Source organism: Dryobates pubescens, chromosome 17 (genome assembly GCF_014839835.1).
Source record: "Dryobates pubescens isolate bDryPub1 chromosome 17, bDryPub1.pri, whole genome shotgun sequence".
Classification (NCBI taxonomy): Eukaryota; Metazoa; Chordata; class Aves; order Piciformes; family Picidae; genus Dryobates; species Dryobates pubescens.
In genome coordinates this window covers 8502365-8573854 of record NC_071628.1, presented here as the reverse complement: position 1 = coordinate 8573854, position 71490 = coordinate 8502365, and the positions used below count along the sequence as shown (strand labels likewise).

General features: G+C 49.0%; 1 protein-coding gene across 1 annotated transcript; it reads right to left on the bottom strand.

The window, feature by feature from the left end:
* Positions 1–24044: 24044 nt before the first annotated feature.
* On the bottom strand, positions 24045–69850 carry SMAD6 (SMAD family member 6). Its single transcript, XM_009903935.2, has 4 exons — positions 68567–69850; positions 66290–66346; positions 64016–64093; positions 24045–24604 (listed from the first exon to the last, which is right to left on the bottom strand). Exons 1-4 carry the CDS (start codon positions 69348–69350, stop codon positions 24063–24065), a joined length of 1461 nt encoding a protein of 486 aa, XP_009902237.2. The 5' UTR covers positions 69351–69850; the 3' UTR covers positions 24045–24062.
* Positions 69851–71490: the final 1640 nt, after the last annotated feature.

Genomic DNA, 71490 nt, shown 5'->3' with positions numbered 1-71490 from the left:
GCTGTGCCCATACACAGCCTAGTGCTGATGTGCTGGTCACTTGGCTACATCTGAGCTCATGGGGTTTCACAGCAGTGCTGTGGACATGCCCCAGTTTAACACTGTTGCCCATCACTCCAGCCAAAAGCGGGACGTCCTGAACTTTTCCTTCCATCATCTCCCACCCATTGCCTGGGTTTTGGTTTAGCTCAGGCTGAGCCTCCTGCCCAGATCTCAAACACCTTCACCTTAGGCTGGCCCAGTATTCCTCAAGGCTTGACAAAAGCTTTCTGCCAACATCTGGATGTGCCAATTACACAATGTGTTATACTGCTGCTCTTAACATCTTCACAGCCTGCATCAGGGCAGACGGAAAGCGACATGTGAGTCAAGACAGACTTCTCTCCAAAAATCACCTCCACACAGAGCTTCTTGACCCAGACAGAACACAAAGAACACTGACCCCAACACTGTGCCAGACCCCAGCTATGTTTGCACACAGATCTTCAAATCCCACCTCAGAGCTGAAACCAGCAGCACTCTCAAGCTCCACCACAGTACAGACACTGGCTGTGGTTAGGTGGCTGGAGAGTCCTCTTGCCCCAAGCCCATCCACAGCCAGGCTCAGCTGGCAATCTCACGGCTGCACAAACATCTGCAGATGGTATCTGTTCACCACCACCTACACATTAACCCCCAAAATTTCTTTGGATACAAAGCCATCTCCCACCACATGAGGCACTGGCATTCCCAGCACCATCATCTACAGCTGCACCCCACCACTGCCTTCCTCTGTCTTTCTAAAATCCCCTGACTTGTCTGACACTCTCCATACCAGATGCAGCACGAGCCTCAACCTGCCAGCAGGCTTGCAGGAAAACACAAACATGAGGAAAATGTGTGCAGTGACTCCAAGTTTGTGGGCAGTGAAATGGTTTCAGCAGGGCAACGTCACCACCCTGCCGATGGGTTGCCTCCAGAGCTTTTGTGCGTCTGCTAAGCAAAGTCCCTGCCATACCCAAAACGTCAAAAAGGACATTTTTTTACTCAAACTTGTGATTAATTTGAACTTGGGCTACTTTAAGTGTTTTTACTTACAGCAAGGACAAGAGGGATGGAACCCAAACCTGATGCTTTGTTTGCTTTTGAGGTGCAACTCCACATGCCCTCTGTACCCAGTGATGGGGAAACTTTGACACCACCACTCACTGAAGGAGGCATCTCTCTCTCTCTCTCTCTGTGTGCTGGCTCAGAGCTAGTCTTTGGGAAAACAGGCACAACTAGTCCTGTGACATTTTTCTGCTGGGCATGTCTCCAGTGAATCCTTGTACAAGTTCCTAGCTGGGGCCAGGGGAGGGTGTCCAGGAAGCCTGCATCCCAGCAAGGTGGCTCTTAGCTGGGCAGCTCAGACATCTTTCTTTCTCCAGGCTCCTAACATCTGAGGTGCAGAATCAACCTTCTTGCAGGAGGCACATGCTCTGAAAGCTTCCAGCCATTTCTCACACTCCTGAGACACTTCAGGATGTGCAAATAAGAGCAATTAAAAATAAGTACTTGAGGAAGAGCTGAACACCATCAGAAAACACTGTCTGGAGGAAGGACCATCCCTTGTCCTCACTGGTGAGATTTTGCAAGTCATGAATCATAGAATTACAGAATGGTAGGGGCTGGAAGTGACCTCCAGAGCTCGTTGAGTCCAGTCCCTCTGCCAAAGCAGCTTCTCTGCAGTAGATGTGTTCATAGAATCATTTTAGTTGGAAGAGATATTTAACATCATCAAGCCCAACCATTATCCCAGCACTGCCAGGTCACCACTCAACCACGTCCCTTGGCATCACATCCATGATTGCGGTGATGTTCCTTGTGGTGATGTCCCTTATGGGACCTGCTTGGACAAGACAGAAGGTCCATGGTGTTCCTGTCACCCAGTTCCATCCCCTGGGGTGGGCAGAGGTGCTGACCTGCCATTTGTCAGAGCAAGGATGCCAGCACCTCAGCTGCCTCTCCAGCCACCACAGTGCAGAACAGCTTTAGGTGCTGCAGGCAGGGACATGGGACCAGGATGCAGGTGCTCTGGACTGCTTTGTGGGCTGCATTCAAAGGTCTCCAGCAATGAGGCCACAGAGGTTTCCTGTGCCACATGCTTAGATGTGACAGACATATCTGGCAGAACTAATGCTGAACAGGCTGTTAAATACACATGGGGACTGATGGACCATCACCCACAAGAACCACACAAACCTCTCTGCCAAGACCCAACCCAAAGGGCAACAGAGATATTGCTCCTACAGCAAGACCTGCCAGCCAGAGCTTCTTCTCACCTTCCCCACAGCTTCCCCATGTGTGGGACAGGGTTTGGGGAGCATCCCTTCCATTCATCCCTTAGGTCCTTTGATGGATTATACACCATGGCAGTAGTGTCCTCAGGGGGCTAGAGCAGCCCCTGACTTAAAGCTTGGGGGCAGATGTTCTCCCCAATCCCACAGTCAAGCACAGGTGGGAAGTTGGTTTCTTTAATATGTTGGCAACCATCACACTACTCCCTCAAGGGCAGAGAGGAGCATCCAGATCCTGCTTTCTCCAGAATTTGCAGGGTACAACTCACAACCTTCTTGAGGATAAGCCATTATGACCTGCTGTTGAACAGGTCCACTTCTGGCTGCAACAACAAGACTGAGACCAAGAGTCAACTGGGAAGCAGAGGAGAAATCCACCTCAGTTGGGTGTACAGAAGCTTAAAGCTATGGAAAATTTGCCCTGCTGACCCCAGTGTAGGGAGGTTCAGTAAAGCACTGAAGCCTTGTCAAGATGTTGGACCTGTTCCATAAAGCTCCCTCCACCTCCTTTCACATTAAGTTCCTCAGGCTGCTGCCAGGTGCTGCAGCACTTCCCTGCACAGGGGAGTCATGGGCTAGAACTACAAACCACCTCTAGATGTGGTGCTGAGGGACACAGTTTAGCACCAGACCTGGTAGAGTGAGAGAATGGTTGGACTGAATGATCTTAAAAGTCTTCTGCATGCAAAGCAATTCTACGATTCCAGGATTCCTAAAGGACCAAAAGCATTTCAATGAACTCCCAAGACAAAAAGAAGATAAAGAAGAGTTTTCACAGACATGAAATGGTTGGAGTCAGAAGGGACCTCTGGAGATTGGGTTCACCACCCCTGCAAAGACAGGTTCACCTAAAAAAGGTCACACAGCAACACATCCTGGCAGGTTTTAAATGTTTCCAGAGATGGAGATTCCACCACCTCTCTGGGCAGCCTGCTCCAGTGCTGTCAGCCTTCCAGTTCTTCACATTCAGATGGATTTTCCCATTTTCAAGTCTGTGCCCATTACCCTTTGTCCTCTCACTGAGCACCACTAAAAAAAGCCTGGTCCCATCCTCCTAATGCCCACTCTTGAAGCAATTTATAAGCATTCATGAAGACTGCCCCCTCAGTCTCCTCTCAGTCTTTCCTCACAAGAGAGATGTTTTAGTCCCCTCAGCATCTTCGGGGGAAGAACTGATAACCATCTCCCCAAGGCAGACTGTCCTATACTTAGCATGGGGGCAGATTTGGATAGCTGTTGGACAAAACTGACTATAACTCAATGCTTTTGAGTTAAAAATGAGTGTGAGAAAGGTCACAAAGAGACACAGGCTCCCTCACGAGGCACTTGTCCTCCGGTGCCATAACCTGCACACCCAGGCAGAGCTGCAATGTTTCCCTGTCCCTGCAGGCACAGGGAACACATTAACTGATCTTGTGAAATCCACTAATTAATGTTTGTAAAGATCCAGAGATGAGAGCTGCTATATAATTATTTTACAGCACACCCAACTCCTTATCAAGAAACCTGGTTGTAACCTCAAAGCCTAGAATGCTGCTTTGGTTTAATCCAGTCCTTTTCCAGCCTGATTTGGCAGGGTTCAGCACAGAACATGACTCATCCAAGCCCTTGAAGGACAAGTTGGGGTTTAAGAGCCCAGCCTAGCCGGGAAGATAAAACTAACATTAAAATGTAAGAGATGTGCTGCATGAAGAGCACTCTAACACCATGTAACACCACTGATGCCATCTAAAACCACCAAACTCTTGCACAGTCCTTTTATTCCCAGCCAAGACAAGCCTGGTGTGAACTGGGAGAAACTAGGGTGGTGTGTGCGATGGCACCCATGGAAGACCTGTACACCATTGGTCTGCCCCACACTGCATGGCCATGAGAGCTGGACATCCTGGAAACCATGAGCGGGACGTGGCTGGGATCACACCATGCAGTAGCAGCAAAGTTATTCTTAGAAGGTGGTTTCTCAGGTTAAGCTCTTAATACCCAATTAAATTTTCTTTGCACATTGCTTGAACACCTCCTGCTCTGCTTTTGGAAAGATGGCAGCATCACATTTTCCAGCAGGAAAAGCCTCCTGTGCAACAAAGGTTTTATTTCAGCAACGTGCCGCAGAAGTGCAAAGGGTCACGGGAGCTTGGAGATGACATCAGCCTCTTTGCTATTAATCCCATGTTGAATATTATCCAGGAGAGAGTAATTTTTAATGGGGCCCTGGTCCCTCTTGTTTAAACTTGCACATACCTGAGCTACTTTTAGGTCTGAACCCACAGAAAAGAAAATAATGCAGCTTGGCTTTAGTGCAAGCAAGAGAAGTGCTAATTCCACCTCCTTTTATCTCCACGTTTACTCAAGTAGTAGAGAGCAAATACACCAAAAATGGAGATTGTTACGTTAAGGCACACCTCATAATACTACACTGTCCTTAATGCCAATTAACTCTGGGGCCTTTCAACAGGGCAATCACTCAGAGCACACTTCAGATAAGACAGCTGATAGAGTAAGTGGAACAAAAAGAAGTGGTGTGATCAGCAGCCAGAGGTAGGGTTGAGCTTCAAGGAGTCAACTGAAAGCGCTTATCACAGCGGCACACAGCATCTTTGTTCTGCTGCTCTCCAGGTCTCCATCCAAAACTAAGCAAGCTTGGATGCTGCCATTAAATACTATAATTCTGGCTGTCCAAGCCCCAGGCAGCCAGAAAAAAGCCTGAGGGACTCTATTTCAGAGCTAAAGTTTCACTGTAGCTGAGCTTTACAAAGCAGGTGTGAAAGGACTGGATGGCTGGGCTAGGTTAGCCCAGCAAGAGGCATGAAAGGAACCAGGAATCCTAGAGCTGGCTTGGGTCTTGCTCCCCATGGAGGAAACTGCTAAAGGAGGTGCAACTCTGTGAGCCAAGGACCAAGATCATGCTTACAAATACTTAATGGCTGGGTGTCAGGAGGATGGGGCCTGTCTTTATTCAGTGGTGCCCAGTGATAGGACAAGGGGTAATGGGCACAAACTGGAACATAGCAAGTTCCAGCTAAACATGAGGAACTTCTTTACTGTAAGGGTGGCAGAGCACTGGAGTAAGCTGCCCAGCCAGGCAGTGGAGTCTCCATCTCTGGAGTAATTCAAAACACACCTGGATGTCATCTTGTGCGACCAGCTCTGGGTGAGCCTGCTATGGCCTTGGGGTTGGACTCAATTTTCCATGCCATTCCTTCCCATTCATGGATTCTGTGATCAAGCCCATGTCAAGGACACCACTGTTGCTGTAGAGGTGGTGTTTCACTACTGGGATACAGGTTACACAAGTTTCCAGTCCATTTAGTAGTAGTGTAGACACAGGTCTCCAATGGTTACCCAGAAAAACCTACAGAAGGTGTAAAGTTGTGCTAGCAATCAAGAGAGACTATTTTTTATACTGTCTGCTAGTAATGGTGCCTAGTCTCCCAAAGGACTGGTGTCTGAGGGAGACAGTGTCCAACTACACAGCCAGACACAAAAAGAAGCCAGTAGAGAAGAGACAAAGGGCTGTGGTTCACAACTGTGCCTCTAAATAACTCATGAGATGCCCAAAGCTGACCAAGAGGAAACTTAAGTCAAGTGGGGATGTCCACAGACAATAAGCATTGAAAGCCTGAATGAGCCTCAACTGCTCAGCAGTTCAAGAGGGAGCTTTTCATTTTCATGCTCTAAATTAAGTCAGATTTGGTTATTTTTATGATGGAAGGTATGACCTTCCCTTCTCAGTATACATGTGGAAGGCTTCCATGGGGAATGTGGGCCTCCAAAACCAAGAGGCAGTGAAGCTTTCAGTAGAAGAGAGGCCCTTGGGAGTCATTTGAAAGGTCTTTTTCACAACAAGGAGATCGCAGAAGACTTTGCAGATGGGGAGAGCCTATGCTTCTGATGCAAACCAAGCAGCAGCAGAGCCTTCAAAGCAGAGGAGACATGTGGAAGCAGAGCAGCCCCACAGTTCAAACAAGCCACAGCACTCTTGATTCCACAACCTCCTGTTAATGAGTGGGATGGTGCCTGGAGGAGAAAGCGAGGAGCTGGCGATACTGTGTCCTTGGATCACTCTCACACCTTGGACTGAATTAGCTCAGCTCCTTTTAAACCTGTTTAGGGGCAGACCACAATGTTGCACGTTGTCATTAGCTACTTGAAGGTACAGGACCTGTCTGACAGGTGCTCCAGACTGTGACAAAGCTCACTGTAGCTTTGGGCTCTTGTCCTTGCCCCTTATATCATGGTTCCTAGGACATGGGCAATGCTGCTGTGGGTGTTTGCACCAGCTCCTGAAGCATCCCGCCCTTGAAGTGCTGTGGGCATCAGAGGAAGCCCTACAAAGCAAAATGCCCAACAAATTCCTTCCCCCATCAACCTCAGAGTGATGAGATGAGAGGAAGGTGCAATAATGCCACTTGGGCACCAGGACCACCCAGGATACCACAATGCTCCAGAGGCAGACAAAACCTTCAACATGGAACCACTCACACATCCAAGCGTGGCACCAGCCCATGGGTCAGGAGCTCTCCTCAAAGCACACCAGCAGCTCCAAACAGGGGTTTCAAGATTAATTTGCTTCTTTCTGCCCTGAACCTTCCTAGAGTTCCAAATGTTGAGTAGTTCTAAATGTTCCACTGGGGATCCAAAAGCTTTTAGGGGAAAAGAGGAAGATTATTCATAAAAGCATTTTGATGGGGTGGGAGAAGTAGCCTTCACTTTACACCAGGCAGATGTAAGAACATTTGGCTCAGCATTCAAAAAACCCCCACAAAAACCCACCAAAAAAAAAAAAAATAATCCCAAGCTTTTAGCAGTTGCTAAGTTTAAGAAAACATCTTGACACAACTTAAAGGTGATTAAATCAAAGAATCTGGCAGAAGGGAAAAATAAATTGCTTGAAAACTAATTTTCTTTCAAATGCAAATATAATTACACTGATTTGTGCCAAAAAAAAATGTATTATTTATTCTTTCTGAAGCCTGCACTGTTTATCCTGTGGCACAGGCCATAGAAACCTGGCTTTAGCTCAGAGCTCATGCTTTCATTGTAGTCAACCAGCCTCCAAAAGTGAAGGTCTAGAGCCATGGGACACCACCAACCAGCTGAGCGTGGAGCAAACTGGGGCCATGTACCAAGCAAGAGCAGCTTGGTGGACTCAATGGTTAAAACCATGCTGGTTTGGACTTCAGCTTCAGGCCAGTTTTCAAGTGCACTGACTTCTGAGTAAGTGTCTAAAAGACTGTTATGGCTCCCGTGAAAACTACCTCATTTCCCCAGGCTTTTCCCAGTTGCAAGGGGACGCTCACCCATGTTTTATGGAGGAAGGAGCATGCCGAGGTAAATCCACGTTAAAAGAGCAACACCCATGAATTTTCAAGTCATCTGCACTGCCTTTTATCTATGTGCTGCTGAAAACATGAGCAAGATCATGACAAATCAGGTCATTTCACACCACAGAGCCATAAAAGAGCTCTCTGGGTCCGGCTGCTCTAGTCAAAGACGGCTTGAGCAGAGCACTGCTCACAGGCAGACCCACCAGCCCTTCCCAGAAGCCTTCCCCATGCTAATCTGAAACAGTCCCAGCCAACTTGGAAACCAAAACCAGCCTCCACTGCTGATTTGTTGAATGAGCAAAACCAAGCAGCAGGTTTCAAGTGAATTTTTCCTCTTTTCTCTCAGGCTGGATCTAATTAGGGAAGGACCAGCATCACCAGAAAGCCCAAAATTAAACTGTCCCTTCAATTAGTGAAACAGCACTGGCAGGAAAGCAGGACCTCTGAGCTGCTGGTTTGCTGTCTGTGTCTTTGACTTGACTCTCCAGGAGCACCAGGCACCCCTTTGCCCTCAGAGCCTGCTTGGTACTTGGATGTTAATTTAATAAAGCCAGTGTTTCAGCAACAAAATAGGTGGCTTCCTGGAAAATGCCTGAGCAGGGACAATCTGACCAGTACTGTGGTCATCACTGTAAAGCCAGATCTGCTCCCTGTCCAAGGAATGGAGAAGGGAGGGAGATAGAGGTAGGCTGGTCACTGTTGGTCTCAGGTGCTTCCCTGGTGTCCCAAAGTTCCAACAAGCATGGAAGAGAAAGAAGAGCCAGCCTTGACCCAACCTAAGCTCTTCTGCCTTTCCCCATCCTCCCACCCAGCCAATGTTAAGCCACAGGAAGGATGGTCTCACACTAAAATTCACCAAGATCTCACCCAAAGCCACCACAACTGTGACAAGAAGATTTTAACAAGTTTAATTACTAGCTCCTGGATGTGGCTGCTGCTGCCAACTCCTCAGTGCAATACTGCATGCAGAAGTCCATCTCCAAGTATGCATATGCTCATGAATATCAAAAGGCTTGGAGATGTCACTTGGGATCAGGAAAGCAGTTATTCAGATGCAAATACATTCAGCCCCATCACCCAGAGCTCAAAAGCAAGGCCCAACCAGAAATACAGCTTCTTCAGACTGGGATCCCTTGCGACATCCAGTCTTTCCTGCTTCTAATAAGACCTGGAATTACCCCAAAAGCCTTTCTGAATAAAGTTCAGATCTGGTTTTAGACTTGTCCACCTCTCTGCACACACATTTCCACTAAAGACCAGAGGGCAGGAGGTGGTGACAGTCCCATCAGTCAGTCCCCAAGCAAAAGTCACCTCCAAGTATCTCCTACTTTGTGACAAGGATATCACAGCAACCATAGAGGGATCATAAAAGTCAAAGTATTTTCTTCATTTGACAGCCTGTGGAAACAATGACTTGTCTGAAACCAGGAGCAGAATTAGGGACCAGAATCAGAGAGTTGTTTCAGTTGGAAAAGGCCTCTAAGACTATCCCAACCATCAACCTCTGAGCAACCTGATTTAGTTGAGGATGTCCCTGCTTACTGCAGGGGGCGTTGGACTACATAGCCTTAAAGACTCCTTTCCAACCTAATGCATTCATGATTTTATGACCACCATGCCCACTAAAACATCTCTCAAACAGCCTTGCACACCTCCAGGGTCAATGACTCCACCACCTCCCTGGGCAGCCTGTTCCAATGCCTGGCAACTCTTGCAGGAAATTTTTCCTGATGTCCAACCTAAACCTCCCCTGACAACTTCAGGCCATTTCCTCTCATTCTTTCATCTGACACTAAGGAGAGGAAATCACCCCCACCTCACTCCAACCTCCTCCCAGGGAGTTGTGGAGAGCCAGAAATTCTCCCCTCAGCCCCCTCTTCTCGAGATTAAAGAGCCCCAGTTCCCTCAGGCACTCCTCAGACTTCTTCTCCAGCCCCTTCCCCAGCTTTGGTGCCCTTCTCTGCACAGTTTACCAAGCTGGGATAGGGTTGGCTCCAGGTTTCCTATTGCAAATCAGCAGCTCCCCCAGAAGCACTGCAAAAATCTTCTGCTCAGTGTTTCAAAACGAGTGACTTTAATGAGGAACATGCTCAGTTTTCCCCTAAAAAAGAAGTCTTCTCCCAACAGGCTGTGAGAATGATAAGAAGTGAACCCAAGCAATGCAAGAGGCCAATCCTGCGCTCCCTTAATGGGGTGTTAAATTATCCCAATTACACACGTCACAATGGCACATCTTTAGCTCCAGAACAAGCAGTAAAGTCTTGGCATTGCTCTGGGCCTAATCAATTGCTTATCAAATGTGGTGCCAAAGAAAAATGATAACTATTTCCTGACGCAGCAGAGAAATTTGGGACGGGATGCAGAGCTTCATTAGCCAGAGACAAACCCATTGCGAGCGTGGGGTTTTCATCCACGAGGGGTTAAAGCCAGCACTGAGAGCACACTGTGGCAGAGAAGTGTGTGGAGAGGCTCCTGTTGGAAACGAGATGAGCAAAGCACAGCCAGAGACACGTGCACTGGTGGGTGGTCATTTACTCACTCTGCTTTTTATCATTTTTTATTTAGAGAGCTTGCCTTCCACAGCCAGGGAGCTGCAGAGGAATGTCAGCAACACAGGAAGGATTTATAAGCATTCATTACTCTATGTGAAGGATTTATAGAGTCACAGAATCATTTAGGTGGGAAATGACCCTCTGGACCATCAAGTCCAATCATTAACTCAGCACCAGCAAGCCCCACCACTTCATCAAGATCAGCTGCAGAAGGAATCAAAACTAGCACAGGTGTTCTAGGTGTGGTCACCTTCTCCCTCTGCCCCTTTCCCAAGTCCACCACTTCAGAATCCTGGGATCATAGAATGTTCTGGGTTGGGCAGTCAGCAGGGACATCTGCAACTAGAGCAAGCTGCTCAGAGCCCCATTAAGACAGACCTCAAACGGATGGGGCATTTACCACCAGTTTCAGTGCTCCACCACTCACAGTAAACAACTTCCTAACATCCAAAGAAAGAAGACCCCCTGCAGAAAGCACTAGAACTGGAGCAGGTGTCCCAGGTATGGTTGCCTCTGTCCACAGCAGCCAGACACTGCACCCTGGGTAAGCACAGCCATCCTGCAGCACCAACCAAGTTCAGTCCTACCCTTCCGAGCACCATAGAGGGAACGTGCCTCCAAGTAAATGGAGGAATAAAGATGATCTGCTACCCTGAGCAGCATCCAGGTCACTGCTGGATGTAGGACACATGTTGCTTGGAGAGCCAGGACTACTGCAACATCAGGGCTGCTCTAAGTCACACACAGACTCTCAGATGGAAGTTTCTGGCTTGTTTCAGCCTGGTTTGGAAATCCTGCAGCAACAGCTACAGCCTTCCCCAGCACTTCAGCAGCTCCATATCTCAACCCTACTGGAACCTTGTTGAGAAGAGCCTACACCAAAGGGAAAAACACAACATGGGGGAGGAAGGAAGTGAACTGAACTCTCCTTAACCCCAGGAAGGGTGCAAAGGGATTTCTTTTTTTCTGCCCTCTGGTTTGTCCATCCCTAATTAGTATCTCAGGGAAAGCCATGTCCATGGTTCATAACCCTGCTAGAACAGGGAAGCTCAGCCAGGTGTTGCAGAAACTTAGAGCTTCTGCTTTTTCTCTTGGATCAAATTGCTTGAAAGGAAGCTCATCATTTCACCAAACCCTCCCACTCATGGGCTACCAAGACCTGGCCAGTACATACCTTTGTGAATGGCAGAAGATTTTAGGCCAGGTGCTGTAGGCACATCTTCAGAGCAGCAAGATGGCTTCACAACCCACAACGTCACCAGAACTTTCTACTGACCAGAAGGCTGTGCGAGGTCTCCTTAATATGCATCACACCAGGGGCACACCCACCACAAGATTGGTCACAGCTGACTTCTCCTGGAGAAGTGCAGTCATTAAGAGCTAGAGGAGAGGTCTGCACAGAAGGGATTTACTCCAAAAGAAGACATGTCCTTCCTGATAATGTGTTCCAGTTTCCTTTTTCCCCACTAACATCTGGGATATATTTATAGGTAGCCAATTTAGCTCAGCAATTGCACACATGGTGCTGCAGCATTGCCTTCAAGCCCTCACTGCGTGCCCTCAGAGCTCAGGGAAACCTTTCTTCTGGAGAGCAGCAAGAAACCATCTCCAGCACTTTATATAAGGTTGAACATATGATGAACCAACAGGGGTGAAAAGGAACAGAACTGTGAATAAAGTGGTGCAACAGCTCTGGAAAATAAAAAACCCAGGCACAAATTATCCAGTTTGTCTAAGATATTCCAAACCCCAGTGTCAGTCCATCATGGTTTGTATTAAACCCAGATGTATATCATCTTCTCATCAAAGAGAAGTGGCTGTAGCTGTTGCAGTTGGCCAGCTGGTTTGAAGCTCCCCTTTTCCCCGTAGTGTAATATATCCCATCCTCCTCGGAGCTCCCATCCCATGGAATATCTTTGCAATTTGCAACCAGCACACAATAGGCTCAGCCCTAATTCCATAAATCACCCTGCAGCCTCCGTTTGATCATAAATCTTCCCAGAGCTCTGGGTTGCAAGGGACCAAGCAAAGAGGCTTGAAAGTGGGTTTTCTTTTTTCTTTTTTTTTCCCTTTTGAAGGGAGAGGGAGGAAAAAAAACCAAAGCAAAGCAAAAAGAAGATGCAAAGACATTTGCAAACTCCACAAGGGGTCAGTGTCTTGGCAGAAATCCTCCTTCCACGTTCGGCGGCACAAGCGTGGTCCCACATCCAGGATGTTTGCAACGCTCCCAAAACAAGGGTAGGATCTGGGGGGGGGGCATAGGATTGGTTTTGATGTTTCTCCCTCCCCTTTTTAATCAAAAGAAACACCAAAACCAAAACTCAAGAATCAGCTCTGCTGTGCTGCGCTATTTTTCTGCTTGCTTCAGCACAAAGGGCTTCTTAGGAGTGGGAGCACCCTGGCAGAGCCCTGAAGGGTGATGCTGACCTTAGACCTGTGTTGCTCAACCGGGATGGATGTTGGGGCCAGGCGGGGGGCTAGGGGGTGGGGTGTCAGCATCACCAGCCCTCCCAGAAGAACTTTTCCTTGTCAGAAACGTTATTCTTGGTGGGAGAGCAGTGCTACAAAGGGACAGCAGGACCACGACCTCTTGGGTTCATCTAGACCCCAATACTGGTACAAACCCATGGCGACCTCAAGGTTCTCCTCATGTGCCCTGGTGTTTCCCAGTTTGGTGGTGTCACCCCCACCACACCTTGGGACATCAGCTGAGACTGAGCATAAGTGAGGATGGAGCAACATGAGGCTGCACAGTAAAGTCACAGTGGATCAGTGCCAACCTGTCTCTACCCAAACTGCCACCCAAACCGCTGCCCAAACCCACACCTGGCCATGGGGCCTGTGGTGCAGTGAACTTGTGTGCACATGGTGCCTTGCAGCATCACATAAGAGCTCTCCATAACTGAGCTTTGGAAGATCACCTGCTACATCTCCCTGTAGCATTCTCCTGCCCACATGGAGGACTGCAGGATTGTTCTGCAGATGTCTTCTGTGGACTTAATGACCACAGCTCCAAGGCGTGTTGTCCAGAGGCTTTGAGTCTTTGTTTCCCTTTCTGTTGCATTGAACAGAGTCAGCTCAAGCACAGAAGTGGGGTTCTTATAGGGCAGTGTGGGTTGGTGAGGGGGAGGGAGGATTGCCCAAGTCTTACTGAAGGAGCAGCTCTGACTTTCCACTCCTCCTCCACACACCACCACTTGTCTTGAAGAAAACTTTTCACATCACCACATTAAAAAATAAAAATTGCTTCAGAGCTTTCTTTTGCATTTAATAAACCAAAGTTACTGAATGGAAAGCTGATACCAAAACCTTCTGGAAATTTCATCTCAGTTTGCCTGGTTCCATGGATGGAGGGCTGCACCCCTGCAGAGAAATTCTCTCCATGAAAGCTGCTGGAGGTTTATGTGGAGGACACCACTGGGACCTTCACACTTTGCACCCAGTACTGGGCGGGGGGAGCACAGGGAGAGGGAATCCATGCAAGGATGCAAAATCTCAGTCCCCAAATTCCAAGTGCAGAGGAGAACACTTTTGAGCTCTAAAGGAGCAGAGGACAGCTCCAGCAGCTGCTGGCACAGAGTGAAGGACCTGGCAACAAGGAGCATACCCCAGCTTCAAAAGTCACTTCCAAAGCAGGGTTAGCAGCCACTGGCTGCCTGTAGTAGAAATAAAACTACTAACTTCATTAAACAGAGTCCACTGGAAGAGGAACCTCCATTTTGCTGTTATCCTGCTTATTCTTGGGTGTTTCGAGAACTTTACATGCAAGACAGGCAAAACCAAAGGTGGTGACTATCTATGCACAGATGTTTCCCCAGAGACACAAGGGAAGGGAACAGCAAAAGCAGAGGACACTAAAACAATCACCTGAGCCAAAAGAAAAGCCCAGAGCTCTTAAAATAGAGTACTTCTTGATCAGAAAGCTCTGCTCTGATGGAGCTGATGCTGCTTTAGATCAGTGAAGTCAAAAGTTCCTTCCAGCTGCTTCCTGGAGCAGAGTGTAGGCCATGTAAGGGTTTACTCTGCAAACATACAACCAAGTGGAGGAGGAGGATTAGCCCTTATGAAACACCAGAAGCAATGACCAGAGGGGAATCTTCGTGCAGTTCACAGCAGAAAGACAACTCAGCAGGGACTTCCCTGGTGGGACACGTTTGGAGTGGTGCAGAACAGCCTCCCTGACCATCCATGCGCAACTGCTCCTTGAAGAGCTGCAAGTAGAGCAGCTATAAACCAGAGGAGCACAGGGAGAGAAGCATGAGGGACATTTTGGCAAGAAAAGCATCAAACCCCCAAGGTTAGAGCTCTAAAGGCATTCACACACACTCCTTTCACGAGAACAGAGGAAAAAAGCTTTTTAAAGTTTCATTGCTGAGGGTTCAACTCCCAGAGTGTCACTTTGCAGGGGTCCTCCTCTGCTCTACACCATGGTCAGGACTGAGAGAATACTGTGACCAGCCTGGATGGCCTTGGGGTCTGCAGGACAGCTTGAAGAGGAGCATCACAACATGAGACACAAAATAAATTGCAGAATCATTTGGGTTGGAAGGGACTTTTAAAACTCATCTAGCCCAACCCCCTGCAGTCAGAAGGGAAGTCTGCAACTAGAGCAGGTTGCTCAGAGCCCCAGACAACCTGAACCACAGTGATTCCAGGGGTGGGGCATCTACCACCTCTCTATGCAACCTGGGCCAGGCTGTCACCACCCTCAGTGTGAAAAAAAGTCTTCTTTATTTTAAAACCATCACTCCTTGCCCTGTCACAACAGGCCCTGCTAAAAAGTCTGTCCCCAGATAACTTCTAAGCCATGACACGATTCAGTTTCCAGTTTAATTTCTAAGACTTCATATCAAATCACCCTCAGAGACCAGTGTTATGGACTGCTGTCTATTGACATAACTATTTATCTCCACCACCTTTGCCATGAGGTTTAGGACTCTTGAACCCCAGCCGTGCCTGCATGGACCACGGTGTCTGCAGTGATGGAGTAAATCAAATCTCTTGAGGCACCATGGCAACTGTGCTGGCTGGGAAAAACAGAAAAGCCAGCATCCAAGAGTCCAGACATGGGCCATACGTGACAGAAGGGACGATTCTAAGAAGTTTCTGCCAAAATCTCTAATGTGTTTTAAATTGCTTCTTGGTCTACCAAGGCTACAACCCAGCACTCCCTAGGAAAGCAAACCCCTTCCCCGTGAAAACTGCCCCTGTGTGAATCCAAAGAATACACAAAGACCTCTGCAGAGGTGAGCGTGAACAGGGCCACTGAAGGGTCCAAGATCCATCAGAGCCAAACATATGTGGAGAGATTCTCCCACAGATGAGAATCAAACCATTGCAAACAGCAATTCACATGTGGGAGTATTCAGAAGCAACAAAGGGTTAATCACTGACTCACTACAGTTATTTTTAAAGTGCTTCTGTGACAGAAGAACTGCAGAAGCTGCTACAGCATCAGCTCCCCTGCACTGATGGTCTCACTCAATCCTCACCATGCAATCTGGACCATCAGCTGACTTAAAAGGTCCTCAGAAGAAAGAGAAAAATACACTGAATTCTCCTGCATTGGGATCACATCAGTGTGTGCCAAGAATGGGCCTCCCTTGTTAGGGTTTCATAATTCTTCAGCCCTTCCAGACTGGCTCAGACACCATTTGGGTAATAATTAACTGTTCCCTGCGCTCAGCGCCTGCTCGGTGAAGCTCTGCGTGTTCAAGCTTGGCACGAGAGACCTTCAAAATCAAGAGCATTGCAAAGCTTATTTCTGTTAATGATGCTATTTTGGAAGCAGAAAGGGAAGGGAAGGCATTTCCAGAGCCTAGTGGGGGGTGTCTTCTCACCCTTCCCCCTCAATGTCCTGTGGGAGAAGGCACTCCACACTCATCACGTATCTTCCTCCAGAAATGGGCAGCGGTTTCAATTCTGCATCCCAAAAGTGAACATGGTGGCATATCAGATATCCCTGCTGCCATGGGAAGAGGCACAGCATGTGCTCCCCACACAGTCCTTCAGATGGTGGCTTAATCCTAGGCCAGGTTTCAGTTAGCTGCCCAGAGCAGTTTGTACAACCTGGCCAAAAAGCCTCATGTCCCAAATGCCATCCCATGCACGGCAGCAGGACCCAACTCAGACCAGTGCTGAGAGTGAGAAGTGTGATCCATCTTAAAGCATACAACCTGAGTTAGAAGATGATGAACATGGGTATTGGATTGAAGAGACAACCAGGAACAAGTTGCAGCATCTTCTTCTTCCTGGAGTCCTTTGGGGACTCTTTTCTACCCATGTTTTCTCCCACTGCACATGCTCTTTCCTATGATGCTTTAGAAACATGGCCAAGCTGTGACCTCCTGTCACCGCAACTGAGTGACATTACCACATGGCCCCCTCCAACACAGGCAGGACATCACAAATATTTTGTGGCCATTTCATTTGGTTCCTGCCCCACCATGGGTCCCTGGTGTGAAGGCACTGGGTACTGAGCAGTATCAATGTCTCTTGCACCATTCTCCCATACCACCCAGCAACAGCAATGAGCACCTCCACCATGGCCATACTGTGAAGCAGACAACAGCTCAGAGATGATCTCAATTTGTTATCTGGGGGAAAAAGATAGAAAGAAAAATCAGGAAAGACATTTCTGGGAGTCTCTTATATGGACAGAACAATCCCATTTCCTCTTTCCTCTGTGTCTCAAGGCAGTGTCCACTTTCTGCAGGAGCTGTGGAGGACCAGACAGTCCCATCATATATTCCACAGGGCCATCAGCTTGTCACACAACTCAAACTGGCAGCTGAAGGCTGCTGAGCTTGTCTGAACCCACCGGCCTCTCACACCAGGGAGTGGTGGAAGGAGCTGGGAAGCACCAACACACAGAAGGGGAACCTCTGAGCAGACCCTTGGCAGCAGCTGTAAAGATCTGAGGATCCTTTATCACGCTGAGTGTGGGATGGGGAGATGCCACCAGTCCATGAGCCCTGGCAGTAGAGATTCTGGCATCCCAGAGACTGGTTCCCGGTGCCAGTGCTAACCCCCTCCTGCAGCTGTGACCATGCTGAACACAATCCCATAAACAGCATCCAGATGTGATTTGGAAGGCTGAATAATAGTTCTTGATCTTCTGACAATGGTGCCCAGAAGGATTTGGAAAACTGACAAAAAGCTTTGAACTTTTATGTAATGTGCTTAGAACTTGCACAGCAATAGCTCCACCGTCCCGGTCCACCGTCCCTGTCCCACACAGCTAAGGAGCTGAGCACCCTTTCCACACCCAGAGGTGCTGCTGAGTCAAAAAGTATCCCAAAATCTGGAGAGGTCTTGTTCTGTGTGTTCAGGAATTGGGCAGCTTGGATGCTGCCCTGCTGTTTGTCTCCATCTTGGTGGTCGAGAAACCACACCAATGTTACCCAAGGAGAGCTGCACTTAAGACACTTCCTCTTTTTCCTGGTTGGGGTTGAAAATATTGTGGGGAAAAATTATTCCCAGAAAAAAAAATCGATTGCTCTAAAGCTGGATTGACAGCCAAGGGAAAGGAGGAGGCAGGAAAAACAGAGCAGCAACTTGTCAAAGCTGGAGACCAGGTCATGGGGTTTATCTTTCAACCAAGTTTCCTAAGGAACTATGGGAGTGAGTTGCCCTCTGAGCATCCCACAACTTCTGAACCATTTATTTGATTTTAGCTGTGTGAGGATGAGCAATCCCCAAAGGCACCTCACAGGGTCCAGCCTGCCCCCTCACACGCAGAAAAAAATCAGTTAAAGTGAATAAAAAGCTGGATGTGACCCAGCAGTGCGTGCACACAGCCCAGGGCCGTCCATGTCCTGGGCTGAACCCCAGCACTGTGAGCAGCAGGTGAAGGGAGGGGATTCTGCCCCCTGCTCTGCTCTGCTGGGTCCCCACCTGCAGTGCAAGGGCCAGTTCTGGAGTCCTGAGCACAGGAGAGACATGGACCTGTTGGAGTGGGGCCAGAGGAGGCCACAGAAACGATGAGAGGGCTGGAAGCCCTCTCAAGCCAGGCTGAGAGAGTTGGGCTTGCTCAGCCTGAAGAAGAGAAGGCTCCAGAGAGACCTACTGGTGGCCTTTTCGTACTTAAAGGGGCTGAGAAGAAAGTTTGGGACAGAGTTTTTATCAGGGCCTGCTGTGACAGAAGAAGGACTGAAGGTTTAAAGAGAGAGATGGAAGAAATTTTCTATGCTGAGGATGGCGAGACACCAGTCCAGGTTGTTCAGAAGTGGGAGATGCCCTACCCCTGAAACCACTCCAGGTCAGGTTGTGACTCTGTGCAACCTGCTCTAGTTGCAGATGTCTCTGCTGACTTCAGAGTGTTGAACTAGATGAGCTTTAGAGGTTCCTTCCCACCGAGGCCATTCTAAGATTCCATACATCAGGAGTCTCCACAACCAGGATGCCTTTCTCACTCCCCTCAAAGCACACCCCAGGCTCCACCTCTTTTCTCAGAGGCTTGGTTTCAGTTTTGTACCTCAAGCCTGCCTGAGCCGGGGTCAGAGGGTGGCTGCAAGACCCACATTTCCCCAAGAAATTCAGGAAAGGCACTCTGGCTTCTAACAAGGAGAAGACTTTTTTTCTGCTGACTTCCACGGCCAAGCTAATAAAAATAGAGAGCAATTAGAAATTCCAGCAGAAGGGAGATATGGGGGGAAAGGAGGAGAGGGAAGATACCACTTATTCAAACCTCTCCTAAATTGGAGAAGATAATTAGCCCCATAGATCCCAGAACTTCTAGCACCAGCCTATGCAGTTATTGGGAATGCACACTTTAAGAGGGCTTGCCAAAAATGCCTGCTTTTATTAAAAAGGAATGGTTCCACAAAGGCCCAACTGTAAGAAAGGTTGTAATTTGCCCAAATAAAACTTAATTTGATCCATGAAATAGCTGTGGTTTATTGTGTAATAGATGTGCTATGTGTTTTAATTTAATAGAATCCAATCGGATTGTCAAGCCAGGCGAGCTCTGCAGAGCAATTTTTGGGTTGTTCCCACAGTGTGTACACAGCACAGATGCGACTTTGTGCATCCCACCAGCACATCCAGAACTCAGGAATACAGAAGGGATTATCCACCCAGCAGCCAGCCATGCCTCGGCACGCACTGAACGGAAAATCAGACCTCGGAGGGAAGCGCAAGTTATTTACAGGAAATAACTCTGGATGCTCCACAGTTAACCACTCAGACTCCTGGATTCAGTCCTGGGGGGGCTGGGACAGGGGCTGCAGGGATCAGCTCTGGGATGCCACCCAGCACCAAGTGATGCTGCAAGACCCCACTGCTGCAGTGCCAAGTTGTCACCCGAGCAAACTAGGTTTATGGTTTGGGTTGGAAGAGACCTTAAAGATCCAGCTCCAACCCCACCGCTATGGGCAGGGACACCTTCCACTAGACTAGATTGCTCAAGGCCTCATCCAACCTGGTTTTGAATACCTCCAGGGAGGGGGCATCCACAGCCTCCCTGGGCAGCCTGTTCCACAGTCTCAACCATGCTCCCTGGAATATTGCCAGATTCAGCATCCCAGCCCACCTCAAAAAGAGATGAATTTTAGCCTGCTAGGAATGGTATGGTCCATGTTGGACACCTGTCAGATCAGAACCATGCTCAGAGCAGTGGGGTCCTGCTCAGGAGCAGCCATACATTGTGCTCTTCAGGGACTTAACTTTGAGATACCCTTGATGGCTGGAACCCCCTCTGCTGTGAGGTCAGGCTGAGAGATTTGGGATGGTTCAGCTTGGAGAAGGCTCCAGAGACACCTTTGGGTGGACTTTCAGGACTTACAGGGACCAAGAAAAAAACTGGGGAGAGGCTTCTTAGCAGTGCCTGTTGTGACAGGACAAGGGGTGATGTTTTGAACTAAAAGGGAGATTCAGGCTGGAGAGATGGGAGAAATTTTGTATGTTGAGAGAGGTGACACACTGGTCCAGAGAAGGCAGATGCCCCATCCCTGGACCTTTCTAGGTCAGGTTGGACCCTGGATCTCTGAGCAATCTACTCTAGTTGCAGATGTCCCTGCTGACTGCTGGGAGGGGTGGTGGGCTGTATGACCTTTCTTCCAACCCAAAGCAGCCCGATTCACCCACATGGCAGCTCTTGTTCAGTCAAGGGATGGAAGGGACACAATTAATTGAGTGCAAACACCAGGATCTCACTGGCACCAGATCACAGCCCCAGAGCCACCTCACACCCATTTATAAAACAACTGAACTCAAACCCAGCCCTGGCACCCACCCAGCAGATTCACCACAAGCCCCACCCTGAAAGTCCAAGGAAATCCATGGAACCAGCAGTGCTGGCTCCTTCCATAGGAGCATTTATCTGGACTTTTGGTCCTGGCATTTGTCAGAGACTCACACCATAACTCTTGGAGGCACCAGAAGCAGCTCTCCACCATCAGCCACCCCAAGGGCTGCTCCAAGTGCTTTCAGTCACCAAACAGCCACCCAGGTTCAAACATAGAGCTAGAGATTGCAGCTGAGCTTTGTGAAAGTCCAGCATGGAGTTTAAGAGCTTGGAAGTCCTAAAACTTCTTTAAAGTGTCTTCCAAGTTTGAATGATTATTGTAAGGAATTAAAGGGGAGAAATGGGACAGAAAAGAGTATTTCATGTCTTGCCTCACCATCAAATCCTTTTTTATTCTCTTTAAAGCTTCACTGTCAAGTGAAATAACCCCCCAGATTTATTCCTGGGGAAGTGCATGAGTAATAAAAAGAAGGAAAAATGATGTGGATTGGAGAAGGGAAACCTCAAAGTTAACCCTCAAACTGCAACCCACAAAACTCCTTTTGCTGATGCAAACCCAGAATGGAGCTGAAAGGTACCCGACCAGCCTGGCCACACTGCAAACGGAAGGAGTTAAGGATGTGAGCAACAGCTTCTGTGAGCACCGGGACAAGGTCTTCTGCGGGTGGTATGAAAGCAAACAAAGTTCTTGGCTCTATTTTGTCTAAAATACGGAAGAAGCTGGCAAGAAGTAGGAAATGATGGCACTGTTGTGTCTCTGCAGCACACAAAGAGAAGGAGGAGGAAGGCAGCAGCTTGAGATGTGAATGCAAAACTACCTGGATGGTGGTGGGAAATGCTTGGAAAGCAGAGAAAAGTAAATATGGGGAACAACTCATCTTTTGGGTGGTTCTTCCCTGTTCAAATGAGGATGGTGCTAACAAAAATCTCTTAAAAAGAAACCCCAAAGCCTCAAAATGGCCTCGTGACCAGGACTGATTCAAATGCTGCAGTGGATGATGGGACAGGACTCACCAGATCTAAACCAAAGGGGACAAAAGCCACACTGTGAAGCTCTGGAGAGTTGGCTTTAAACCATGGTGACATGATGTGCACCCATCCCCTAACAATGGCTGCAACACAAAGCAAGCTTCATGGTGTCAAGTATTAGTACTGATGCTGCAGGAACTCCACCAGTACAGTACCAGTTAGGTCTGGTTATAATCTGACAAATGGCTGTGGAAATGTCACTGTGATATTCCCTGCTTGCGTCTCTCCCCAACAGCCACCCTGTGTCTGTGTTTCTCTGGAGGGATTCAGTTCCCTTCCCTGGAGGAATGAGGTTCCTTCCTGGAGGGATGAGATCCCTTTTCTTGGTGGTATGGTTCCCATCCCTGGAGGGACGTGGTTCCCTTTCCCCACCCTTGCTCGTAGCTGCTGTAAAAACACCAAGTCCAGCTGCCAAAACGCACAACCCTGACCTGCATCAGGAGAGCTAATTTTTAACAGTAAGGTCTGTCCCGTTTCACCCTGAGGAGGTCTCATGATGTTTTTCTCCACAAACAGGAGTGATACAAACACATCCTCTCTAACACTGAAAGCTGAGGAGCTTCTGCAGACCCTGAGACTGCAGGAGAATCAATGCAAGGCTAGGACTTGGCAGTGCTCCTCACTGGCAGTAAATAACTTTCCTAACCAAGCAAAGCCAGACAACGTCCAACCTGCCCATGCAGGCACGTGGCTGCCACAGCACTGACAGCAGTAAAGCTCAGGCAGGAGTTAGCAAAGGGCCTCCTTTTAGCCAAGATTTCCAAAGAGGTTTAAACAGCCAAGACAAAAAGCTTGTTTGACCAGGACTACTTCTGGCTGCAGCTGCTTCTCACTGCAAATATGTTATTCTGAAACCTATTCTTTATCAGTTCATTGCCTGCACTGGGAGATCTACAGGACAAATCTGCAGGCAACTCATCCAAGCCACCTCTGTCATATCACAAGTTGCTGTGCTATGGTGTCTACAACAGAGGATCCACCCAACCATGGATTGTCCAAAACCACCATTTGCTTCTCAACCACCAAATATGTCTGGAAGATACCAGACTCACAGACAATCCCTGTGGAAACTGGTCCTGCTGGGCAGCTTTTTAGGGCCATGCTCTTCCCACCAGCACTGATACCCATCAGTCTGCAGAAGCGTGAACATAAACACTCATCTTCATGGTGTCCCCATCACACTGTATGCTACCAGAGAGATCACAGAGCCCAGAGCAAGAACAGCCATGGCAGATTTCTCTCACACTTTCTCTGTTTGCTCTCCCTGGATCTCAAATTGTGCTCACTTACCCTTCTCTTGGAGACAGCTTGCAGCCTTCCTAGTCAGAAGGAACAAATATTTTATGCTGATGATGGCTTGACCCTGGCCCAGGTTCCCAGAGAGGTGTACAAATATTTTATGCTGATGATGGCTTGACCCTGGCCCAAGTTCCCAGAGAGGTGTACCAATATTTTATGCTGATGGCTTGACCCTGGCCCAAGTTCCCAGAGAGATGTTTCAAGCCCTGTCCCTGGAACCATTCCAGGCCAGGATGTCCGGGGCTCTGAGCAACCTGCTCTAAGTTGGGGATGTCCCCGCTAACTGGACCAGGTGAGCATTGAAGGTCCCTTCCAACCCAAACCATTCACAGAATCACAGAATGGTAGGGGTTGGAAGGGACCTCTGAAGACCACCTAGTCCACCTCCCGTGCTAGAGCAGGATGACCAGGAACACACATTACCCAGGAACACACCCAGGCAGGTTCTGAATGCCTCCAGAGCTGGGGAGTCCACAACCTCTCCGGGCTCTACGATTCCAGCCAACTCACTCATGGCTTTTTTGTTTCCCCTGTGGGTCTCGGTTGGAACGGGGTGGGGACCACGGCCACCCCTCTGGCAACCCCCTGACTGCAGACAGCCTAAGCATCCACTGCTGCAAGCCTTCAGTCAGGGGAGAGGGGCAGGGGGGGAGGTTCAAAAAGAAAAAGACAATTAAAATCCCCCCCGATAATGCGAATACTTTATTAGCAATGAGTGACTGGGAGTAGCTTCTTTTTGGGTTGTTGTTTGGTTGGTTTTTTTTTGGTCTGGGTATTAATAATATTTAAAAAAAACAAAACAAAAAACCCAAATAAAACAAAACAAAACAAAACAAAACAAAAAAACCCCAACCCACAAAAACTATACATCAAAAAATCAGGGCTTTTTTCTCCTAGTTGTTTTTTTTTTTTTTTGCTGTATAATTTTTTCTTTTTCTTTAAAAAAAAAAAAAAAAAAAGGAAAAAGAAAATCAAAGAAACTCTGTATTGAAAGAATTCTCTAAGCCAAAGTGCATTCTCTGTTCTTTGTCCATATACACATTGCACCGTACATAAATAATTACATTGTAAAAATGACTCCATAATTACAAGTATAATATATATTTTCATATAATATATAAAACTTTATATTAAATCTAGGTAGATGATATTTGGGATAGTTTCCTTGTCTCTGGGTTGGGGGGTTGGGGGGTTGGTTTTTTTTTTGTTGGGGGTTTTTTTGGGGGGGCTTTTTTTTGTGTGTGTGTGTCTTTTTGTTTGCTTTGTTGTTGTTGTTGTTTTGTCAGAGGCTTGAGCGTTATCGATTGTTGCTCAGTAAGATCTCCAACCAACACGGGCAGGAGGTGATGAACTGCCTGGAGTAACAGGGTCCCCAGCCCTTGGCGAAGCTGATGCGGACGCTGTTGGGGTCGTAGGGCCCGTCGGTGTAATCCAGATCGGCTGTGTGCTGCAAGAGGCAGGACTTCTCGTAGTCAAACACCTTGATGGAATAGCCTGGCATCACCTTGCGCACGATCAGAGTCCTACAGTTGGGGATGTCCAGTGTCGGGGAGTTGACGAAGATGGGGTGCTCGCTGCGGTTGTAGGCCCACACGCCGTCCGGTTCTTTGCTGAGTAAAATCCCGTAGCCGATTTTACTCCGAGTCCTTCTCACAGTCTCGCTCCTGTTCTCCAGGTTTAGCTGTCCGAGGCAGAAGCCGTTTCCTTGAGGTAGGTCATAAAAGATACTGACAGACTGTTCGTACACTGTGTAGAGGCGGCCGACGCGCGTCCGGTGCTCCCAGTAGGCCACGTTGCACCAATGGCTTCTCTTCATGGCATCGGGGGACGTGCTGGCGTCTGTGGGGAAAGCAGAGGAGGAGTCAGGGTGTGCTCTGACCATCAGGAAAAGGATGGGTATGGAGGGTAGGTACACGGCTCTTCCCACTTGGTGGCTTTGCTCAGATGGGAACAGAGCCTGTGTTCAACCCAAAACCCATCTCCAAACCAAAGTCTAAGCCAGAGACTGTCTCCAACCCAAAGCCCATCTTCAAACCAATGTTCGTGCTCACTCAAAGCTAATGCTCAAAACTCAATGCTGAACCCAAAGCCCACCTCCTACCCCAAACTTGTGCTCAGTGCAAAGCCTGTCCTCAGTACAGCTGATCTTCAACCATGATCAAATGCCACCAAGAAAGAAGGCTCAACAAAAAGCTAGTGACCCAATGGGCCACCCGCCAGCTCCCAAGGAGCTAAAACACCTCTTTCTCTTCTCTAATATCATGCTCAATCCTGTGTCCAGCAGCCAAGACCCTATGTACTTAAGATGTGCATTTCTACCATCAAGAGCTGGCACCAATACTCTACCACTCAGCCATGGTTCCCCATGCTCCTCCAGCATTGCTGTTGGTGTACCCTCCTTTTCAAAGGCCAACTTGTGTCCATGAAGTGCTTGGATGACTGATCCAACAGTTATCTCTGCTATGTAATACTCTTTGACAGCAATGCCGATGTTCCCACAGGGAACATGAAATCTGAGGAGGCTGCTATGAGCTATACATGTCCTCCTACAAAGCCATTGGAACAGCAAGAAATGTCTCTTCTTTCTAGGAATTAAATTCAAGGAACATGGGAGAGATACAGACTGCCAGAAAACTGTTGAATTGATGTTGCCTCCAGAATGAAGATGGAAACTCTCAGTTCTTAAAGCGCCCCAATGAAGGCAAATTAACCTCTCCCTGAACATCATTCCACCGGTTAGCAGAAAGCCACCCTGGGATTTTAAGCAAGGAGCTCTGCTCCGTGCCTGGCATTAAGCTCCCTGACAATCTATCACGCGCCTGTGGCCTGCTGACCCCTCTGCCTTCGTGCCATCAGGTCCGATTAGCTCGCACTCGGGGTGATGCCATTATTTTGCTTCACAGACCCCATTGACACACCGGATTTCGAGCGTGGCCCTGCAGCCCCCACTCCTTTTCAGGCTCAAATTACCCCAGAGGGGAAGGGGCTCTCCTCCCCATTAACGATCTCTGAGCTCAGCGGCTTTGTTAGAGTTTTACTCCAGTTGGAACCACACAAATTTGAGTGGAGGGAGATGGGGGGGGGGAGGGGGTAACTGGGCAAGTGGGGAGGCAGCAGGGCTGGTGGGATGCCTTTTGCCAGAGGCAATGCTTATCATCTTGCACCCTTCACCCATCACAGGTCTAAAGCACATCACAGGTCTAAAGTACCTGCCATATGAAAAAAGGCTGAGGAGATTCCCACTGGACTCCGGAAGAAAATATTTCCCCATGAGAACAGCTGGACATTGGAATCATCTCCCAAGAGAACCAGTGGATTCCTCTACACTGGATAGTTTCAGGACTCAGCTTCACAGGGTGCTGGGCCAGCTCATTTCAACTACACTATCACCTAGAAAGGTAGGAGTAGATAATCCTTGGGGTCCCTTTCAACCTGGCATTCCGTGTGTAACTCTGGGTGAGAACCGCCCCCAGCTGCCTACTGCCCATATGATGCACTAAGATGCCCACCAACAACAGAAACTTTGATGAAATTGGTGATAAGAAGTTTCAGAATCTCTTTGCAGATTTTTCTGCTGCACTTGCAAAAATGATGCTAACCAATTTTATGGCATTAATACAAGTCTGACCCAAACAGTCTTATCTAACTGAACACTACTGAAGCAAGACCAAAGCTACATTTGGACAAGCCCCTGAAATCAACAGCTTGGCCTGGACTAAAATCTTTTGACCTTCTCCGATAACATCCCCTGGTCTAGCATCATGCAGACAGTGCACATGCTCTGTGGTGAATAGTTCCAGATTTTAAGAGGTGAAACAAGATGTAGCTCATAAAGGACACAACAGCAGAAAGAAGAGGTACCAGGCAACTGAGCTTCATCACCTTCCACAGTGCCAGTTTCTACAGTCATCTTTCCTGTGGGACATCCTGCAGCTGAGATGTCCTCAACAGCTTTCCAAAATGCTTCTCCAGCTTTCAGGCTTGCTGTTGCCCCACTCAAGTGATGCTGGGGGGGTTACAGGCAAGCTCAGAGCTTTTCATCTGCTGAGCCCAGGGGCTGGTAGCAATTACCAAGCTCTGCATCTGTTTAACCTCCCAACCTACACAAAGCCCTGCATGCCCATTAGCTAAGTTGGTTTTGTTATTACATTTTGTAGAAACTACCGCTCAGCCCCCGAATTTCCCTTACAGACTAAGAATGGGATAACTTCAAACCTCAAGGCCCTCCATCAGATGAATTAATTGGAGGAACAGCCAGCAATAAACATTTAAATAGGTGTTTCCCATGGTTTACTGCAAATTAACATACCTAGTGGAGAAAAGTAAAGTGGGAGGAAACCGGTATCTGTTCTACCAGAACACGTGTGTTAGGACCAGAACATTGTGATAGGATGAGAGGGGATGGATTTAAGCTTAAGGAGGGCAGATTTAGACTGGATATTAAGAAGAAATTCTTTACAGTTACAGTGGTGAGACATGGGAAAAGGTTGCCCTGGGAGGCTGAAGATGCCCCCATCCTGGGGGTGGTTCAGGGACAGGCTGGACAAGGCCTTGAGCAGTCTGATCTAGTGGGAGGTGTCACTGCCCATGGCAGGGGGGTTGGAACCAGATGATCTTTAAGGTCCCTTTCAACCTAAACCATTCCATGATCTCACTGAAGGTGCCACCATCCCTGCTTTCCTAAAACTGGCAAGTATCTCGGCAAAACTATCATGCTGGAAACAGGAGAAGGGTTTTTTTACACCTCCTGCTTTCATGCATCCGAAAAGGCCGCATTAAAAGCACTTCCATGCAATTTCTGGCATGAGCTTCACGTACCCACCCATCTCGAGAGTGAAACTTTCGTTTCAAACTCTGTCACCCTGTCACGGCTCCAGCCCAGCAGCGACAGCTCTGCTAGCTCAAAGAAGTCCTGGAGATGTCAAGTTATCCTTCACATGGACACGAGTTTTAGGTAACTGCGCATCAAGAAGCTAAAAGCTTCCTTCCCACCCCTCTTCCCCTGGCCAGGGGTGGAAAAAGGCTTTCAAAGCCATGCACCAGCTGCTGAATCAACCTGCCTGTGACCCACAAGCTAATAAAACACCTTAAAAGGAGACACTTAAAAGGTTCATGCAAAAAGCCTCTGGGAAGCCTTCACCAGGTCTCTCTTCTCCCCCAACCCTATCCATCGCCACCCTTGCTGGCTGCCTCGCTCCCCGTGCCACAGTGGGTTCCTTTCCCTTCTTTTATCTCCCAGTGCACTCAAGCAAACCCTGCCGAGATGAACTCATTGTGCAGCCCTGACATAAAGCAAGAGCTTCAGAGCAAGGCCCTCAGACAGGGGGGCCTGGGCTGTATCTTATCCCCTGCCAAGGATTAGTTTTGCCTCCAGCTATTAGCCACTACCACTGGCAGAGAGCAGGGGCGGCCGGCAGTGAACCATCTCTGCCTTTTAAACACACACTCTGGTTTTACTTCCTTTTTTTTCCACGCTGCCCTTTACGCACAGACAAGAAAGTCTAGTATTTTTTTGGAACTCTTTTCCCTTTTCTGTTGGAACAGAAGCAGGATTGTTAGCTTCCTGTTGGAAGAAAGGAAAACGTTTTGGTCCCACAGTGCCTCCCTCCATAGTAAGGAAGCATTTTTAACCACGCCATCGTAGGCAGCTACAACTTCCAACAGCTACATTTAGGCTGGCGTCAGGGCTATCTCCTCCATCAAAGCCACCTTGATCAGATGGTCAGACTGAAACTCTGGCTCTTGTTTACTCCTTCCTCCGAGTCACCGTTTCCGACGGCTCGCAGCAGCCACAGCCAAAAGGAAATTCAAACAATTTAAGATGAAAAAAAAATAAAAAGATAGGAAAGTAAAAGGCAGAATGAAAAGCAGAACTTCAGAGAGAGAGAGAGAGAAGTCCTGCATGGCTCAGGCGAAAGGAATCTGGAAATGGGAACAAATGCAAAGAGCAAACACCGTGAATCCTGGTGGTGTTAGCAGCACTGCTGCTTTTGCTCCCCGCAGAGGGTGGAGGTAAAGAAAATAACTTGAGGTTTTGGGTTATTTGTGATTTGATGGTGTTTTATGCCAGTAAAGTTCAAAGCCATGCTTTAGAAGAGAAAAGAAAGATGCTTTTTTCCCCAAACAAAAGGCTGCACGTTCCCACTGCTTGATGTTGCACTTAAAAGCAGGATGGAAAACATGGGCAGATCACAAAGGGCATGAAATATCTCTGATTCATGCTTCAGCTCTTCTGAAGCCACCAAAATCTCTTCTCAGCAGGTCAAATCGCCCCCACGACACATGGCTGCAAGTCAGATCTTGCTACAGAAGGAAAGGAGGGTGGGATAAGAGATGAAGTGGGATCTTCAGAAGTGTCCCCATGACTCAGCTCACCCCTCATTTTCACATCCCATGCCCTGGTACTCCTGCATCACAGGCAGCCTAATGCTCCTCTGGCCACGGAGGTCCATTACATCCATTCTCAATGTCTTCCCATCCAGTTTTATTTCACTTTAGACTCTTGTTAGGTACATGCTGAGTCTTTTTTCTTCTCTCTGCTGTAGGTAGCTTATACCCACAGGCAGGAGAATGGAAGCAGGAAGGGTATAGCCTGTGAACAAAGTGCAGCTCTGGAATCCCAAGCACAGGAGAGACATGGACCTGTTGGATTGGGGCCAGAGGAGGCCACAGCAATGATGGGTGTGAGGCCAGGCTGAGAGAGTTGGGCTTGCTCAGCCTGGAGAAGAGAAGGCTCCAGGAGACCTTCTTGGGGTGGTGAAACCCTGGCCCAGGTTGCCCAGATTGGTGGTAGATGCCCCATGCCTGGAAGCATTCCAGGTCAGGTTGTTTGGGGCCCTGAGCAACCTGCTCTTGTTGCAGATGCCCCTGCTGACTGCAGGATGTTGGAATAGATGACCTTTGAAAGTCCTTTCCGATCCAAACCATTCTATGGTGGGCTGAGAAAGCCTGGCAAGAGAACACGGGCTTTTCCCCAGCAACTTTTAACAGTTCACCAGGGAGCCCTAGGTTAAAATAATCACCCATTGATAACCTTAGAAACAGGCTCCATGGTAAGGAAGGGCTTAAAACTTTCCACAGCAGAAATGGAATTTTTAGGGCTTTAAGTAAAAAAATAAATGAATTGTCAATCTGCCTGAGCAAAGTTCACAACTGTTTTCTTTAAGCCAATACATTTAGAATACCTCTGCCTCACCACTTTCAGCTGGAATGCATCACTGTGGCCCCCCAGCAGCCCCTGAGCTGCAAGCAGCACCATGACAGATGCCATCTCCTGCCATGAGATCCTGCCTATTTCAGTGGGGAAAAGCTGATCATTGTCCTCTGGGGACACATGACCACAAAATGCCTACCATCTGTCTGTCCATCCTCACTGGGAGCAATGGGGTGGGGCTTTGAAGGCATCTTCCCATCCTTGGAGGAGCTGCAGCTTTTGGTGAGCCATGTTTCGGCCAGCAGCCACTTTGTCAACCCATGAGAAGAAGGCTCCAATATTGGCTCCATTAGATTTAAGGTAACAATCCCAATCCCACCAGCAAGTGAACACAGGAGGCTGGGTAGGACCTGCGCTGCCATCCCGCAGTGACTCTGGGGACACTGGAGCACTCACGGCAGCAGGTTGTTCTCTGTGCTGACCCCAGGGAAAGATATGATGAGGATTGGGACAGCTTAATCCCCTTTTCTAACTATTGGTTTCACTGATGAAGGAAGAAGTTGTGTGTTACAACAGGACTATGGGTTTGTGCAAGGAGATGGCACTTGGGTGCAAAGCAGGAGGCTGGAAACTCCTAGGTTTCTCCTGGACCTATTCCTAAAGGTGCAGAATCAACTGAGGATCCTTTAATGTCCCAGCTTTTACCCAGAGAATCTTTCTCCCTAGCTCACAGAAGCCCTGAAAAACTGTCACCAGCTCCCCAGCCAGTGATTGAGGTCAGCTCTAAGGACAGCAGTCTAGACCTTCCCCATGCTGCAGAGCATCAAAGTCTCTCTCAGATTTCTGTTCTGCTCTGCTGAGAGAGACAGAGAGTTTCAGCCCAGCTCACACCTCAATTAGAAGAGTGTGATTTCATATTACAGTTAATCTGGTGTCACTGCACTTGTGGTAGGGTCCCAACTCCTCCAACCCCAGCACATCTCCTGGCACATTCCCATTCCTCATGTTGGATGTGGCTGTCGTGCAGTTCCAGAGACTAGTTCAGTTCACTCATCCACCAAAAACCAACACCAAACCTTGATGCCACCATACCCACTATGGAGGAGGCAACTTCCTCCTTCTCCTTCAGTCTTTACCTTGGAGGAGAGCTCTGGTGCTCCGCAGCCTCCTCTGTGAGCCGATTTAATTTGTTAACCCAGTAGATGATTAACTTAGAAGAACACTTGAGCTGGGCTAATTAATTCAATTAGTTCAAAAAAGGGTCTGATGGGCAACAGAGCTGGTGGAAGAGACGCATGCAGAGGTCTGGGGGGGAGAGGGGGACATTTCCATGGCAGCCCAAGAAAACAAAAGCAACACAGGACAGGAGCCAATGCCAAGAATTAAGATGAAAACAATTTTCTCTGCATAAAAGAAACCACTCTGTAAATTCACCAGCTCATGTTCACTGTTTTTTCATATCCTTCAAAGAAAAACACAGCCCCTGCTTAGTTCTGGCCGGAAATTTCGAAGTCATCATCACTTAGTTTATTTTCAAGATACATTCAAGGAGTTTGCTTCTAATGTACCTCCTCTGGCCATTAAATATGCAGCTCAGAACAGAATTTTAAGCTATTTTAGCACTTTGGGACTTTTTCTTTTTGTCAGCTCCCCTGCATGGTTTACAAAAGTCTTTTCAGCTGAGGGTGAAAAGTCCTAGAAAGGAAAAAAACCAACAAAGCCACAACTGGAAAAGCCCCACTCAGGTATTGCTCACTGATGTTTTACTGTGTTACTTCTAAAGCCAATGTTTTGAGAGATTTGGGTGAGTTTGGGGTTGGTTTTGAGTGGAACAGTCTCCACGCAATCTCAGTCTCCTTTGCTCACAGCTTTCACAGGCACATTCACGGCTTTCAAGTTGCAGGGCTGTGCCTTGTAGCTGGTGTGTAAAAGTTAACACAACAATGTAAATACCATCTTCAAAAGGAGCCCAAAACATAATCACCTACGTTGAGTTGCCAATTATGAAAGCACCAGACCTGTCATCAACCAGAATTTGGCTGAGACTTCTCCACTCTTGGAAACCAGCCCTGGGGAGTTTCAAGCTGGGAAAAGTCCTGGGGTCATGCTTGGCATCTCCATCAGTAACATCCCTACCCTGTGCCCCAACCAGCTGGGAGAGTGGGAAGAGAAACAAGCTGGTAAATGACATGGGGGATAAAGTGGGAGGAAGGTCATAGAACCACAGAATTGTTTTGGTTGTAAAAGGCCTCTAAGATCATCAAGTACAACCATCAACCTAAGACCACCATGGCCTTTAAACCATGTCTTGGAGTGCCATGTATTTCTTGAACACCTCCAAGGATGGTTGGCTCCAGTCTCCACCCTTTTTCTGTAAAATCAGGGGGCTGAAAATCTTCCATACATTGTCTGGTTGGGCTTGGCTTTTTATTCCATCAGCTGGAAAAGGTACTGTCTACGTTTGGAGGGGAGAAGGTTCACAGAATGGTAAGGGTTGGAAGGGACCTCTGGAGATCACCCAAGTCCAACCTCTTAGCCAAAACAGAATCACCTAGGATAGGACACACAGGAATGTGTCCGAGCAGGTTTGCAATCTCTCCAGAGAAGGAGATTCCACCACCTCCCTGGGCAGCCTGCTCCAGGGTTCCAGGACCCTCACAGCAAAGAAGTTTCTCCTCAGGTTGAGGTGGAACTTCCTGTGTCCCAGTTTGTCTCTGTTGCCCATTGTCCTATCACAGGGCACCAGTGAAAAGAGACTGGCCCCATTTTCTTGGCACCCACCCTTAAGGCATTTATAATCACTGATCAGATCTTCTCGCAGCCTTCTCTTCTCCAGTTCATTCACTGAGTGCTTTCCACAAGGCAGAACTGCAGGGTGGGGGATGCTGGGACCAAAAAACAGGGGGGGAAGCAATCCCTTTTCATAATTTCTAGTTGGAGAACCTGCATGTTTTCAGCTCCTCCAAACAATCATGCATGCAATCTCTGCTCTTTTTTCCTGAGAGCCTGAAAAACATTGAGAATCCAGGAGAAACCACCCCATCAATCACCCAGTGGCAGGTTTCCCTTTTAGCCTCTGCATCGTCCAACGCTCCCTTCTCTGCGCTGCTCCTGCCTGGCCCTGCTCCAGCCCTGGCTATTAATTAATCCGGGGGCCGCCGGCTGTGATCCCAGCGATGCCAACCACATCCGACTTGGGCTGGGCTGGTGGGCAGGAGCTGAGCTGCCCAAATCCTGTGGGAGCTTCTGAGCTCTCTTCTGCTCTTCCAAGCTGCTTTGGCTTTGCAGCATAATTTTAGGTGCTCTTAAAAATCCTGACTGTTGCCCTCAGGGAGGGGAATAACCTGCTGAAGGACCAGAGCTGTGGCAGATCGGAGCATCCCGTGGTGGAGCAGAGGCTCTGGAAAATGGGATAAATAAATAATCATCGTTTTTGCTCACAGAGAAGTTTCGTCTGAGAGCTTCAAAGCGTTTTAAAAGCAGAAACTAATTAGTAGGTCCCTCTGAAGAGAAACAGGAATAACACCTCTTTCCACCTCCATCGTGCCTCTCAGGCAGAGCATGTTGGGTGCTGGACTCAGCTTCTTGCTGAGCCTGGGAATCATCCTACCAGAAGGTGATGGTCCAGAGGCTTGGGCTGTAACTGGCTCACAGTGGCTTTAAATGAGGGGATTTCTGCCAGTGGGTTGAGAAGGGACTGGGCTGATGGAGATGTTTTAGAAAGCCAGATGCTGAGCTGGTGGGAACATCACTGAGGTGGCTGCAGAGATGCCCCCAAAGCCAGTGTGTGCCCAGGTGGCAAAAAAGGCCAACAGCATCCTGACTGATATCAGCAATAGTGTGACCAGGTTTAGTGGTGAGCTGGCAGTGCTGGACTTGACTTGATGATCTTAAAGGAGTTTTCCACCCAAACTGATTCAGCGAATCTAATGTTCAAGCTTCCCCATTCCCTGCTGCCATGCTTGCTAAGAGCATCAGAGCATCCCCATAGGCAGCAGGATCACTGACCCAGCACAGGATGCCTCACACACACGCCCTCAAGAGACAAGCAGCAGGCTGAAAAAACAGGGTCCTTTACCCCTCCAGTTGTTAGATAATTTGAGAGCACTGAGCTCTCCTGAACACAGAGGGCTGTCCTGCAAAGGGCACACAGCCAGGCAAGCACAGTCACCTCCTCACACTGCTCTCTTCAACCCCGAACTGCAGTTCAGCTCCCTCCTGCAACAAGTAAAATCTGCTATTTGACAGAGGCAAATACTCAGTGGTTTCTCTACAGGAGGTCTCCTACAGATGTCCCAGACTGGCCATACAAAACCCACTCCCCAAAACAGCAGCAAAGCTGGAAGCTCTGGGCTTCAAAGCTTGCAGAAGACATGGGAAATGAAGACTGGCTGTGACTGTGGTGGCTTTGCCACGCTCTTCTATTTCAACAAACCAGAAAATGAGTAGAGACACTTCCCTGGGAGGCATATCAAAGCAATACCAGATAAAAATGTCACTGTCAGATTTTGAGAGCTGCAATTGTGCTCCAGCCTCAGCTGTTTGCCCCAGAGCAAGCCTGAAGCTACCCACTGCCTCAGCTCCGTGGGATTTAGGGCTGAGAAGGAACCGTGGGGTCTCAGAGTAGAGGCAGATGATGGTGAGAAGCAGCAAGTGGTCTGAAAAAACCCAAGGCCACCCTGATTTCTCTGCAGCAAGGATGCCACGTAGCCACGAGCAGCCTCCTGGAGAAGAGCAAGGCGCTGGAGGCAGATGTCTGCTGGCTCCATGCCAATACCACCGCAAATATCAAGGGCTGTGAAAGCTTTAGGAAACTATCACCGACCTGGAAAACAAGCTGTGATGGAGGAGTGCCGGGCTGGGGAGGCTCCCCGGGGGCCACAAGCAGGAGTCCATCAACTGTTTTTCTCCATATGGGCTGGGAATGAGCTGTTTTGCTCCTCCCTGGCTGGCTCGGTGCAGAGTCTGGCCCCAGGAAGCTCTAAGACACCGGCCAGGCACCTCTGGGAGGAAAGAAAATCTTGGGCTTTCATTCACAAAATCATAGAAGTTGGGAAAGAGCTTTAAGATCATCGAGTCCAATTGTAATGCAACTACCCACACCACTAAACTATATCCTGAAGCACCACATTTACAGCTTCTTGAACACCTCCAGGGACAGTGACTCCATCACCTCCCTGGGCAGCCTGTTCCAATGCCTGACCATTCTTTCAGGAAAGAAATTGCTCCTAATAGCCAACCCAAACCTCCTCTGGCACAAATTAAGCCCATTTTCTCTCATCCTATTCAAACCCTGCTGGTACCTCTACTGGTTCTGGCTTCCCCAACCCAGCCTCTGCTCTCAAGGACACTGACTGATTAGCTCTGCTAAACAATTCTACCCCAGCATCCTTTTAAGAGGCTTTTTTCCCAGCATGGTTATCAGTGCCCTCACATATATGGGAAGCTTACAGAGGTTGACAGTGAAATGGCAAGTCAGGCTTTGTTCTTGTTGGCCAAAGCCCAAGATCCTTCCCTGATAAAGCTCTCCCTGAGCCTCACTGTCTGAGCAAGAAGGGGAGCCACAGCTCCACAGCTGCAACCACACGTCACGCCGTTGTAGTTGCTTCAGATCCTTGCTCGTGGTGGATTTGCCCAAGTTTTAGAGGGAATTAAAGGATTTTTGGCGCCAGCATGGCCTTTGTGAGGGAACAATCTCTCTAGTGCAAGCCAAGTTGGTCATGCTGAAAGGATAAACCTGTACAGGGAGGTCCTGGGGCTCTTATCTGTTGAAGAGGAATTAAAAGCTATGGGGATGGAGTCTGTGCGTGGTGTGAGCACCCATGGGAAGAACCCAGAGGAAGATGGCCAGCATCAGAGATCTCAGGGCTGGAAGAGAGCACAGGGATGGCTCCTGCCCTCCTGCTCACACGTCTGCAGAGCTGCAGCTAGGCCAGGAGGAACGTGCAGAGATGCGTGCATGCATGTGCACCCACACGCACCACATTTTCCGATAGCTAGTTCATCTATTTACGTGTAAACATCTTCTGGGTCTAGTCCAGCCCTTACTCTAAGCAAACAGCTTGCTCCACTTGTGGCCAGCATCCATGGGTTCTTACTCCCACTTAAAGCAAAGACTAAACAATGACTTAAGCATCTCAGGATTTAAGCCTTCTAGTTGGTCCCTCACCTCCACCAGTGAAGTAACAAGGACGATGTGCCGGCGGTTCCTGCTTTGCAGGAGAACCTACCCCACCATGAACGTGGTGGACCATAACCCTTATGCCATCTGTGTACCATGGAGGATGCTAAAGGAGGGGCCCCCTGGCCTTTTTTGTCTGAAATCCACAAATCAACAAGCCAGAGGAGCAGATGTGGCATGGGGCATGCATTTCTGCTGACCTGGGATATGATCACCCCCAAAGACCAAACGCATCCTGCCTTGTTTTGACATTCCCTCAAATGGTACTTCAGGACATGGTTTAATGGCTGTGGTGGTCATTTGGACTTGATGATCTTAGAGGTCTTTTCCAACCAAAACAATTCTATGATTCTATGCTGTGAATCTCTTGAAGTGTGGATAAACAGCAAGAAAATTTGTGTGAGGGATCTGTGCATGAAATCCACAACATCTGCAAGCATCACTGCAGCAACATGTGGCTTCTGAAAGCCCCTGAAAGCATCTTCACAGTCATCTCCCAGATGACAAAACTCCTAACCCTGTACTTGCACATGGAGGGTGGAGGTGACTCATGCTAATTACCCTCCCTGGCCAAGAAGGAGATGTTTTCATTTCTCAAAACCACAGTTTCTTTAAAAAAAAAGAAAAAAAAAAGAGGGGAGAGGATAGGAAAATACCAAAATACACAGAGAACTCCATGGGATACATCCTGTTCTGTTGCACTAATAGGAATCCCAGACACCCTGATACTCCAGCCTCACTTGGGATGATCAAAATTATTAATGAGTTATTATATATATATATTTTACATATATATCGCACAGCCAGAGACACAGGACAGAGACACTGCCAGCATTAGAATCATGGAATGCCAGGTTGGAAGGGATGCCAAGGATCATCTACTCCATGTCTCCTGATTTCCAGTAATGCTCCTTCTGTATAACCCAGAGAAAATTCTAAGTGGATGAGGGTCTTCCTTCAGATTTAACACCCTTCCACCCTTCTTGGACAAGTTCTCATTTTTCTTAGGAGGACAGCTGAAATGTAAAGCTTAAAATAACCTTTTTAAGACTGATCAACATAGGGTTTGTGGTTTTGACTCCTCCATGAGGTGTTTGAAGGGAGGGAAACGCAGAAGCTGCAGTCCTAAACTCTGCAAGTTAAGGACCAAAGCAAATGACCTTCCCATCAAGAGGAAAATGGGAAGGAGAGCAGGTCGGGCTCTTTGTAAGTCAAGGACAGGGAGATTAAAGAGAGCATGTGAATGCTTTGTTACGGCTAATGAGTTCAAGACTGCACGCCCTCAATGCAGCCCAGCACTGAAACACCAAATTCTTCTTCCCTCAAGCGAAACCCATTTAAAAAACTAAAGGCATATTGGGGGGAAATAGGCCTGGTATTGCACATTAAAAGGGCAGCCTGTCAGCAGCCTAAAGCAGGCTCATTTCTCTTCCCCATTCTATATATATCACATACAAAAAATATCCACATGGATGCGAAGAACCCCCCTGCACAAACCCCGAAAAATAACTCAGTGTAAAGTCAGGGCCAGCTATTTTGCAGAAATACATCAAACCAGCAACCCAGCTCCCACTTTGGACAACTTTTGCTCAGTATTTTCACCATTTCTGACTAGTTCTGATGTGGAAGCCTCATTGTTGCGTGGTATGAACAAACCAACGCCATCGACGTTACAAACCCTGTCGAGTTCCTGCTCCAGAATCCTTAAACTGTTAAAAATAGGAAAGAAACTGCACAGTTCACATATTTTATAAAGCTGGGTTAAATCAACATCTGCAAAAAATATCTCTGTTAAACGAAATAGCAGGATTTCATTAAGTAAATTGCAAGTTGGCAAAAATTCTGAAAGAAAGGGAAAAAGCCACAGCCAGCCCTGTAATTTAAACCTTATTTTAACTGTGACAGCATGGCTGTTAGAGGCTGCATTTCCCCACCAAAAAATAAAGTTTAGAAACCCAGTACCTGTTCCCCTTGTTCCTCACCTCAGCACACCACAGTGTCTGCAGTCATTAGGCTAATGAGCTCTTCTCCTGGGAGATGAAGAGGGTGTAGGACCTGCTCCTGGCCTCGCATCCTCCTCCTGAATCCATCAGATTCAAAATCCAGGGTTTTCCACCATGGGAGCACCCAGATGCTTGGATGGTGGTGAGAGGTGATGGGTGACAATGTCCGTGGAGCCCTTGCAGCCAAGTGGGCTTGCATATACCGCTGGGAGTCTCCAAGACAGTGCTGAAAAAGCCCTTTGCCTGGAAGCTGAGCAACTGAAAGCTGGGATTAGATGTCTGTGGGTCTGAGAGACAGCCCAGTCTGGGTGACACTTCATCACTTTCTACATTTTAAGCACACCCTGCTCCTCTGCATGAGGCCAGGATCCAGCCATGGGCCAGTGCCTGCAGAAGGGTGGTGGCACCTACCACATCCTGTGTGGGTACTGTGGTCCTCACGGGTACTCATGGGGTCTGGATGCTGTGGGCCAAGTTGTGCAGCAGTAATTGGGCTCCTTAGGTAGGTATCATAGCACGGTTTGAGTGGGAAGGGACCTCTGAAGGTCATCTAGTCCAATCCCCTGTCTCCAGCTTTCTTCTTGGCCCCAAGATGGGCTCACTGGAGCCTTCTCTTCTCCAGGCTGAACAAGCACAACTCTTCTCAGCCTGGCCTCACAGCAGAGGACTTCCCGCCCTCAGAGATATCTCAAGGAGTCCCTGAAGGGACAGAACGTATGGCTGCTACTGAGCAGGACAGTGGTGCTCACCCACAGGGAGTTGATTTGGAGATTTCCTTTGGAACTGTTTTTTTTTTAGTGTGGTTGTGGCACCATGTGCACAAACTCAGGGTGCACCACCAGCCCCAGCTCCAGAGATTCAGGGCTAACCAGCATCTTCTGGGGAGGCAGGGAGCAGGCAGGGCATCGCCTGCCCTTCCAGCCAGTTCTCCAAACCTGCCGAGCGCCTTTCCTGCCTGGGGTGACTCAGGAGGGCTGGGCTAGGGACGCTGGGCTCTTCCCACAGTGCCTGCCAAAAGCCTCTGCAGGAGCCATTCCACAGGGAACAGGGACAGACACTGCCCAGCAGGGTAGGCTTCTGCTGCGGGGACATCCCAAACGGGCACTACCCTAAGTGGCCACTGCCTCCAGAGTAACACCCAGCACTGGGCACTTGGGATCTAAGTATTATCTCCAGAATTAGAGTTTTCCACCCAAAGCCTCTACTGTCCTAAGGAAACCACCTGGAAGCAGCACTCTCAGACGAGTAAAATCTCTTCTCTGGCACAGACTGAATCTCTTTCCTTTGAAAATAATTGCAAAAACTCAATCTAAAACCTAAAGCCAACCATTCCAATATGCAAACTGAGGAGCTGAAGAGGAGACCTTTAACAAAAAGAGCACTTATTTGCTTACAACGTTTTGGCTTTGCTATTTTTCCTGGCACTTACACCACCAGAGTTATTTTGAAGGGCTGTTTGCTTCAAGAAGAGCCGAGAAAACAGCAATCCTGTTTCCTTTCTGATCTAAACATCCGTTTGCCGTGCGAGCAGGAGGAACAAAAAACCAACACAAAAAACCTCCCTGCATTTCAGGAAGCACAAGGAAAGGGGTGCTGGGTGCCAGCAGGGAGGGGAGCTGGGAGCACCCACCCTTCTGCTCCCCACTCATCAAGTTTTGACTGTCCCCCTGTACCTGAGCACATTGGTAAGGATTCTCTACAAGAAGGACACAGAGGTACTGGAGCATGTCTGTTGCCCAGACAAGGGCAACAAAGCTGTTGAGGAGTCTAGAGCACAGTTCTCCTGAGCAGGGGCTGAGGGAACTGGGGTGGTTCAGCCTAGAGGGGGAGGCTGAGGGGAAACATTCTTGCTCTTTACAACTACCTGAAAGGAGGCTGGAGCCAGGTGGGAGTCAGTCTCTTCTCCCAAATAGTAAGTAACAAGAGGAAACGGTCTCATGTTGCCCCAGGGGAGCTTTAGGTTGGACATGAGGAACAATTTCTTCATGGAAAGGACTGTCAAGGCTTGCCCCAGGCTACCCAGGGCAGTGGTGGAGTCTCCATCCCCAGAGGGCTTCCACAGCTGTGTAGATGTGCTGCTGAGGGGCTGGGGACATGGTTTAGTGGTGACCTGGCAGTGCTGGGTTAAGAGCTGGACTCAATGATCTTAAAGGTCTCTCCCAATTCAAATGGTTCTTTTGCCATCCAAGGGGACACCCATTCCACACCAGCCCTAGGTAAAAGGGAATAACCACCCCAAGGGATCTGGCGCAGGACTCCCAACCAACCACTTGCATCTTTCTTAACACCTCCATGAAGGCAAAAGGCTGCCCAGCTCAATGACACCAGCAGCTGCCTTCCCTCACAGCAGGACTGAGCAGGTCCTGTGTGTCTGAGGAACAGGCAGCCTCACAGTCTCATGCCACGTGAAGCAAAAAGTAGAAGCTGCAGGAGCACCCGAGCCCTCAAAACTCCATGACAGGAGACCCCAAGGCTGCAAGTCATCAATCAAACCCTGCCTGAAGATGAGATCTTGCACATAGAGTTGCTGCACCTCCAACGAGGTGCCTCCTGCCAGGGCTTAGTGGCCGTGGGCATTGCACCTCCCTCTTTGGAGACACATGTGTCACCCCAGGACCTGTGCTGTTCTCATCAGCATCTCCTCCCAGCTATAGCTTCCACCCTTCAGTGAGGGAAGGGCCAGCTTGCCGTCATGTTCCTAAATTTCCTGGCTTTTGAGGCTACAAGCCAGGTCATTAACATTATTTATAGGTTCCTGTGTATGAGTTTCCATTTGTTTGCCTGCTTAAAAACAGTTAGGTGAAAAAAAGAGAAGATTTCGGGAGGTCAGACAGTTATAAAAACCTCCATGTCCGTGGTCTGATGGACCTAAAGGAACAGCAGCTCCTTCAGAGACAACTGTTTCCTTAAATGCTTATTGTGTAAATATTTAAGCTACTTTATAAAATTTTTACAATGTCCTTAGGAAGCATAAATCTCCCATCCCAGCACGGCAGGCACCGCCGCAGTGCACGCTCACAGGCTTCTAAGAACACAAACAGGGACATTTCCAATGCTAATGCTGGACCCAAGGGGCCCTGAAGTCACAATCCTACAGAAATTATCACCAAGCTGATCCCCTTCATTCACCCCAAAACAGAAATGGGATTTGTGCTGCAGCAAGTTAGTGGAAGAAGTGTAACTCCAGTGTCGCTGGTTTTGAAAAGATCTACTCCCAGTTGCTGTGTAGTGGTTGGAATCGTGGATAAAAGTCCAGAGATTCTTTTCTTTGAAATGCAGATTTGGTGTCATACAAATGATCTAAGTCCAAAACCATCCACTAATATGCATCAATCTCAAGAATTAAATGATTAGTTTTTTGGAATGCCACGTGGCAGGTTCAAAACAAAGCCAAATTCACCCCAGGCCACTTCTGCACCCCTCTCTGGTGCAGATGACAACCAAACCAGCACCAACCCCCCAACTGCAGCTGCTTTCACGGGGGCTACATGCAGAGATCATAGAACAGTGGGGATTGGAAGACACCTCTGGAGATCATGGAGTCCAACCCCCTGCCAAAGCAGGATCACCTGGGGCAGGCCACACACAAATGCATCCAGGTGGGCTTTGACAGTCTCCAGAGATAGAGATTCCACCAACTCTCCGGGCATCCTGCTCTAGGGCTCTGACACACATCGAAGAAGCTTTTCCTCATGGTGAGGTGGAAACTTCCTGTGTTCCAGTTTGTATCCACTGCCCCTTGTCCTGTCTCAGAGCACTACTGAAAAGAGATGCCCCTTCTTCTTGACAACCACCCTTCAGATATTTGTGAACATTATTAAAGTCCCCTCTCACTCTCCTCCGAGGTGTGCTTTTCAGAGGTGAACACTCCTTTGCATCAGGAAGAGATGTTGTAGTGCTGACTGACACGTCTGCATTCAGGGTGGTTTCCATATGGAAAACTGTCTGGCTTTATGAGATTTGCTTGGAGATGGTGTTTCCCAGCTCAAACTCTTCAAAGTACACACAGATCATCTTCTCTAACACAGGAAATAATGTTTAGCTATTTTTTCCCCCTTGGAATGGCTTCTTTGCTCTAATTTAGGTGTGTTTGAGGCAAGAACAGCAACAAATGAGAAGGGGGAACTGGAAGTTTACTCCCTTTGCAGAGCACAGCTCTCTGTTGTATATGATGAAGTGCATAGAAAGTCCTGAAAAAACTTGGATGGGAGTTCAAACAGCAATGTTGTAAAGATGAAAGCATGCTCCTCGATTAAATGTTTAAATAAAGTTCTCTCATACTAAATCATTTAAACATTTTCACATTCCTGGCATTTCAAGAAGTGCTGCTCACTTCTATTTATTGTCATAACCCTCAGCCCTCAGTGAGCTACCACGGCTATTTGAGGCAACCTGCTTTCTACAGGGAAAGTTCTTGCAGGACAGTAAAACTTCATGATGAGCAGGGTAGCCTTGACTCTTAATTCTCCAGCCCCCACTTACTCTCCAGCCACCATCATATTTTCCTCTTTTTCTTACAAATAAATTCTTCCACACTGCAAATGGGGACAGCCATGGTTCTGCCTCTAAATATTGACTACAAATTCAGAGTAATTCAACTGACTTCACCATGGCTGTATTTAGACAGCTGTAAGTCAGGGCAGAAATTGGCCTGGGTGTTCAAATTGTCTTTTTAAGAAGCACTCAGGCTGTTCCAGTCTGCTGTCAGTGATGAGGTCAGCCTCACTTATCCAAACAGGGACTATGGTGCTGCCACCAGCACCATGAAACAGCCACAAAAGCTTAAAATGTGCATGTGATTCCTTCTGTTAATGGTGCAACTGCAGCCAGTGGAAGTGCCTGCCCACAGATAGTCTGGCCATCCCCTGCTTCCCTGAGTGTCTCACCCAGGTAATTTCAATGTTTGAAGGCAGCAGCAATGGCCAAGAAACGAGTGCCCTGCTGCCACCATGATGTAAGATGCTGGGAAAGCTTTAAAGTGACTATGGAGCCATGCTCAGACCATGCAGATCTGTGATGTCTCATTCACTGAGGCGCCCATCTCAAGTCCTTGATTTTGTGGAGAAAGTAGAACTTCTGCAACCATGCAGCACACTGTTCAAGCACTGTGATGCAGCGAATCTGCCCTCTCCTAGCCTCTGCTACAAACCTTAAAAGAATGAGCAACTATAGAGATCCAGGATAAATGGGGATGAACATGCAGTGAGGCAATTCAGAGCAGAAACACCAGGAAGGCTTTTATGGCAGGACAAGGGGGCAGTTGCAGAGGAATGGAAATCTGAATTTCTTTCAAGACTTCTTGATAAACATTAAAGTGGTTTCCAAAGACAGAAGGTAACAGGGCTAAGTCATCCAGCATGCTGTTACCAACCCTCATGTTCTTACTTCCTTCTAAATCCATCATTAAAGAAAAAAAACAACAACCTAGACCCAAGGGGACATTAGTCTTCATGACTCCCACGTCCCACTCAACACTCGGGGTGCTCTGATGATTTCATCCCCGCTGTACTCCACTGAACCTCTCCCCACGAGCTCACAGGGCTGTTTAGTTAGCGTGTCCCAGTATAAAACTCCCTATTTGTTTTGGCACTGGTCATTTAGAAGGCCCTAAAACCCAAATAAAGTCCATTCCCCTTTCTGTGTATCTCCAGCTATTGACACTGCTCATGAGCAATTCGCAAAACCAAACAACCGCGCGTTGTGTAATGGGGCTGGAAAAACAATCAGGAAGGGGCTGGAGATCTGCTCGCAGGTTCCTGCGGGGAGGGCTGGAAGGGGCGGCAGCCCAGCAGAGGATCACAAGAAATTAAACTTTTACTCTGATAACAACAGGAGCTATTTTCTGCCCGTGACATCACGCTCCCGACCGCTATTCAACAATGGAGACAGTCCAGCGCTGGTTGAAGTCGTGGAGCGCTCTGCTGCTGGTTGCAGTGGCCAGCCTGGTTCGTTTCCCTCTTTTAAAAATAGCTTATTTTTTTTTTCTTTTGCCTTCCACATGCCTCACAACCATCCAAATACTCTCAGATGACACAACAACAAATCAAGGTGAGCCAGGTCCACCTAAGCAAGCGCAGACCAACATGGCTGCACTCCCAAGCAGCAAATCATAGAATGTTTTTGGTTGGAGAAGTTGAGTCCAATCGTCAGCTGAAGACCACCACGGCCATTAAGCCATGTCCCAGCCTACCATGTCCATATGGTTTCTGAGCGCCGCCAGGGAGGGATGGTGACTCCACCACCTCCCTGGGCAGCCTGTTCCAATGCCTATGTTTCCTAATACCCAACCTAAACCTGGCACAGTTTCAAGCCATTTCCTTTTGTTCTATCACTTGACACTAGGTAGAAGAGACCAACTTCCACCCGACTACAATCTCCTTTCAGGTAAATGATGAGAGAGAAACACTTTGGGGGCACAACTCATCTGACTTTTAGACTTCTCCCATACAAAGAAAAATTGTGCCCTCCTTCTCCCCGCTGACTGCAGTAAAGTATCTAGATGAACAGCTCAGACATGGACATCTGAAGTGTGAGGACTCCTGCTACCCAGACAGCATTAAAATGGCACCCAAAAATCTCAGCTCTTAAATTACATCCCCAAAGCAACACCTCACTAGGAGAATACAAATGTTATGGGTAATGTGTCATCCTCCTACATTACTCTGGCTATGAGATAGAGCTGAAAATGGACTATGAATGTAAATACATTAGTGGATCCTTCTACCTGCAGACACAAAATTGAAGTGTAATGGGTGGCATTTAGCTACACCTGCATAACTAAAGGATGTCTTCTGCATTTTCCGGTGTTGCTAAAAGCAAAGCACATTCCTACGCTTTAAAGAAGGTAAATGAGATCTCCCTGATGGTCTTTTACAGCTACAAACTGCATGCCCCAGCTTGGCAAAAAACAGAGGCTGATATTAAGATTAAATGGACAATTAGGAGGAACCTGAGGCTGAAAAAGCACAGTGCTGGAAATGGTAAAGGTAGAACTCACATTCATGCATCCCCTCTCAGAATTAATCTTTAGACATCAGAGCTCCTGCTAACTTCTCTTGTGGTTTGAAGGACCCAGTAATGGCCAAGCCCAGGCTGCTGTTGGAGAGAGACCTACCTCAACCATGAAAGGGTCCCTGCAACAGCAGAGAAGGGTTTCCTCTCATGTACACAATGCAAATGGCAGAGCTTTAAGCCTTTTTTGGCCCTCTTGCTCATACAGACATCTACAAAAATAAGTCCTGCTTGTACCTTTCCTTAGGCACATCCACATTCCACTCCACAGCATGGAGATCTGGTAGAAGATAGGGTGAAGAGTGACACAGCCCCAGACACCTTCCCTGGCCTCAGCCAAACTCACCTAGTTTCAGGTTTCCTTACAAACCCTGAAACACAAATACAATCCAAAATCTGCTGGTGGAGCTAAGCCAAGTTTCTGGTAGGGCTGTGCTTGGGGTAGAAGTAAGGGGGAAAAAACCACAGTGTTTTTGACCCAAACCCAAGGTCTCCCCTGCGAAACTTGGCAGTTCCCACTGCCTTTCGTCTCAAAAATCCAAGGCTCCAACACCCTACTGCTTTGGGGAAGGCTGGGATTTTCAGAGCCCTGCAAGACACCCAGCTCCCTGCCTGATACAGGACATCTTGGTGGATGTGTGCTGCAACAGCCAGCGCAAAGATGAGGCAATCTCAGCTTTTAATGCAGCAGAAACTCCAAAAGGATGGGAGCCCCTTGCTAAGCCCTCACTGCAATCCCATCCGTGCCCAGAGCCCAACTCTGCAGCAGTCAGAGGCTGCACACAAATTTAGCTGCAGGCATCGTTCCGACTGCTGCAAAGACGAGTTTAAAAGCAGGATGTTTGGCTGAGCTGCTCTTCCCTCAAATAAACACCCACAACCTTACTCAAAACAGAGAGGCACCGCTCTGGGAGTACTCGAGCAGTCATATTCCCAAAAACTCAGCCTCGAGTTTTCCCCTCTTTGCTGCAGGAATGCCACAGGGCTGGCTAGAACCTTAGGAAGGGAGCAATTGAGAGAACACTCCAAGGGACACAAACAGCATCCCAGTAACATATAGACAAGTTTTCTCAACAGTCCTTTTGCAGTGAGCTGCTGGAACTAGCTAGAAAAATGATTCTGAAGCTCTGGAACATTGAGTTGCTGAGAATTTCTCACTGCATCATCCCTTCCATCATGATCTCCTTCATTGCACCACAAGAAAGTAGTTCAAGGTATCAGAGTGACCCAATGCCTCAACTCAGGGAGTTCATTTGCATTTAACACTCACTGTTGCCTTTGTAGCACCAATTTAAGCCAGTTTGGAGACCACGAAAGTCTCTGGTCTTGCAGAGTTCCACAATGCTCACAGCACTAGCACAAAAGCATTACACCAAAGAGTTGCAGTCCCATCCCTGTACCATCACTTGAGATGGAACAAAGCTTCAGTATTTTGGAAAACCATTTCTGCTTCCTGCATGTTACACACCTTACAGAGTGTTTCAGCTTCCTCGCATGAGACAAGCATAAATGCAACTTTAAAGGAGAAATAAGTAACAAAAGCCTGAAGGTAAGTCCATGCTGCTTACTGCAGATGAAGGCACTCAGGCACTGGAGAAATGCTCATTCCCTCTCTGTCAGGGCAGTAATTTGCAGTTCCTTTGCCACGTGAAGGACCCAACTGAAGTCAGCAAAGATCTCTACCTGGGTGAGGAGTCCAAGATGTTAATCCTCATCTGTGTTCCACCTATACTCTCTGGTTCTCTAGTTCATGCTGCCTGCACCATTCTGGGGCACTGAAGGCTGGACCTGAGCAGGCATTTTGTTACACAATGAAGCATAGTGAGGTGTGAGTTGCTAATGCTTTAAGCAATTTTGCTTGCTGCTAAATCCGCTTGCACACCTGCTTTGCAAGCAGCCTCCAAATGCCCGAGTCCTTCATGGAAAACATGGCTCAAAGTCCCAGTGAATGGTTTCTGAGCTCAACACACCAGAAGCACTCACACCCAGGGATCTGCAGAAAGCAGCCTCACCAGATAGCTTGAGGAACATGACTTAACCACCTGCTAATCAAAGCAAGCTTTTGCTGTGATGGCCACGGCACATCCTGCTTCCCAGTCCTCCCTCCACATGGGCAGCCCGGAAATGCTGTGACATGGGGTGGCTCAGAAGCCAACCCAAGATGCCACGCATAAAGCCACTATGCATTTCAAAGAGGAGAGAGACAGGAGAAAAGGCATTTTGGATGCTGAGAAGGAGAGCCAGGCAGCAGCGAGGAGCAGGGGCTCAACACGCCCCAGCACCGCACGGTGCCAGCTTCGCCCTCGGCTGGCCCCTCTGCGCAGCTTGCTCCTGCTCCGAGGGGAAACTCGCTTCTCCAGCCAGATGTTTCTCATTGTGTGCCTCTTGCAGCCGGCATGGGGGGAAGACAGCCTGCAGGGAAGGGGAGAGGGAAAAGGAGGGGCCGGAGTATGGGATTAAAATAATATTGTGTAGAAATCTCAATGAGAGGGAGAAAAGGAGGGGGGAGAGGAACAAATGTTTTCTGCAAGGCAGCGATGGAGTGGCGGCAACTGGAGCCATGGCTGATCTGGGATTATCTTCTGGCTCTCAGAACATGCTGGTCTTGGATAGCTTGTCCTCATTTCAACCCTGATTGATCACATCACACACTTCCAGCCAGGGCAGTTCCTTCCCATCAGAGCAAGTGGGCAGCCCAAAAGCATCATCAGGAACGAACCCCCTGTGTTCCTAGAGCCATAGAACTGCTGAGTTTGGAAGAGACCTTTGAGATCACCAAGTCCAACAGCTCAGCCAGAATTCCAAATCCCACCACTATCAACACCAAATCAAGTCCCTCAACACCACATCCCCAGTCTTGTAAATCCCTCCAGGGATACTGACTCCACCACCTCCCTGGGCAGCCTGCTCCAAAGCTTGACAACCCCCATTTTTATCACGGGCCACACACTCTCTGCTCACATCAGGCAGCTTTCTTCACAGCCCAGGACTCTGGGAAGTGACAGCACTTCCATCAGCACCTTTTTTTTGTTGGTGTTGTTGCTGCTGCTCATATATTTTCAAATGAACAGTTAAGGTTTGCAGCACATTGGGATGAGCATGCTCATGTCAAGGCTGGAGGGGAAAGGGCTTCCTGCCCCACCATGAACAGAACCTGTTTGGTGACAGATGTGATCCAAACATGCAAAACACCCCAATGTTAGACAGGTTCTCGCAGTTTTACTTTTGAGATTACTTCTGGGAAAAAATTTACTTTCAGCCAAGAATCTGTAAACTCTCCTGAATTGTTTTTGCTGTTTACCTTTTTTAATAGCTATGGTGCAACTGCATCTTTTAGGTTGCTTCAGGCTGCAAAGATCTCAGCTGAACTGTGTACTACCAACTTCTCCTAAATCTCCAGATGCCACGCAGGTCACCCACAGGCTCCTTTCGTCTGCTGCCAAAGCAAGCAGGAAAGGGGTGGGGAGGGAACCACGTTTAGGGCTCCATCAATCACAGAGACCAAACCCAAGGTGACAGCAACCACCCAAAGATCTGACTACACACTACAGCAAAGAAAGCTCCACTGACCCCTCCAAACCTCCTGGCACTAAAATGCCCATCTCCTCAGCACCAAACACCACATGGCTCAGACGGCCAAACTGCCGCAGGTCTGCATGCAAGCCTCGTTTAGGAGAATTAAAAAGGCAGCTATAGCCCCACTGCATCTGCACACATGTATGCAAGTATCTCTTGTCTCCATGCACCCAGCACATGGGAAGGCTGATGTGCATTGCTGGAGCAGGGCCAGAGGAGGCCACAACAATGATAGGAGGGCTGGAAGCCCTCTCCTATGAGGCCAGCCTGAGAGAGCTGGGGTTGTTCAGCCTGGAGAAAAGAAGGCTCCCAGGCAACCTTCTGGTGGCCTTTCAGGACTTAAAGGGGCTGAGAAAAGAGATAGGGACAGACTGTTGAGCAGGGGCTGTTGTGACAGGACAAGGGGTGGTGGTTTGAACTAAAAAGGGCAATTCAGACTATAGAGAAAAGGAAGAAAATTTTGATGCTGAAGGTAGCGAGACATCCACAGAAGTGGCAGATGCTGCATCCCTGGAACCACAGCAAGTGAGACTGTTCAGGGCTCTGAGGAACTTGTTCTAGTTGAAAATGCACTGGCTGACTGCAGGGGGCTTGGACTAGGTGACCTTTACAGGTCTCTTCCAACCCAAACCATTCTACGATCCTCACGCGTGCGTGTGCTACAGGGCAGGGGGAGAGAATGCACACCAGCACATGTGGGTCCCTGACAGAGCTCCAGCACCAGTTTCCTATCAGGAATGAGCTCTGGGCATCCAGTTTCCTTGATGGCTTCCAACAGCTACACTCTGCTCTTCCTTCCTGCGCTTTTTAGCGAAGCCATTAAGAGTCATTAGCTGACGCTTCCCCACAATGAAGCAGAGCTTCAGAGACAGTAGAGCTCAGCCTATGAAACACCCAGAGCAAGCAGCCTTTGAAGCCAAGCCCTTCAAAGACAGACACGTACCAAATCCACAGAGGTGTTTTTTTTCAACACAAACAAATTCAGCATAGCAAGAGCAAAACTCATTTGCAAAAATCTTTAATGTTGAACGTCTCAAATGACCAACCCTTTCAAGTACAGCTGAATTCAATCCAGCTCTGAAGGTCTACAATGATGATTCAACATGGAAAAGTCCATGGATATTTCAAAATACCTGGCTGGAATTAACTGGAATTGAGAAAACTCCTCAGATGTTCTTGTTTCAGAACTGAAGAAGCTGCCCAGAGCTCTAAAGTCAGTGATGTGAATGACATTTTTTTTTAAACATACTTTTGCTGACATTTCCCTTCCATTAAAATAGCTCAACAATGGGGGGAAGAGCAACTCACCCAGCACATAGGATCTTTACCTTACTTCGTGCTCGCAAAGGAATTTCCTCACTCTCCTCTGGGCTGGAAGCTTCCACAGTCACACGCAAGTGGCTTTAACTGAGTGACCCATGGCATCCCAGGCACCGGTCACTCCCTTTTTCCAGGAGATGGCCACAAATCTTTCAAGGCTGCATATGAATCAGCTCAGCTAAGAGAAGTCTGGGCTCTCCTCTGAACAAGCCATTACCCAACTCACTGGGAAACAACTTTGGGTTTTAGTGGGGCCGGGATGTCTCCACCAGAGACATGGGCTTGAGAAGTAAAGTACACGGTGTATCAGCAGCTCACCGAGGAACACAAAATAGCCTGTGTTTGTTATCCTCTTGCACACCCCTTATCCCAGGATCACCTCAACACCACAGCCACAACGGTATCTCTGGTTGAACTAGGACAGGGATCTAATGATAGATTAAGAGCCAGACCCTGTGCTAAGGACTCAGAATCAGAACAGTCCTGTGGCTCAGACCCCTTGGGGGCTTCCTGAACAGCTTAACATGGACCTGTAGTTTCCTACTACATGAGGCCATCAAAATTGGATCAGGTTCTTGCCAAGTGCTGTTGAACCACTCAATACACCTAACTCTCCTTGCAACATGCCTGCATCAGCATGGCCACCACAACCCAGCTCTTCTGCTTGCATTGGATCTGGAGAGCAGACTGAATGTGCCATGGACGTAACTCATCCTCACCTGCCCTAAGGAAACCCAGCAGAAACCCACCTGAGATGGAGCAGAAAGCCCCCAACTAGGTTTTGCAAACTCTGGAGCTAGCTAGAGCTGTCCCCCTTGCCCAGCTCAGGCCCCAACCACAAAACAAGCTCCACAATAGTGTTATTTATTTTTTTTGAGTCACAAATTATTTCCAGCAGCAGGAGGGTGGAAGGATGCAGCGTGCTGGACCCTGCTTGCCGGCACCCAGCCAGTCTCATAAATGGTTGGCAGCCAGCAGTGCAGCAAACCCATTTCTATTGAAATGAGCTTGTTACTACTAATTTTTACTGGCTTCCCAGTTGATTCATAAAGTTTTGGTGGAGTGTTTTTTTTGGTGTTCAGATGGGTTTTTTGCAGATCTCAGAAAGGAATTCCTGAGACACCTGGGGAAAAGCAAGGCCTGACCTCCCTATGAATGGCTGCTCCTGCACCTTGGCATAGGTATCTATATGCCCCTCAAAACTATAGCATCATGTTTTCAGGGCTTCACAAAAATATCACTAGAAAGAGTTCTCCAGATTGGGCCAAAATCAAAACCTTGTGGATTGAGTTTTACCATTACCAGCCCTGCAGCAGAACCAGTTCAAGAGTCCAATGGCAGCTGCAGACACACATTTCATTGGGACTGTCTGGGGCTAAGACATTTAAACTCCTCATCTTTCCATCTGCTCCCTCTCTCCAGAGCTGAAGGCAACAAGATGCTGCACTAGACAAACCCAACCAGACCGAATCTTGGAGACCAAGAGGGCTGCTCACTGACCTCATCTCAACATCTGCATGGACGAAAGCTCCTCATTTTGAATGCTCAAGGACAGCCACAGTGATATGGCCTGCAAGCATGAGAAGAGCCACAACAGTTTTCCTCCATCCAAAACCCCAACACAGCCTGTATAATAACACAACACACACCCACTTAGCAGAGGGACGGGCCCCTAAACATTAGCTGAGAGCCTGACCTGGAACGGTTCAAGGGATGGGGCATCTACCCCTTCTCTGGCCAACCTAGGACAGTATTTTACCACCTTCATTGTCAAAAACTTCCCTCTCTCCAGACTAAAACTCCCTTCTTTAGTTGAAACCATTTTCCCTTGACCTGTCACAACAGGCCCTGATAAAAAGGTTGCCTCCATCATTCTTATTGGCCCCTTTCAGTACTGGTGGGTCACCAGTACTGACATGTTCTGACATGGCTTGTCTGATTTTAAGAATGGGGAAAAAACATGGTCTTATCACTCATTTTCAGATCAAAGTCACAGGATGAACTCAGGGCACAACTGTGTGTGTCTACAGAGCTGAGGGGAAGGTGTGACGGTGCTGTCCAAGGCATCATGGAGACTAGTGGAACCATATCTTTAATTCCAAAGCAACGGAAAGCAGAATCAGGGGAGCTCCCAGACACCACTGTCCAAGTCTGCCTTCCCTGTTGTTGGTGGAAGAAGGGAGGCAGGGATGCTCCCAAGATCCCACAGCCCTTCCTTGAGGAGACGAATCAACCACCTCATTCTTCCCTGTGGACAAACCCTCATTTTGCCACCGGGGCTCTCACAAGCAGACCGTTGTCTGAGCGCAGCACCAGCAGCTCACCCTCGAATAGGCCATGCTTTGTAACAGCCAGAAGCAAAAATATTAAGAAAGGAAACAAAAGTGATGTGCTCTAAGCAGCACATCCATCCCTCCAGGACCCTCTGGAGACAGGTGGATCAAATCTACAGACAACGCAGCATTATCATCACCCCCCAGCCAGACACCCAAGTGCTGTATCTGTCTGCACAGATCTACAGGGCTTTTTTCAAACCCTTCACTCAGTGCTTTTTCCACTTTATTAACTAGACAACAGTGGTTTACATCACTATGTGAAAGCACAAAGCAGCTGGCTTTTTTTTTTTTTAAAGTCTTTAACATTCTTTGGCTCCTTGAATGGAAAAATCTTAGCAAATGAGCCCTTAATAAATGGAAAAGAGCTGAAAAATAGCCTTTCTGCTGGCACATTTCACTCCTGCTAATGGAATATGTAGATAAAACTGACACATTGTGTCTCAAACCCTTCCGCAGTGCTGCTGTGAGAAATCCTGCCCAGGTATCCCCAGTGTGGTCCTTGCATGAAGAGGAGCCCCAGCAGCAGGGTAATGCCTCCCAACTCCTCCTCTAGTCTCTAAACCACAGGCAAAACAAGGAAAGGGCAAAGTGATCCTCTTCAGATGATGAGGAACAATGAAGAGGAGAAACACTTCCGAACCCGTAAAACTCAAATGCAGACAGAGGAAGGGGAGAGCAGCAACCAGCTCTCCAAAGTCTGGGGAGGGAGATGACCAAGCTGCATCAGGTCCAGCTGAGCATCAGCGTCCAGCTGGGAGTGCAAATGTGACATGAGGGCACTTGCATGAATTGCCATTTTGGGAGAGAAAGGCAGCTTTGGTCTGGGGTTTGCTCTGGGAATGATGGGGAGCAGGATGGGGTGGGCTAGAGCACAAGTCTTTCGAGTCATAGCTGAAGGAACTCAACCAACCATATGGCAGGAGCTGCCTGCCTTGAAACGTCTGAAAAAAGGCTGATGAAAGAGACACTCAGCTGGGAACAGGGCCTTGGTTTTAACTGTATTTATCTTCTGGTGCTTTCCCATAAGCAAAGCCAGGGATGAGGAACTGAAGCAATGCTCAGCTTCTCACCAAAGGAAAAGCACCTCTGGGAAGGGGGCAGCAGGGTAGCAACGTGCTCCAGAGCTTCAAGGCTGGAGACCATTTAATCCCTGCTCCAGCCCCAGGAGCTGCAAAGGCCATTACAAGTCAGTGTTTAGCAGCTCTGAAGAGGTCAGCCAAGACAGGCATTTCCATGTGAAATGTTTTTGTTCTTACAGAAAAAAAAAACAACCCAAGCAAACAGGAATTCCAACAGTTCTCAGCATCCAGAGCCCAGACCCCAGCGCTCTGCAGTGCATTGTACAGTTCCTCGTCAACCTCTCTCAGTGCTCAGTCCCCACAGTAATGCTTTTTCCAGGCTGAACACCCAATTTCTGGTGGAATTAACAAAGGGAACAGTGTAAAACAGGAGGGAATGAGTACACCCTGCTACTGGGACAAGCACCATCCAAACCCCGCAGGCAAGGTGGGACCTCAGTGACCCAGCATCCCTCCTCATCCTCAGTGACCAAACACCTCAATCCCCCGAGGACAGGGAGGCAGCAGGCTCTGCTCCTCCCTCCCGGAGTCCACAGCATGGCACGACACACGGCAGGGCTGGGAATCACGGCAGCCGCATGCCTAATCCCCTTCAATCCCAAGCACTTTGGAAGGACAAAGAGCTGAGTCTCCTTTGCCAGTAAATTGAACCTGTGGTTCCAGGGGCTCAAAGCACTTCAAAGCCCACAGCAGCCTGGCCAGCAGCAGTAAAGGGATGTACTTTTCAGCTGTCGAGCAGCAAAGTCAAATCCACACAAATAAGCAGTGTTCCAGAAAACCAGGTTTAACCATCAGCAGCTCTGAACCACAGGGGATGTTTTTCCTGTAGGGCTTTTTCCCCCCCCCCCAACTCTTCCTCCTCTTTTCCAGTTTGTCTTGTGTGTTTTTTTATTTATTTTATTATTCCTCACTCAAAACACGTCCCAGGCTTCCACACCACCCAGCCCTTGCAGGTCCAAGCGTTCTCCAGAGGTAAAATGCTGAGTTAGGTATTGGAAGGCTGGGAAAGGAGGTGCCTTTGATGAACAGCAACATCTACAGACTTCAATCGCTTCAGTGAGCGCCACGGATTTAATAAGTTATTTCCGTGGAAAACCTTAGTAACTCAGTTATGAATCAAGCCTATAAACACCTCTGGCTCATCAAAGTGCCACCAAGAAAAAAAATAATCTCCTACTGTAACTGTGAATACAAGCCTCTCTCTACAGGTCCCTATAAGAAGCCAAAATTCTTCCTTCAAAACATTCACCATTTTCAAAGGTCATAAATACACTGCATCCAGTATTCAGCAAATCTGGATAAAAAGCAAAACACAGGCACAGAGGGGAAAAAAAAGTGAAGTTCAAACAAAGAAGTACCCTCAGATACACACTGTTCAAAAGGCAGAGAGACATCAAAAGAACTTTTTACTACCTAGAAAGCCATTTCCAACTCCTAATAGGGTGCAAGAATGTAATGGTTTGGCTACAAAGATTAAACTAATTTACTTTTAAGTAACTTGCTTACTTCCTGATGTTTCTCTTTTTTTCCCCCCTTTCCCTTTTTTCTCTCTAAAGTGTGATGCTTAGGTGCTTGGAGAAGTGAGGGATGCGATTACTCTGTGATTCAAGGCCAAACATCATAACTACTCAATGAACCACAGACAAAACCATATTTTATCTGGGTGCTGCACTTACTCCAAGAACTTCTAGGCTGAAAATAGCCTGGTTAGCTGCAAAAAATCCCAGTTCCAGGCGAGGGAAGGAGAGAAAGAGCAACTCTTTCTCCTTCTCTACAGGACATACTGAGAAATTTAGTGTATTGCCTACAAAGAAATGGTGCTCCCCAAACACTGCCCCTGGTACCTTCATTTCAGGTCCTCATCCTACCTGGCTTCAAAGCTGAACTACCTTCTAAGCTGGGAAGCTGCGTGTCCATGCACAAAGGGATCTTTCCTAAAGGAGCTTTAATCCCTGCAATAGGCATGGGGCCAAATATTGATAAGACCAACCCTCTTCTACATCAGCCCACCTGTTACTCCAGACATGATCCTAAGGCTCCAACAGTTAGTTTTGCTCCTTTATTTCCTTCTGGACTTATGGACAGCTCTGATTGTCCACCTTTTTCTAGGTGCTCCCTGTGTTCAAGGGTTAAAGCAGTAGTATCCTAACAATTAAACAGGAAAGATATTCTTGGATTTGAAGCAATGCAAGCAATGGATGGTGACAGGGAAGATTTCAGCTCCATTCACAGCTCTGCAACATCCACCCTGGGAAAATCACTGACTCCCTGGGTCCTTACAGGGGAAGAAGACACAGGAGGAAGGAAGTTGACCACTGTTTCATTAGTTCAGATGATGAACATCACTGGAACTGTCTCAGTTAAAGATGCTCCTTGGGGCTGGCAGGTTCCTGGGACACAGCAGCTCCAGCTGAACACAGGATGCCATGGGAGCACCCTGCTGTCCTCCCTCTCAGCATCATCAATGCACATGAGAACCTTGTTGCTCTCACAAACCACTTTTGCAGCTAGTAACGAAGGGACACTTCTCCATCTCCCAGTCTAGAAGACATCTTCCCTCTTGGAAGTTTGTATTTTTGGAGGCTGGTGATGCTGCCACTGCATGAGATGCAAGGCCTCAGAAGAAACTTTATTTCTGTCCTGCAGAGACTTTCAGCACACACCCCCTCTCTCCCAGCTCCAGCCAATTCCTTCACAAATTGATTTATCTTCCTCATTTTATTATCCTGGCTTAGCCCAGCATTAATTTTGAGACCAAAAGGTTTCCTCCACTGCAAGCTCATAACCTGCAGTGTATTTTTTATGAGCAAGTGTCACTTGCTTTAGAAACCCTTCTACAGCTGCATGGCCACTGCTGAAACATCATCCTCCTTCCCATGTCCCCCACTCTGCACAGATTGGGGCACCAGTACTTATCCTGCTCCTCCAAACAGGATGACAAAGGTTTATCATCACCCAACCATGCTCATCCACAAGCTCTGAAACTGCGAGCTCCTGAAGACCTCAGCACTACAGCTGTTGGGTTTGGTGGTCCAACAAGAGCTGCCCTGTAGGGTTTTAATGAAGAAACAACCACATGCAGGGAGTAACTTCCTCAATTTTGATGTAAGGTGCTCTTTCTTTAATAATTACGGGTGCATCTGCTCAGCTTCAACACTCTGGGCAGCAAAGAACCATTTTAGTTGAAGACCTTTGAGATAGAGTCCCATCACTAATCCAGCACTGCATGGTCACCACTTTGAAAGCCCTCCAAGGCTGGGGAATCCACCAGTGCCCTGGAGAGCCTGGGAGAGGCTTTGACAACCCTCAAGGGGGAAAAAAAACACTGCTCCTCATGTGCAACCTAAACCTCCCCTGGGGCAACATGAGGCCATTTCCTCTTGTCCTATCACTTACTACTTGGAGAAGACACAACCTCACCTGGCTTCAATCTCCTTTCAGAGAGTTGTAGAGAGCCAGAAGGTCTCCCCTCAACCTCCTTTCCTCCAGGCTGAACAACCTCAGTTCCCTCTGCCCCTGCTCAGAAGAACTGCGCTCTAGACCCCTCAACAACTTTGTTGCCCCTCTTTGGGTATGCTCCAGCATCTTCATCTGCATAGTTACAACTCAAGAGATAGTCTCTGGGTTATGTTGCTGGTGAAGCCATCAACAGGCTTGGGGCAAAACATAGAGCCCACCAGGCTGCAGGATCAATGATCCCTTCCCCTTCAGCTCCAAAGAGAGGGAAAAAAAAGTGTTGGAACTTCAGGGGCTGCCACCTGAGTCACCTGCTGTGCAGCCCTCCTGTAAATCACCAAGCCAGTCCAACATCTGCTGAGGAATGGAACAGCACACCTGCACCTCTCTGAAAAAGAAAGGCACTGAAAGCCCAGGGATGCTGTCTCCAAGAGCTTCCTCAAGTTCCCATTCAGGGATTAATTCTGTGATTCACTCTGTAATTTCCAAAGCTGCCTTTGGTGTCAACCCCAGGCAGGGCCAGAAGCTGCACATGAACAAACCCAAAGCAAAGGTAGGTTATTGTTCTGAAGCTCAACCCTTGGGAAGGATGCCGCTCTCTGCAGGAGATGACAACCTTTGTGGCCATGCATGGTCATGTGGGGAAAGCCTTCACACCAAGCAAAGAGCTGTGCACACTGGAAAATAGATGCACTTTATTTCCCGTTGGCACACTAAAACTAGGGAGGAAAAATGTTTAATATAAAAACATCTGACAAAGCCCCTCCAGGATGTATTTTTTTGCATCAAAGAAGTAGCTCTTGGCAACGGACTCTCTGCTCCAACAAGAGAAGTTTTTAGCCAAACCCTGATTGTTCTAGACTGTGCTGAGGTAAGACACGCCACAGAAAGAATTTAAAGTTAAATACGAAAGAAAAAGGAAACCAAAACCATTACTGGCCCAAACAAACATCTGTCTGTGATTAAACTGGATGGACAGATATGGGCTGCTTGGGTTTTTTGGGTAGGGCTTTCCCCACCCCCCTTTTAAATGGATTTATGTTCCTGCAATAAGATGGGGAGAAGAAAGGATCAAAAGGCTCCATGGTGTTGTTGGATCAGACAAAACATGCAGCCCCCAGCCCATGGTTCTGCCACCTCAGCCCAGCATCTGCACCCAGTGCTGTGACGAGAGCCCAAGCACTGAGACACACTGAAGTCAGAAGAGATCACAGAATCTTTTTGGTTGGGAAATAACTCTTAAGATCATCAAGTCCAACTCTCAAACTAAGACCACCATGGCCATTAAAACATGTCCCCACGTGCCATGTCCATGCATTTCTTGAATGCCTGCAGGGATGGTGACTCCACCACCTCCCTGGGCAGCCTGTTCCAATGCCTGACCACTCTTGCAGGAAAGAAGTTTTTCCAAATACCCAACCTAAGCCTCCCTTGGCACAATTTCAGGCTATTTCTTCTCATCCTATCACCTGATATCAGGGAGAAGAGACAGACTCCCACCTTTCCCCAACCTGCTTTCAGGGAGTCGGAGAGAGCAATGAGATCTTCCCTCAGCCTCCTCACACCCAGAAGAAACTGCTGCCCTATTAACAAGGGGGGGAGAATTAAAATCATCTTTTTTTCCTCTATTAACAGGTCATTTCCCCATCCCTGCTCTGATCTGGAAAGGCTGATGTTTGATGTTTGCCCAGTTTCCACACATATCTGCCTTAAATATTTAATGGACATTTTTTTCCTACGCCAAGCACACAGGATCTTCATAAATTTCCTTGTTAGCATAAATCTGTGCAGTCTGTTATTTCTGGGGGGGGAGAGGAAGACAGACCTTCACTTTCTCCATTCAGTGGGTTTTAAAATATGCTTCCTCAAGTTCATCCTAAATATTGCTGAAAGCAGAAAAAAAACCCCTCCGGCTCTCCTGTTGGAGATGTGGCATCGCTCCAGCAGGACTGAGTCATCAGCCAGGATGGATGGAAACGCTCTTCCTTTTCAGGGTATGGGGACCCTGCTCCCAAATCTAACACTCTCAGCACCATCACTGCCCCACAAGCAATTTCTCCATCCTCCCAGGCCTTGAAAAAAATTCCAAAATGAGTAAAATAAGCTCCAGGCCATTCAGACTGTTTCTCCTCTATTAATTCACAGTTATCCTCCACCAGCTTTGGACTGGATAACAGAGTAAGTCATGAAGCAAACCCCATCACTTCATGGAGCACATAGGCTTCTAGGCTTCAGAACTGCTGCTCAAAGCAGACTTCTGTGTGCTTCCACTTTTGGGAACAGCTCTGGAAAAATCAAAAGCACCTTCCCTTGCTTCCTGCAAAGCTGCTGATGCAAACCCCACTGCTGGCCCCTCCTGCCTCTCTCCTGCTCCCAGCTCTCATCTCTCCCCAGCAGCACTCATTTCTCTTCTCTCTCCTGGGTGCCCTGCTCAGCACCAATCTGCCCTCATTTCTCCTATCTGAATCTGCCTGGTGCCCACCATCCCCTAACACTGGGTGCCAGCCCAGCCAGTCAGATGCAGGATGTGGTTGGAGGCAGGCTGGACACCCACACTCAGCAAGGAGCCCTTTCCCTCTGGAAAGCCCTGCCAGACAGCAGCACTTCACAAAGCCAGAGAAGCACAGCATCACAGAATCACAATCCCACCACTACTGCTAAGCTGCTACCACTAGGACATGCACCTCAGTGTCTTTTAAATCGTCCCAGGGATGGTGACTCTACCACCTTCCTGGGCAGTCTGTTCCAGAACCCCTTCTGGGAAGAAATTTTTCTTAATGCCCACCCTGAACCTCCCCTGGCACAACTTGAGGCCATTTCCTATCACTTTTCTCTTGGGAGAAGAGACCAAGCCCCACCTGGCTCCAACCTCCTTTCAGGAAGTTGCAGAGTGAGAATGTCTCCCCTCAGCCTCCTTTTCTTCAGGCTAAACAACCCCAGTTCCCTCAGCTGCTCCTCAAAAGACTTGTGCTCTGGACCCTTCACCAGCTTCTTTGCTCTTCTCTGGACCTACTCCAGCACCTCAATATCCTTCTGGTAGTGAGGGGCTCAAACACAGAATTCAAGGTGTGGCTTCAGCAGCGCTGAACAGAAGGGGAATTTCCACACCAAGGCATTTCTATACCAACAAAGGGACTTTCTACTCTAACACTGGTATGAGTTCCAAAGAGTAATGAGCAGGCGTGTAGGGACACATGAGGCAGGCTCCAGTGACAAGTGGCTGGCTCATTTTGAGGAAAAAAGAGCTCTCACTAGAGTTTGGCACTGATTGCTGCAGGCACAGTCATCGGTAAGGATCTTCAGTAAACACCCAACTAGCGTGGGACCTCTGCATCATGGCGGGAGACCTTGCTGCAAGGCAGTGGTGAACTGCACCCATCATGACCTGTCAGCTCCTACAGCTTATTACTCAACCTCAGTTATTATTGCTCCAAAGAAAACCCATGTCCCAACATTTCTGCACTCTCCAGAGGATGGACAAGTTGCTCCAGATCTGCAGCAGCCATGAGTGATGGTCAAGTCAACACCTAACAAAGGCTTCCAAGCAGCACCACCACCTTTTGGCCTCCCATCTGTGCTTAAGTTGCTCCAGATCTGCAGCAGCTATGAGTGATGGTCAAGTCAACACCTAACAAAGGCTTCCAAGCAGCATCACCACCTTTTGGCCTCCCATCTGTGCTTAAACCTTCCTCTCCTTAAGACCTCTATTTCTTAAAAACTCCTGTTTTTAAACTACAGCAGGGTAGATTTAGACTGGACGTTAGGAGGAAGTTCTTCACAATGAAGACAGCGAAATACTGAAACAGGTTGCCCAGAGAGGTGGTAGACACTCTACCCCTGGAGACATTCAAGGCCAAACTTGATGGGACCCTGAGCAATCTGATCTAGTTGGAGATGTCCCTGCTCACTGCAGAGGGGTTGGACAAGATGACCTTTGAGGGTCCCTTCCAACCCGATACATTCTGAGATTCTACTTTCACACCACCACTAAGGAGAACTCTGGTTGCTACTTACAGGAATTCATGGAGCTTTTCCAGCCTGAAAAACAAACTGACACAGTGTGCTACGCAAGGGGAGCACCAAGGAGTGGGGTTCATGGTCCCTCCCGGGGAAGGTGAGGGATAACCCTGTGGAATTTAGGGAAAGGCAGGGAATCCCAAAGCCCATGGCCCCACACCATCTGCTCCAGCAAGTCCCCACTGTACCGAACCAGTTCCTGCAGCAGCAGAGCCCTCTACAAGCCTGGCAAGTCTAACGGGTACAGCAGCTTCTTGGCATGTGGTGGAGGAGCCAAGTCTGAGAAGGGGAAAAAAAAATTACTACAAATGTTCCACCAATTATGAGTCACGGGGCTGAGCTTTTGTTTTTGCCTTGCTGGATTTTGTCCTTTCCCTGGTATTTCCCCAGCTCTGGCTGGAGCAGCGGTAGGGATGTTGACACTGGCCAAGGCTCTGCTGGTACTGGGGGGACAGACACAAGCCCAAGGAGAGAAACCACCTGGGCTCAAAACACAACTCCCAAAGCTTTGCTTCACTCCCACTCTCTAGTTCAGAAATACATCTAATGAGGAAAAGATGGAGGCCCTCTTTGTACTCCTCCAAGACTGAATGAGAATACTGCTTGTACTCAGAAGATGGAAACTTTGGGATCAAACATCTCCAAGGGCCTTTCCCACCAACCCAGCTATTCCCAAGCCACTGCACCTCACTGGGAAATCAGGAGCATCCTCAATCCAACTACATGTGCTGCTAAAACCTCCTCTCTAGGAAATGTTGTGGGTAGACACTGCTCCACGGACAGACAGCTTCATTTTGTGACCCAAACACTTTGAACCTCAGATGGACAGGACTCTGGGGTGCCACCCATCAATCCAGCTTACATTAAAGTAGGCTGCATCTACACAACCGCTCACAACTTGTGCTTCCAGTTAGCAGTGACTGTTACAATGAATTTTATAGCAAGCTTCTAGCTCATTTACAGCAAGCTGCCAGCTCATTGAAGACTTGATTGTGTTTTTAAGAGCAGCATTATAGCCATGAAAAGGTTTACTTAAAAAAAAAAAAGAAGAGGAGGTTGGGGGTCTTTAAACTTCTACACATGACAGAGATGATCTTTGACTTCATGCTAAAACTTCCTGTTTAGAAGTTCATCAAGTAAACGAGTAACAGCAGAAGAATGGTTCTCTGTCATCCAAAATTGAATTTTGTGGGTTTAGTAGGAAAAGCCTTTTTGATGATCAAAGCTGAAGCAATAAATAGTCATGGCCTGATGCTGGATTCAAAATGCACTGATTTTTGGAACAGGAGCTCAACACACATTGAGCCCTTTGGTACAGAGAAAAGGCAGGGCAGACCATGTGCTTGTGTATCGCTTACACAGCCCTACCTCTCCAGCAGATCTATTCAATCAGCCGAAATGGAGAATAAACAAACCAAAACAGGGCAGAGAGACTACAGCCTAAGTGCTTTCCCTCCTTTTACTTCCCCGTGATGACAAGTATGGGTTAACTTCAGCTAAGCTCTTATCCTCTTTCAGCAATCATGAGCACTGGGGAAAAATAAATCACAGAGCCCCAGACTCTTATTAAAAGTTACACCATTGGAAACTGCACGGGGGGAGAGAAGGTGTCCGATTGCAGCACAAGCTTGGTCACGTGTTGCCCTTATATTGTTCAAGGAAAAGTTAAAAATCTCTTTTCTATTGCAGAAAACCCACCAGATGTCCCATGCAGGGCTCTGCTGTGAGAGAAGCTAAACCATTACATCCTCAGGAACCCCAGTTTTACAGCTGGTCTGCTGTAATTAATGGCAATTATCAATGACAACAAAAGCCATGGGCATAGGGAGCGTTATGGATTCATACCTAGCCCCAGGAATGTTTGTTGGGAATTGCAAAGTTGTATTTATTATAGCACAGCCCCATCCAACTCCTGGCTATCAACTACTCTGTTCCCCAGCTACAGACACTTGGCAGCACCACAAAAGCAAGGCGGGCTGGCGGGCTGCTTTCGGTACGCGGCAGCACCGACCTGGCCATAGCAGGACAGCCTTAAAGAAGGAAGAGGCCCCAGAGGAACGTGTCACCATGCCATGACACTGCGGTACCATGCTCTTTAAAGTGCTGCAGAGTCATGATGGGCTTCAACACGCCAAGGAAGCCACTGGTCTCACCAAACCAGCAGAGAGTAAGAGAAAAGCCAGGGCTAACAGACCACCTGAGAGTCATCTCCACCACCATCAACTTACAGCATCCCTCAGAGAAGGCAGCAAACCTATCAGCAGCTCAGTATCCAGCAACTCAGCTCCAAGGTGCCCAAATCCTACCCTGCCACAAAACTGAAGGTGGCATTCGGGGCTTCACCGGGATAAAGGTTTGTCTATCTCCATCTTATCTCTCAGACCACTAACCAGGTAGTTTCTTCCATAGAAATTAAACCTGATCTTACAGGCAGGTCCCTCCTCCTCTCCATGCACTCAGTCCCTGGTCTGGGACAGGACACCAGAAGAGAAAGGATGTGAAACCATCACTAAGAGCCGAATGCCAAGCAAATCAAAGTCTCAACTCTGCCTGCTTGAAGGTAAAGCCTTACAGAACACCATTAAATGAAAGAAAGGTTGTAGGGGTGGGGCAGAGCAAAAACCAGGACCTAATTAAGCAAAGCTTTGTTCGGGAGCTTCAATGGCATCATAGCTGGGAACTCTGCTCGTGAAAGCAGGTTTTGTACCATAATGCCAGGACCTGCCAGGTAGCACAAGTTGGAGGGACTCAACAAGAAGTACCAGAAAGCAGCATTGTTTGAAATGACCTCACTGCCATGAAGCAGTAATGGCTACAGCTCAGTCCTACACCAGACCACAATCCCAGGGCACAGGCAAGGTCTAGGTGACTTCAAGAGAGGACACAAGTGGCCTCAGGGCCACCTCCCTGCTTGTCCCAACATGTTCATCCCGCAACCAGCGTCATATCACAACACATGGAGTGCAGACTGAACAATCAACTCAAATAACTGCTCCTTTTCACACTAAGATAAACCAACAGCAGGACTACAGCTCCCCATCTCTGCCTGCCTTCCTGCCCCAGCTACCAGCTCCACGGCGCACATGATGTGTATGGGTAGGTGCAAGCATCTGCCAACCTGAGAAGTCTCCGGGCGTGATGTTGGGAGAGTTTGTAGCCTCTGTTTCAGTGTAAGACAACGTGGAATCTGATAGATCTGGAAGGAAGGGGGAAAAAAAGAAGATTAAAAAGTGCTTTTAGTCCTCCTGAGTTTGCAAGTGCTACATAAGCACCCGTGGCTCTTCAGCTTCCCATCATCTGCCCAAGAGAAGCTCACCACTGGGCCAGAAAGCAAAGATTAACTTCATACCTCTACCATGCAAATGCAAAGTCTGAATTGCTCCGACCACAAAAATAACTGCAGTTAAGTTGATCAAACAAGTAGGAACTTGGTGCTTACTGGATAAAGTTACATCAAGCTTCTAAACAACTCATAGTTACTATACTTAATTATCACCATTAAAATTCTTGAAGCTGTTTATTCTTGCTTCCTTCCTTCCTCTTTGCTGAAGCGAAGGAAACTTTGTTTTAACAAGTTAAGAGTCTTTGTTATTCTCCCTTGCTTACACCCCTCTAATTAAGTGCTCAACTGTTTGCTCACAGATTAACTATTATTTTTCCAATCAAACGAGCCAGTGAGGCAAACTTCAATCCCTGGCTGTTGTTTCAATAAAGTCACGTGTGTCACTCACTATCATCTCTCCCTGCAGCACAGTTTCTGGAGGGAATTAACTCAGAAGGGGGGACATGGGGAGAGACAACTCCTTTTTTCCCTTCCCACCTAAGAAAAATATAAAAGCAAAAATGGAAATACTCCATGACCAGCCAATTTTGCTTTGCAGGACACTCCAGCCACCACATAGCTTAAGTGATGGAGCCAATCCCTCCAGCAGGCACTGGGTGCAGGAGCAACCGCATTGCATCCAGAGCTGGCAGGGCAGGGACTCACCTTTGGCACAGGGCAGCTCCTGCCTTCCCTGCAGGCTGGGTGGGACAGGCAGGCACTGCTGTCCTGTGCCTATCACCCTGGAAAATCCTGCCTGGCTCCTCCCTGGCTCGCCGTGGTCACTGCCCTCTGCAAATCAGAGCCACTGACTACGGGACAAAGGGCAGAATCCCACGCTCTGTGCCCACAGTTAAAGCAAGCCCAGCAAGAAACCCAGGATGGAAGTGGGATTCCTCCCTTCCCTCTTGTGCCTTTTGCTTCTTTACTTGAACAAGAGGAGGGTGCTGAGAGAAGACCATCAGGGTGCAGTGATGCTAATACAAAACATCTCCAAGACAACATGCACCATGCAAGATGAGGATCCACAGTTATCTAGCAACCTTCACCTCACACCCAGCCTCCCAAAGGAGGTTCTGCTTTCACGGAATGATAGAATGGTTTGGTGGGAAGGGACCTTTAAAGGTCATCTAGTCCAACCCCCTTGCAGCCAGGAGGGACATCTGCAACTACAGCAGGTTGCTCAGAGTCACAAACAACCTGACCTGCAATGGATCCAGGGATGAGGCATCTCCCACCTCTCTGGGCAACCTGGGACAGGGTGTCACCACCTTTATACTAAAAAAATTTCTTTCTTATATCCAGTCTAAACCACCTCTCTTTTAGTTTGAAATGATTACTCCTTGTCCTGTCACAACAGGCCCCGATAAAAATTCCATCCCCAACTTTCTGATCTGCCCCTTTAAGTCCTGAAAGGCCACCAGAAGGTTTCCCTGGAGTCTACTCTTCTCCAGGCTGAGCAAGCCCAACTCTTTCAGCCTGGCCTCACAGTAGAGGGCTTCCAGCCCTTCCAGCATTGCTGTGGCCTCCTCTGGCCCCAAGCCAAGAGGTTCACATCTCTCCTGTGCTCAGTACTCCATAGCTAAACTTCATTTTAAAATACCTTTTAGAATCCACAAGGGAAAGTGAAAGGCCATTCAGCTGCATTTCAAAGGGTTTATGTCTCATTGTAATGAGACATATTGGTGGCTCCTCCAAGATGGTGCAGCCAGGGCCCTATGGAAATGGCACCCAAGAGCTCCCACTCCCTCTCGGCTCTGACATCCCGCACGTTACTCACACAGACAAAACATGAAGGGTCTGGAAACCCTTCATTAAGCCTTCATTAAAAATAGTGCTTCATATTATTCAGTTAAACCTGCATGTGTCTACAGGATCATTTGGGATTAAACAGCCATCAGCTGCTTCTGAAAGTCCATCAGCTGACACTGCTCAGAAATAACGAGCAGCCACAAAATCCCAACTTGCTGGCTTCTGCCCGACATGCCACCTGGGGATGTGTCTTAAAACCAGCACCAAAACTGCACCATGAACAAGCTGCTGGAAGATCAAAAGAGAGAAAACACATACCCAGTGGCTTTTGCTCATCATTAGGAGACAGCCGAGAGTAGGGAGGTGGTGGAGACTCTGCAAGAAATGAAACTTTGTATTAGTGCTGTGCTTATCAACCAAAGTAGAAACTCTTCCACGGTTACAAACATCCACTGGAAGAAAACTCACTTGGAAGCCACTCAAGACCAGAGTTTTACAAATCTTTGAAGGATGGGGGTTCCACCTTGACTGTAGTTCTGCCCTGCAACCCCACTCCACATCCCTGCACCCATGACAAATTCATTCATCATCTGTGCTGAAGACAACCATGGCTCAAACAGACATCCATAAGCTCCCCACATGCTCCATTAGACTGAAAAGGGTGATAGGTGATCAAAAGATGCTCCACTCTTAGCACATGAAATGGGCCAGACCAGCTTCAGCCAACCAAAACTAACTCTGGTGTATTCAAACAAGCATCCCATGATCCTGCAACAGAGCCCAGCCTCTCCTGCCCTACTCACCCTGACTTCCATCCAGCAAAGCTCCTAGGCACATGCTGGGTTTTAAGCTGCAGCACATCATCAGTCATGCGGTTGAAGTTAAGAAAGCCCTCAGCAGCGCTTTGCTGAATCAGGTAATCTAACTGGCTTCTGCTGCCCTTCTCAGAGTCAAGACCATGTGAAAGGCTCCCAGAGGTCCTCCATCCACTTTGTGCATTGGTTATAGGATTGTTTTTCCTCTCTGAATTATGCCAGTGATGTGCTTCTTGACTTGTAACTTGCTAAAACTGAGGAGTGTGCAGCCAGCTGGCCTCTGTCATGGCACCAGCACTACACAGACAATGAACTTCAGTGACAAACTGTCCTGAGAAGTAAACGGCATAACACTGAATCCTGGACCACTGACACAAGGGTGTGCTCCTCTGTTCACACCCATATGCAAAGACAAGGCACTTGGCCCAAAAAATGCAACTCAGCTTGGGCTAGTACATCAAGAACAACTTCAGCATCCAATGCTAGATTATTCTGGGACAGCCTATGGTCATTGATTGCTTCTAAGAAAAGGCCCCTCATCTCCCCTGAGCAAGCAGCAAGATGCACTTCTACAGGGTGCTTAAGAGCCTGCAAATAAAACATACTGGTGCCAATGTCCCAACCTAGACGTCATGGCCCAACCTGAACCATGCACAGCAGACTGGTCCCACACTAGAGCCAGACCTGCTGCGACAGGGGACTTCTTGGAAGCTCTTGCACAGTACTCACAGTGAAGTGGGTGACAAACAGGGATGGATAGTCTCTGCAGCGAGCTGTACAAACTCTTGTAGTAAAGGGCATCAAGGCCTTTCCCAGGCTCCTACTACCATCTCCAGCGCCCAGTTGGAGCGGGTGGGGCCCTGGCACAGACACCCACTATCAAAACAAGGAGCCACTCGATAAAAGCTCTTCTCTCTACTACTGCCTGTGCAGGGCTTGTAGGGATACATGGCTGGGAATCAGCCACCGCTACAAGAAAGCCAGTTGGAAACTTTGCCCCTTTGTCAGATAAACTTCCTACGAATTTCTAGAATGAGTTCCCTACAAAAGCACATCTGCTGCAACGGAGGTGGGAAAAAACTGCTTCCAGCCTCTAGCGATCTTCGAGGGAAGCACGCCCAGCAACGAAGTTTCTTTCAAAGAAGTGATGCAAAGCGAGGCAGGATCCCGGATTGCAAAATAAACACAAAAAACTCCAAGCTCCTGCCAAGACAAGGACCGTCAGGAGGAGGTTGTGTCCTCCGGGATCCCTCTGCCCACGGTAACAGAATAAGAAAGCCCCGAGGAATGCATGAGCTGGATCTCCTCCGCTTCCACCCGGGTTCCACGGTCCCCCGTGGCCGGGGCATCCCCAGCAGCCCGCCCCGGTCCCGGTGCGACCGGCGGGGCCCTGCGGCTTTAAGCCGGCAGCGGTAATTGCCCGGCCCAGCGGCCGCTCCGATAACCGCCGAGCCAGGCTGGCGCCAGCAGGATGCAAACCGCATATTATCGCCCCTCTGCACCTAAATAGCAGGGGAACCTCCGCGGCAAGAGGGGGTTGGGGAGGAACCAGAAAGGGTTTTTAAAGCACAACTGGAAACCTCTCTGCGATGAAGAGGGGAGATGTGCCAGCCTGGGGGACCCCGGCGCCAGGCGCTTCCCGGTACTTCACGGGGTCAAACCAACGCTGCCCACGAGGGATCAAATAAATAGAGAAAGAGACCAAAGCCCCAAAACCCCAGATCGAAGGGAGGGAAAGGATGCTGACCCTCGCCCCCAACACCCCCTCTCCGCTCCTCACCTGGCCCACAGAGACGGCTGAAGTGGTAGGGGTTGCAGCACACAGTGGGTCCGTCAGAGACACCAAAGCTCTGGCACTCGCAGAGGGGTTTCAGCTCGGCCGGGTGCTGCAAGTCGGGCCAGCGGAAGAGCTTGCCCAGGAGAAGGTGTGGGGGTGCCGTCTGGCCGCCCAGACGAACCTCTGTGCGGGCCACCAGCACGCAGCCGCTGGGCATGCCCCCGCGGGACTCCACCGCCTCCAGCAGGCTGTCCAGCGAGCGCTCCTTCAACCGCTTCAGCAGCGAGTAGGTGACGGCCTTCAGCTCCTGCTCCAGCAGCAGCAACCGCGACCGCGCCTCTCGGCCGCGCCGCTCCGGGGAGTCGCCGTCGGACGCGCCGTCGGGGCTGGAGGGATCGAGGAGAACGGCGGCGGGGGAGAGCTGGGGGCCGCCCGCTTCTCGCTCCTTGAAGAGGCAGCAGGTCACCGTCCTCCCGTCGCTCTCTTGTGCCCGCCGCGGGCTCGCCCCTTCGGCTCCCTCCCGCCGCGGCGGGGCACGGAGCCGGGCCCCGCGTCGTTCCTCCGCCATGGGGTCCCCGCGGGCCGCCGCCTCGCCCGCCGCCTCCCGCAGCAGGCTGCGCGCTACCGCGCGGATCTCCACCGAAGGGTTTTTCTCCGCGATCTTGAAAGTACCGGTGGCTCCGAGGTCGTGGCCGCTCCTGGCGCTCCCATCTCCGCCGTCCCTGTCCGGTATGACGCGGCTCCTCCAAAGTCGCCGCACCAGCCCTGAGCGTTTGGACCTGAACATACGACAGGCGGGCGGCCGGGGGTCGCGTCGCTCTCCGCCGCCAACCCCCGGCCCCGCTCCTCCGCGGGGCTCCTGGCTCCGCCGCCGCTTTTATCTCATCTCAGACCCGCCGCCTTCGCGGCTTGCCCGCAGCACCGGCGGTTTCTCCGCGGCCCTGCCCAGCGACTCGCCAACGGCCCGCGGCGGGGCCGCACCATGGGGGAGGCGGCGGGGAGGGAGCGCGGCTCGGGCATAGACGGCGCCGCGGGGGCTGTGGGGCCGCTCCCGTGGCGGCGCTGGGGCTCGGGCGCGCCGCGCCGTGCCCTACATCGGCTGCCAATGCGGGGCCAGGCGGGGAGCGGCAGAGGAGCGGGACGGGGAGAGCCCGGGGCAGCGCTCGGCTGCGCCTCTCGCTGGTCCCACCATACAAGGTGGGAGGGCGGCGGGAGCGCCCCGGTGGAGGGGGGGTGCAGCCCTGTGGGGAATCAGCGCTCGGGAGGTATCCGGTTTGGAAAGAAAAAAAAAGGGGGAGAAAAAAAAGGCTAAAAAATTGGTAAAATGCAAATAGGGAAAAAAATTACCAAAACCAATCAAAAAATCGCAAAACCCAGCAGCAGAAGGCAGAGCGAAGGCCGGTGTCAGCACACGTGAGTTGTACGTATCCCAGCGGCGCGGGGGACCGGTGTGGCGGGGGTGCAGAGCGCAAAGCAACGCGGTTCTGCTGCGGTTCGGTCCGGTCCTGTCCGGTCCGATCCGGTTGGCTCCGGTTCTGTCCGGCTCCGTTCGGCACCGCTCGACTGTCCCCGGCGGTGTCCCCCCGCGCTCCCCTCCGCGCGGCTGGCTCGCGCCCGGCCCTCCGCTGGCTTTTGTGTGGCTGGGGGGCGCGCGCGCAGGGGCCACCTCGCGAGCGGCGGCGCGATTGGCTGGCGCCCATCATGTGCCAGTCTAGACACTTTGGCGGCTCCGCGCGGCACCGGGCGTTGCGCAAACACCGGCTCCGGTTTCCCAACTCTTAAAGGGACACGCACACCGCTAACACCCCCGCCCCCCTCCCATCACTACCCCTCACCACTACCCCGCCTCGCCTTCCCACCGCTTTACCCCTCCCCACACCGTGCTTCCAGTCGCCTGATCGCCAAAGGGAGGGGAGGATACGCCGACCTGCACCGCAATGAAAGGGGAGGTTTGCCCGCCCGGGGGAAAGTAGGTCATGGCGGCAGAAGGGTTAAGACCGCTTTCCCCCACCGGAGCCGCCGCGGCGGGACACACCCCCGCGATGTATCAACTTGTCCGCCGTGGCAAAAGTTCAGGCCCGACGCACGCCCATTGGCTCGCGGCCGCGTGACGCGCGGCAGAGCTGCTGCTGATTGGCTAGAGATCTTCGCCGGCACCGCCCACTGTTCCCCTCCCCGCCCTAGCGCGGCGTGCCCGTGAATGAAAGACATTCCGCGGGCGCCGCCAGCCGCGCCGCACTGGGTCCTTGTGCCCACTGCCGCCGCCGCTGCTGTCGCGGGGGTTAAGGGCGGCTGGGAGCGGCGTGCCACGGCTGCAGACCCGCGGGCGAGCACTGGCAGCGGAGCCCCGTGGAAGAAGGGGTGGGTGAGAATGGTGGAGGAAGCGTGGCGGTGGGGAGCTGCGGGTGGGAGTGCACCCCTCAAAAAGAAGTTGAAAATGAAGTTCGCCTAAAATGTGGCATTTTTGAATCCGTGGGCAGGGACCTTGTATGAATTGCAGGAACCTGCTGCCGAGTATAAAGGAACTTTGAAGGATCAGCCCAAGAACATACCGAAGAATTTCAGTTGGGACTCGATGATCCTGAAGGTCATTTGCAACTCAAGTAATTTTCTGATTCACTGTTGAGCAAAACCTAATATTGGCCATTATTTCCCAGGACTTGAAAGAAAAACCCCAAAACACAACAATAAAAGTATTTCAGCCAACATATTGTAGACAACCTGAATGTTCCACGTTTTTCTCTTGGTGTCTTTGGGCGGCTCTTGCCATCCCCATTTCCCCAAACCTGCATTAACACACCCCAGAACATCATTTAAATACACTCGGTTAATTAGCACCATTTTTCAAAGACAAATTGGAGTTGTGCATAAAAGGGATTCCAAAATACTCCATTTAAAATCAAGACCACTGAGGTTTGCACTAACGT

Coding starts and splice junctions, on each gene's coding strand:
- SMAD6 (XM_009903935.2), bottom strand. CDS start 69,350: ATGTTCAGGTCCAAACGCTCAGGGCTGGTGCGGCGACTTTGGAGGAGC. Junction 66,347..68,566: donor CAGCCGTCTCTGTGGGCCAG/GTGAGGAGCGGA, acceptor CATTTCTTGCAG/AGTCTCCACCACCTCCCTAC. Junction 64,094..66,289: donor TGATGAGCAAAAGCCACTGG/GTATGTGTTTTC, acceptor CCTTCCTTCCAG/ATCTATCAGATTCCACGTTG.